The sequence below is a fragment of the Plecotus auritus genome, assembly GCF_963455305.1.
Source record: "Plecotus auritus genome assembly, chromosome: 4".
NCBI classification, from domain to species: Eukaryota; Metazoa; Chordata; class Mammalia; order Chiroptera; family Vespertilionidae; genus Plecotus; species Plecotus auritus.
This window is the reverse complement of record NC_137775.1, coordinates 47,710,638-47,782,726: the sequence shown is the minus strand read 5'-3', so window position 1 is coordinate 47,782,726 and position 72,089 is coordinate 47,710,638.

Genomic DNA, 72,089 nt, shown 5'->3' with positions numbered 1-72,089 from the left:
ACCCTGAGGTGGGAACTTGGAGGGTGATGAGCCCAACCAAATCAGGGTGGCCAGAGAGATTTTATAAGACAATGAAGTGTTTTTAAATATTCAGAATTGATTATGAACATTTAAAAATCAGGACATTCCAATTGGTAATGCTTTTAAAAGTAAGGCAAATCAGCTAACTGGACCTTGAACCTGCATTCTAACGGGGGCTGAGCCACAGCTACCTGAAAAGGAGTCCAAGGCCTATCACTCCTGGCCAGCCCTCCCCAGTCACCTGCCCTCCTGAAAGCTACTGGCCTGGCCCTGCGGCACTGTGTTTGCAACCATGAATTAATCAGATATATAACGCATTAACACAGATTAGTTTATTTGGCATCTCTCCCAGGTAACATCTTAACCCAGTTAAAATGCCTGTCTACAGAAGATTCCTAAAAAGTGAATCTAATGAAATCTGATAATGGGAAGGTCAATGGGGGGAAATATTCTAGCTTCAGAAGGCTTTTCAGCACCCTTCTAATTTCTCCATGACAGTTGGGTGCTTGCCATGTTTTCAACATAGGACCTACTTTGTACTATCGGGTTGATTTGTTCAAATTAGTTCCACTTGAGAACTAAAAATAGTGAACATAAAGTAACCTTAAATCCCGTTTGGAACACAGCAGAGACTACACATAATCAATGCAAAAATTATAGTTAGGCCTAAAAATGATGTCAAGTCCAGGGTCTAAAAGAAATCAGGATAATTTGCTTGTATCTTTCCTGTGTTTTCTTTTCCCTCTGATTGGTTTTTAAAGGAACCCATCTGTATTTATAAGAGAACTCAAAGATGTCTTCAGACAAGTTCTGTGTTGCTTTCAGCTAAGAAAAAAAAAATCTGGGCAGGCCAGTTGTTATCAGAATATCAGTTACTGGGTTCACATACAGACAGCCAATGTAAAATGTTCAGAACAAGTGGAACTTTGAAAATTATTTTGGAAAAAGACTACTATGTTTTGCTTTCTAAAATAAGAGTTTGGTTGGGTAGATTGACTTACTCAATTGCTAGAGATAGAGATCTGGGTGGGAAAATATAGACATAGGTATTATACTGTATAGAAATTGCAGGTCCTACATAAATAATGGAAGAGCTCTGAGGTCAGCATCTACTGAACTTCTGTCTCCCTACAAGTGTCCAGCCCCAGGAGCATGATTAGAAACTTACTGCCTGACTACATGCAGGAAGCCATGCCTCTCAGGCTATTATACTACAGCTTGTCCTATTTTACCTGAGGACTTTTCCAATTAGAATGTTGTAATCAGAAGTTAATCAGGCAGATCATTTATAATACTGCCTATAATTTTACCAGGAAAACAATATATTTATTCTAGATATTAGATTCCTTTTTAATCTCTCTACCTTTTATAGCTTGAGTTTACAGCATTGAGGGGTTTTTATTAAAGACATAATTTAAAAACATAATTATAAAATGCTATAAAATACTTTTCACACAAAAAACTAGAAAGGCACTTTTGATTAAAAAAACACCTTTTTTTGCATCCTCAAGTTGGATAAAATCTTCATTGACACCAACACTAAATTTATCAGACAATACTTCTATAATTTTATCAAAAATAAGCACCAGCAACAATAACAATTATTCACTAGAAATGTTATTTTTTAAAAAGGATAACTAATTCAACTTCTAAACCACTCAAGACAGCTGAGGGACTAGATAATGAGCATTCATGATCATAACAGAGACCTTAGAACATTGAAAGATAATATACTCTTAGGCTTAGATATTTAGCCATTATCTCTTCTAGCATCTTCATTTCATAGATGAGAAAGCCAAAGGACAGAGCACAGAAGTGAACTGTCTAAAAAGTTACACCTCTTCTGAAGCAAAACCAGGGATAACTTCTGGTCTGGTTTTTCTCCCCACCATTCAAGGCATCACTTTCTAAATTAGCAAGTGAAGATTTAACCATGCTGAACATTCTGCATTAAATAACAGTGACCAGGAGAGTTAATAAGGCAAACATCCCCCTCCCAATAAGTTCCAGTCCTTTTAAGTCTTTCTTAAAATAGGAATTCATTGCCTGCACCCAATTGGACAGTGCCTTTCTTGTCCATCCACCATCCTCAATGGTTATTTAAAACTAGAGGCCCGGTGCAAAAAATTCGTGCACTGGCGGGGGGGGGGGGGGCGGGGGGAGTCCCTCAGTCCGGCCTGCTCCCTCTTGCAGTCCAGGAGCCCCGCGATCAATCACCCCGCAGAGGGAGGCCCCACCCACCCGCCGCAGCACCGGGTAGCCTGGGCCTCCCTCTTTGGGGCAATCGCAGAGCCCCCCAATTGATCGCCCCACCGGCCAGTGGCCTGACCTCCCTCTGTGAGGTGATTGTGGGGTGATGGCAGGCCCCCGCCCCCCGCCCTGACCAATTGCATTGCACCCTCCTTGGCTGGCCTGGCACCAGTACGTATCATAGCGTGGTCGTCTGGGCAGTTGTTCCACTGTTTGGCTGTCCAGTCGATTTGCATATTATGCTTTTATTATTATAGATAATTATCTTCAGAATTTTGCTTAGTGGTATAACTATTGTATCCACACTATTCTTTCAGCTCGCCTCTTTTTTCTCTTTTCTTACTGAAATGGGATTAGATGGTGGTAACTTGCTAAAATTTGACTTTAAAGACCAGTGTCAGAGAGGGTCCTATGAGGCATTGTGTGTGCTGTAAATAAGTAGTACCCAGCAATTTCTGGTATGGTAAAGGCCTGTGGTAGAACAAGGGGTGCATCAGTCATTGTCCTAAACAAAATGCTCTTCCTTTCCTTGGAAAGAATCTTTGCATTCAATATGGCTTCTGGGTCAAGCTTTTGTGGCCATGCCCAGCAATCACCAGGGAGGCTGATGGGCACTGGAATATGTCCTGATTTTAGATCAACCTCCTAGAAAAGAAGGGAGTGTCAACAAACAGAAAATTGCTCATTGTGCATACTTTTAGATCATCTTTTTCCTTTCTCCCAAATGCATCACAAATGAAATGAAAATCAAAGTGTCATGAAAAAGATAACAACATTCTATCAGATTAAAAATAATTTTTAAAAATGATTACAAACAATTTACAGCTTAACTTTCCACATGGGTATACATGTAAAAATGTGTGAAAGACATATGCTAAAGTTGGACCCTAAACGGTGCTGCCTTTAATGTTTCTAATATTCTGCTCATAAACTCTTTGAAGACTGAGACCCCATGCAGGTACAGTCACTGCTATTTCAGACACAACCTGTAATAAAGTTAATCAGGCACACATCTGACAACATACATGTGGTAATTGTTATGACACTGCATAGTAATTGGACATTAAGACTAAATGGTTCACATAAATTATAGAAAAAGGAAAAAGTCACGTTATACCTTTCTCCATACCAAATGCCTATGTGCAGACCACCTGTATTCGAATCCTCTGGAGAACTTTTTTCAAAAAGTTGCAAATTCCTGACCTCCCCTCCCCCTTCCCCTTGGAGAGCCAGGTTCGGTACTTTTGATAGATGGGAAGCTTTGCAGCACACCAAGGACCTCAAGTTCAAATGCCTCACAAGCAAGGCAAGTAAATGCGTGTATAGGATAATGTCTTTTAATAGAAGTGTGTATTAAAAAAAATATTCCATTCAAAGGCATTTACAGTGAAAATATTTTTAATACTGTGAACCACCTCTGCCACCCCTTCCCCTACCTCACCCCTTGGAAAGCACATCTGTGAACTAAATTGAGGCTGGCAGTTTGAAATCCCTGTGGGCTATACCATATTGCCCATGTTTTAAGGGTCTACTTTTGTTGGTACATGAAGCAGTAATGGCAAACAAGAGTGCTTTCTGCTGCATATGGCCATGTCCTTCACAAATTATAGCTGATCCTAAGTCATTGTTAACTATACACATCCACTCATTTCTTCATTCAGTACATTTTTATTGGGCACCTAATATGTTTCAAGCATTTGCCTCACCCGTGGAAACACTAAGCTGAATAAGGCAAGTAGCTCATAGTTTGGAGGGAAATGTTTCAAAATGATTCGAAAATTCAGAATAGCATGAAAATATTCCTTTAAATCCAAGTGTAAAAACTGATCTCTTACTGTCCAAATGCTGACGAAATGGATCTCTGGGAGAATTTATTTTGAAGTATTCCTCCCCCCATCCCAATATCAACACAAAGGACAGGCTGACATCTGAAGCTGCTCAACGCTCTGAAGCAGACGTTACCTCATGCTACATGGCTTTCCTGTTCACAGAGGCTCCGAGAGAAACGGGGCTTCCAGGACATTCCGTCCTGCCAGCAATTTGGTGATGTATTTGAAATGGCCCATTTCTAGGGGTCTCTAATGAGTGACATTTAGAAGGTGTCCTTCTCTTCCTTGAACCCAAAGATACTGAGGTGTCTTTTATCTTAACGTTTCCCGGGCCTGTGCTTAGTGTTTATATGGCCCAAATCTTGAGCAAGTCACTCAATTCCATTTCTGCGCTCATGATTTCGCTACTGAAATGCAAACTCCCCTGGGTAATTCCAGGCAGTTTCTTTACCCAGAGATCATCTCTGGCCACAGAGCAGCTCAGCTGCAACCCGCGTTGTGTGCGCTGCATAATACTGTAACATTTTCAGAGTCAGGGAAGATTTATTCAGTGATCAACTGCTTCAGCATCCTGAATCACTCCAGAGACAGTCTGTTAAAGAGGGGACCTTGAGGGAGCTGAAAACGTAAGCAAGAAGTAAAATAATCCTCTTTCCTTTTTTAACCCCTTAAGCCCCAACAAGGAAATATAGTTTCTTATATGCATAAGGGAAAATGTCTAGAAATAAATCCTTCAAAATATTAAGAGTGCTTATCTGTAGAAGGTGAAATCAAAGGTGGTTCTTAGTTTTGCTACTCTATATTTTCAACAATAAACTTTAATTCTGTAGTAAGTAAAGTATTTTAAGATGCATATTTATATGTTGTTCTTAAAAATGATCTTGCAAAGGGGGAAAAAATACATCATTAGCTATCTCAGGAAATAGGTCAGAATTTGGAAGACTAGCACATTATTTACCAAAAAATAAAATAAAATGGTTAAATATAACTAGAAAGTAAAGGCTTACAGAGTTTTTAAATACTTGAAATCAATACAGACCAAGAATTGCTAATAAGTTTCATCTAACACTACCCACTAGAACAAAGCTATACAACTTATCCCAATTTACTTAAAAATCCAGAACTAAATGTGTCCTAGAAGCGTGGGGGAAACAACTAGTGTGTCATGTACACAACTTTCAAGAGCCTTCAAAGGGAACATCTAATCTTCCCTGTGGATGCTACAGTAGAAAAGGGCATAAGCAGCCGTGTAGCTAGTTGAATGAAAATTAAAAGGGCAGATGATAGAATTCTCTACCTGCTCTAGTCTGCCCTCTGTTTCATGGTGGAAGGACAGAGCAAGCCACAACTTGAATGGTCACAGAGCTCAAGATCAACATGAGATTTATCTCTTAGAAGTGCAGACACATCTTCCCTCCAATGTCTTACCGTCAGGCTATGTCCACATGCACATCTAATCTGATAGAATTCAGTTTACTAAAGAAAACAAATTATTCAGTAATCCAAATGGAACATTTGCTTACTTGTTGGAAGGACTTTCAACTTTTTTGTCATTTGACCTCATGTGTACACAACCAAGACCAAAATGCCTGAGGAAATGTAGCTTAGAATGAACACCAGGGAAAATAGCTACTAAGAGACCAGGTGGGCAGACAGCAAGCAGAACACATTCTGAACAAAGACCACCTATTTGACTAAAGTGAAGGGGGTAGATTGCAGATGGTGATAAACTCTATAAATTAGTAGATATCAGCAAACAACCACTAGGCAATAACATCCATGTCAGGAAACAACCATTCACAAGTTGTGGATGTTTTAAACTTTTAATATGAAGGGTGATCATCTGTTATTTTAAGAAAAAAAACTCACTATAAGAAAATACTAATTGAGCCTGGGTCTTTATTGTGAACTACAATAGGAATTAAATCTGAACCTATTTATGAAAATTCAGATTGTTTTCACTAGAGTAATAAAAGCAGAAATAACTAGCTAGCTTTGGTTATATAGAATAAAAGGCACTCTGCTGTATTATTAACTTGCTAACTGGTTTTTACCAGGTGGACATTTGCCAGTGTTTGATCTTTAATTATAATGTATACAATATGCATCACCCGGAAAGTTAAAAACATTGAAGTCAAAGCTAATTTTTTTCTGTTGTAATTGTGAGAAATAAAAACAATAGAAAGTGTTGAAAACTTAAAAAAAAAAAAAAAAGACAAGGTGAGACAGAGAGAGATCCCCATTTTCATAGGATTGTTTTACTTTGACGGAACACATACTTTTCTCAGTACAATTTGCTCCTTAACCACCCCATGTGCCTCCCGTCCTCTGATGAACACACGTGCAGTATCTCCTGATCTCGACAGCTGCACCAAGGACGACACTCAGAATCAGTGTGCCTCTGAAACAGGATGAAATGAAGATTTTAAAGCTAGATACTGACATTTATGTGGTTTAGGTTTTCTAATCCCTTTAAAGGTATGTTTCACCAATGTTACCAGATTTGACATTATTTTTTGTTTTTCTAATCATGTCCCAAAATAAATTTGAGCACCAATTCAAGATTAACTTTTTGAATAAAGAAAGGAAAGAGAAAACAGAAAGAGGGAAGAACCGCTTAACAAAAATGCACACAGAGACCAGGCTCCCGACCATTCCAACTTCTATAGAGTAGTAAGATTGAATTATCTGCAAGCATAATCCACATCCTTCTCCTGAACCATAGAAGACTGTCATTGATGAACATGCCCCCCCCTCTCTCTCTCTCTCTCTCTCTCTCTTTCTTTCTCTCTCTCTCTCTCTCTCTCTCTCTCTCTCTCTCTCACACACACACACACACACACACACACACACGCAAAAACAATTGAGAGATGTCACCATGAGCAATCCCAAAGGTTATGCATTTCTTCATTTATAAATGCTATGTTTCATTTTAAGGATAATTAAATATGTATTTGCATCAATATGAAAATATGCTCTTGTGTGATGTGTACAAGCCAGAGAACCTCTGCCGAGGTTTGCTGCCAAACATACTCTAGATTCTACCAAATCAGGTCAAATCTATCCCTGAAAGACACTCTTGATTTTCTAGACCTTCCTTATAAATTTCCTACTGAATTAGGATGTTAATAAGGTATTTTTCTTATTTGTTTCTTAATTCTTGCCCAAAACAAGCAATTTTGAACACACCTCATTTCTTAAGTTTACTAAGTTATGACTCTAACTTGCCTATAAGCATGTGAATAAATAAAACATCAACCTGTCAGGTTTAGAAGATATGTATAGATTACAATAATTCCTTTTCTTTCCATTAGTCCATTCAGCAACCACCTCATCCAGCAGCAACACACAGCCAAGCAAAACTACACCAAGCATTGTCCTTAGCCCAGACGCACTGCAGCATTTCACTGTTAGGGTGGCAGCACTGGGTGACCTGTGGCATAGCCCTCAGTGAAGTGAAAACCATTTCACTAGCTGTCTTTTCAACTGTGACAGGCCTTAGTCAAAAAACCAGAGAGTGTGACCTGCCAATCACAGGAGTGAGAGGCCCGAGGGCCATATGTCACACGATTCTGCAGCCCCTTCTGACTTTCCGAGTAAGTAATTCCCAGTCAGCAAACTCCTCTCACCCATGAGCTGCAGAAACAAGAGTTTTTCCATCTACACTTGTAACTTGTTTGGTCATGGACTTGGTGACTTAAATTTGAAAATTATTTCCCTGGTGGTACCAGTCATTGGTTGAGATATGTGATTACTGGTTTGCCTGATCCACAATTCCTCAAAAAAGATTGTTGATCCAAATCTGAGAGAGTGGCAGAGTCCATGCCTGGCACTGCTGGGCTTCTGCCCATCACCACACCCCAGAGAATGTGGCCTCAGAGCAGGGACCACATTTCTCCCTGAATGGAAATTAGTGTGTTCAGTTGCTAGGCCTCTACTCAGAACATCTATTACAGCCTCTCCTCATCACTATTCTAGCTGCAGCTCCAAGTCTCAAATGAGAATTTAAGGTAAAAATACTGAAATGTAAAAAGCATCATACACATTATTATTGCTTCAACCACTAATGATAATAATACCAGACTCTCCAATTTCACAAACTGACCTGCAGGAGGAAGGTGCTTGGGTTTAACTTGGGACTCGATAGCCAAAGGGATTTCAAGACAGCCACTCCTCACACTTACCATTCTACTCCTCATATTCACCCCTCAATCTGACTCTAAAACAGCTTATCAGAATCACCTGGAAGGATTGTCAAAACACGGACTGCTGGCCCCCACCTAAGAAGTTTCTGATGCAGCAGAGCCAGGATCAAGCCTGGCAGCTGCATTCCAGGTTCCTATGTGGTGTTGGTGTTGCTGGTCTGCAGAGCACCCTCTAAGAATCGTGGTTATAAAGAAATAGCACTTCATTTAGAATGTTACAAGAGGTGTGGGAGCAGTAAAAATAAGTTATATGGAGAAAATGTAGGTGGTAGAGAAAAGAAAGGGATCCCAAATGTTTGTACTAAAGAATTACCAGGAAAAAAAAAATTACCAGCCTGGCCCTGGCTGCTGTTGCTCTGTGGTTAGAGTGTCGGCCCATGCACCAAAGGACTGTGTGTTCAATTCCCAGTCAAAGGCATGTACCTGGGTTGCAGGTTCAATCCTTGGCCACAGTAGGGCACGTGCAGGAGGCAACCAATCAATGTGTCTCTTTCACATCGATGTTTCTCTCCTCTTCTCTCTTCTCTCTCTCTTCTCTCTCTCTCTCTCTCTCTCTCTCTCTCTCTCTCTCTCTCTCTCCTTCGTCCCTCTCCCACTCCCTCCTTCCCTTCCATTCTCTCTAAAAATCAATGGGGAAAAAATATCCCCAGGTGAGGATTTAAAAAAAAAAAAAAGAATTACCAGCCTGTCATGTATACAATCATCTAGTTTTAATCTCATTTAAAGGTAAGTTAACTGAGGCTTTAAGTAGATCATTTGTCCAGTGTCACTGGGTGGTCCAGCAATAACAGAAGTAGATCTAAAATTCAGTTCTCCTCTATTCCAGCTGTATGCTTTCCAGTGCAAAACACTGCCAGCAGTTACTATTTTCACTATTTCTATCTCTTTAAGAAAAAGTGGTGCTCCGATACCCCATTCCTAGTCACTCAAATTGAAATGGGAGGACAGAAGAGGAAACCTCGTAAGATAAAATGCAATCCAGCAATGCACACATAGGTTTGCAAGGAATGGCAAATTTACTAACCAGGTTTGGTGACTTTGTAGTTGCCCCAGCTGTTGATTTTTAAACCCTCTCTTCAGTGTTCTGACTTCACTAGCCAGGAGGTTCTGCAGTAGCCCAAATGCCTGTTTGATTTTGAACAGCATCTGCTTTCAGCATGCATTCCAGTTTTACTTGTGCCTGGCAGAGACTCAGTCTGCACTGACCCTGGAAGCCTGGGCCAGTTCCCTGGACAGAACAGAAAAGCTCCACTCTCTTTTTAGGAACATCTCCACACTAGGGCCGTCTGGTAAACTGACCAGCTGCCACCCACTGCTGTTTTATCCTCTCAGAATCATGGCCTAAGAACATAGACTCCTTCCTCTCTCATTTGTTGTGAAGATTCTGAAGAGGAGGGAGGAGAGGAAATCGTGTAACTGAGAGCTTGTGAACGGATAGCCAACATGCTCAGCCCTCATTTTGGAGGAAATAAATGTACATGAAATTGTTTTGAATTTGAAAAAAAAATTAGAGGACATGAAGTTATTCCTAATCTTATTAATTTAGCTGGGCTCTTACTGTCCAGTGCCTTAGACATAATAGGCCCTTGATAAGTGTATTTTGAATTGGTTGAATTTTAATGACATAATCAGTTTAGATATTACTCTTCGTACGAGCTAACATAACCCAGGGCCTTCACTTCCTCATTTGAAAGGAAAGAGTAAGAACCCGCAGACATTTTATGGAGATGTGGTGAATTTATCCAGTAGTCTGACTGAATTCCTTTCTGGTAGCATACATAGATCTGATTCAGGTATTGTGAAATATTGTCTATATTAGTAGTGAGAAAGTTCTAGAAACACCTAAAAATAAGTATTTCTATGCATCTCCAATTTAGTCACTGCTACTAGTACAATAATAAAAAAATAATAATGCTGTCAGACTATTGTTTGGTTAGCAGAGATTTTCTATAAGTTGTTTATCTTTGTTTCACTGGGCATTCCCCAGCATTAGAAGTACTGAACTCTAACCTTTCTTTTAATTCACCTATTGATCTTTGGAAGGATAAGCAAGTAAGTATAGAAGAAGCAGTCATGTACTGATAAATGTTGAACAGCCAGCTCTCTGGAGAGGAGGTACCCAGACTTGTAATGTTTGCCGATTTCTATGGTGTAAATACTCCATTGTGGTCAATTTAAACCTGCCAGCAATCTAATGACTCACATGCAGAATTTCTGACAAAAACTGGCTCTCATGAGCTGCTACAGGCTGGCACCAGCACACAACTGGGTGGGGAAGAAATCACATGTGGCAAAATTATTCCATACTGACCGACAGGATTTTTCTCACCCTTTGAGAAAAAAGAAAAAATGTTGGAATGGTAGGGGGGAAACAACTGTTGTAGGAATCAGCTAACATGAATTATAGTTATTTGCCAACAGACAATTAGGTAAATAAATCAGTAATCTGCAGGGCCAACTACAATGACACAAATTCAGAGAACTGGAGGCATAAGACTTAGCAATCAGTTCTCAAAGACCAAAGAGAAGTCTCGGTTGTCTGCCATAATATTGTAATATTAGCATGCACCGGTCTAAAGGCAGGGGTTTCAGACTTCCAATATCATGACTGCACAAATTTTGCTAGCACACTACTTTAAATCACCAACATTATGATTCAGTGGCCTAGGCTACCAAGACCTGAAGGACAGCGTGGTATAAAAAAAGCACTGACCTAGGATTGGAAAACCCCAACTATAGATAGTCCTCATTCCTCTATTGCACGGGTGGGGAACCATTTTTCTGCCAAGGTCTATTTGAATATTTATAACATCATTCGTGGTTTATACAAAATTATCAACCTAAAAATTAGCCTGCTATATTTGGTCAAACATTTAATTAACTCACCCCTAATGCCTTGGCAGGGCCAGACCAAACGATTTTGCAGGCCTTATATGGCCCGCGGGCCAAACATTCCCCACCCCTGCTGTACTGAATGATTTAGGAAAATTCATGTAACTTTTCAAAGTTTCAGTTTGCCTCATCTATAAAGTAAATAATCACCTAAAATCCCTGTAGCTCTAAAATGCAAGGCTGTTAAGTGGAATTTTTTAATCACTTCAGTTGTTTTGACTTTAAAACTATGCTCACTGCAAAGTACTAATGAAAATAAAAACCTGCTTGGAGTACAATAGGAGTTTCATTGGGGCTTCAGCACTGGAGCCGAGCACACCACTCGGGCAGACATGTTGGTGAGAAACAAAGTTGGAGGGGTGCAGGAAGAACACCCATTCAGCCCCTTGCTTTTTAATAATTTCAGTAATGGAGGGCTGGAATTTGCCTTGAACTTCTCCACATCCACCCTACTGCAGTTCCTGTTAATGGCCTGAACTGCAAACTACACAAATGCCACCCCTCTCTAGAGTCCACATAACATGTCAGGATGGCTGGCCTTGCTATTTAAGGTCCACATGGGTTCCTTATCTATGCAGACAAGTGTCCTCCTTAGTATGAAGTACTAATTTTACAAGATGAGCTAGACCAACCCTTTTATTGCTTCCACTAAAATTTTAAATTATTCAAGATTCAGCTATGTGCCTATTGCAAATAACATAGTTCTGTGTTCCGTGAAGTCTTACAGACACTTGTGACTAATGAATTCTGTCTATGAATGTGTGTGTGTGTGTGTGTGGAGAGAGAGAGAGAGAGAGAGAGAGAGAGAGAGAGAGAGAGAGAAAGAAAATAGAAATAGGATTAGAATAAGGTAGGTAGAGCTGGGTCTATGAGTCCATGAGCCTGTATATACATAGCTACAGTTCACAGAAAAGTGACCAACACACAATTTTAAAAGAGGATCTGGGTCAGAATTCTTGCTATGAACATTCAAAACAACAGCTTTAATCAAGAGATCCTCGGGTATCACTAATTTGTGAATTAAAACTATAATTATTGAAAATTGATATTTTACTATCTTGGCCTCCCTGATTCAACATCAGACAACCAAATCTCAAATGTATACTTCTAAAACAATGAAAATAAACACCACATCGAGCATAATCATCAAGATCATGCTCCAACAGGCTCTATAAGACCACAAAATGAGACAGGATACAAGAACACACGAGTGAGGGGAGTTATGGAGGGGCAAGGTGTGGCCTCCAAATAAAAGTAAAGATTGTAAACTCTCAGGGCTATTTGCAATATTTTACTTTCCTGAAGCAAAAACAAACAAATAAATACTGGCTTTGAGTGTTTGTGATTATTAATTTTTTAAGAAAAAAGAACTTTAGTTAAACCAGGCTTTTAGCAGGTTGGCTGAGCGCATGAAGCCTCGCTCAGCCTCAGATGTTGGTCTGAGCTGCCACATGGCACGAACTGGCCCTGGGGGTCTGGGGAGCCCAGCACAGGACACAACACTTCCAGTTTTGGTGCTGGTTCCAAAACTCCCCATCCCTTTCCAGTTCATTACAAACGCCTATTGTTTGCCATATTTATCTGCCATCACTGCTGTTTGTTAGCAAATGGAAAGAGAACTGCCAGGACTACATTCAGCCTGCCCTCCGAACAGTGCAAAGGCGCTACAGGAATTGCACAACAGATGGTCTTTGAATGATATACAGAACCTCTGCCCTTGGGCCCGCTTTGGAGGAGCTGTTTTGGATTGTTGCTCATAAGAGTGGGAGGTTGTTGTGTGATATGTGATTATTCCATAATAATTTTAATTATTTTGCCTGTTTTCAAACAATAGTCTCAGCGTTTTTTAATTTTTACACTCACTGAGTTGTGACACGAGCATTCTTTTCTCTCTGTTAGCAGGGATTAAAATCAAGCCCTGTATCCCTTCCCGTTTTTCAAATAATCCACGTTTAAATAAATTACCTCAGTCTGGAAAACCAAGTTATGTGGTGTCCTCCTGGCACGCACACGAGCAAGGAAAAAGAAATTCCTTATTGTGGTGTCTGGTTTGAAATTGTCTCGGTAACAAGTTTCAAGAAAAGCCTGCTCTTGGCCTCTCTGGAGCGAGGCTCCGGCTAAGGGAGCCTCATTTACATGCATGTGGGGATCCCATCAGATCTGCTCAAAGGTGCAGTCCGAGGCAGTCAGCCTGTATCCGACGTGCATGTAAATGAAGCTCCAAATGGGATGTGTGGGCTTCCGGAGATGCAGAAAATATGCCATCTCTGTCTCATCCAAATCCAATAGAAACTTCCCAATGTTTTTCTAAAGCAGCAGGAGCCAAGGAGAAGCAGATGCTAAACTTTCAAGTCATCCGAATGCATTTTTCTTTACCAGATAGATCTGTTGGCTGAGCACCGGCAGGCAAGGTTTGGGGTTAGAACCCAGGCTTTCGGTGTCTCCAGCCAGTGGGCCCCTGGATGCCAGCCTGCACATCCCAGCGGCTACAGCGGTGGCGTCCAGCTTTCACCTAAAGGAGGATACCCCTTGGGGACATACCAAGGGCACCAGGGGCTGTATAAAAAGATGAAATCTACAGTGACTCTCCACCACAGGAGAAGCCAGGAGTGAATTAATATTCATAGGATGGCCTTCTACCACACATAGAATGTGTGGCTCTACCTGGAGTTTGTTGCTCATGAAATTCTCCCCAACTAAATTATGTGTCCCCAAATAGACTGTGGTTCCAGTCCTCTAGCCAAGAGCCAAATAAAACTTTGGATAATGTCCCAGCTGGCTAGTCTGGCACCTAGGTAATAAGAAAGACATTCTGCTTCTCCTTGGTCTACAGCTAAGTGATATAGTTACCTAAAAAAGCAGGAATCGCTGGTGAGTGGGGTTACTAGAAAAGAGGAAAAACAGAACTCTGACCCTGCTCTTTGATGGAGAAATCCCCCATGGGGTCTTAAGTGCTTCCCAACAACTGTGGTTTTAATCCAATAACAGCAGCTCCTCTAACAGAGAGAAACCAAACTCACACAGCAGTTAATACTCAAATGAAATTCAGATAACCCCCACTGTGTTGACAAAAAGGATTGGGAAAACGTCCTCTGCTCCTTCCCAAGAAAGACGTGCCTTTGGTGAGATTCAGCCGCCTACCTTCCCAGGGCACAGCCGAGTAGCAAGGCTGGTGCACACATATTTCTGGTAACACAGAGCACAGGTTCCCAGAGAAAACATATAAATTAATGTTTGGCACCTCAAGGAGCAAGGTGTGGAGGATCATCTAAGGAGGACTTGCCTGGCTTGCTGGGGTGTGGCTGTTTTTATAAGAACACTGAAATTTTTCATTAAGGTGTATGATTGAAACAATGGCTCTGATGCTATCACAAAGGATATAGATCTGTGTTCTCAACCTATTTAAAATGGTGAAACCCCACTTGAAGCACATTTATATATTATAATTAGTTAAGTTCCTGTACAGGTCAAGCCCTAATCAAGGTACTTGATGTACATTATCTCTAACCCTTACAACAATCAGGAAGTTATTGATTATCCTCATTATATTATTCAAATGAGGAAAAAGAGACTCATGTTGATTAAATGACTTAACAAAGATAACTCATAATAAATATCCAAGTCAGGATTTGAATCCCTGTTTGTTTAATTCCAAGGGTCATGTTCTTTTCACTAATGTACAGGGAACCAGTTACATTCACATGCCACATGAAATTGACCCAAATAAATGCAAATCTCAGCATATTTTGGATATCTGAAAGAAGGGAGTACCTATATTCTCAGTACCTAACATATTGTGAATTCTCAAATACTTATTCACTGGAGTCTTCCTTTGTAGATATATAATTGACAAGTGTTAATCTTAATCATGTAGGCATTCCCTGCTATTTTCTCTTAGTCATTTCACATGTTTACCCTGGCCAGACTTAAATTCTGGAAAGTTCCCCTGTTTAGGCCAAAAGGATTTGGCCAACCCAAGTTCACATGGACCAATTCTAGGTGAGCGCTACTATAAGAACCTATTCCTGAAATGAATTCTGGTATCTCCTAAACACCCACAACAATTCAATTCTTCCAACAAAGAAATATGGAAAAAATAAATAAATAAAATAAAAATAATATCTCTCAAAAGCTTTAAACTCACATAGAGAGTTTAAAATAATTTGGCTAACAAAAGAATATTTATTGACTATAGAAGAGGATCAGAGACAAATGATTCTACATTCAAATCCCCAACTGTATTTTATGTTTTGTAAATAAATTTCCCTGTGCCTTTGTATCTAATTCACATAATTTAGAAAATAATGCTGTTCTAATACAAACACCCATTAGAAATTTAATTGTTTCAAGACAACCACTGGAAGATTTCATTTAAGATCAAAAAAATAAATACTAGTAAGTAGCCGAAATCAACAGCAAGATGACTGTCGATGAAATACATATATTTTTAAAAGAACAGCTACATTCAAATGTTAGCCATTTTGCCACCGTTCCTGAGAGCTCCTTTTTTAACATTAGCAGTCAAGAGTGACATCCTGCCAGGACCCCAAGACCTCTATGGATGGCAAACTTAACAGTTAAAAGGTTGCACAAAATGCTTTTATTCTGATCCACATGTGAATTAGGCTCAAGCTTAAAGGAAAAATAAATGGGAATTAGAGGGCAACTCACAGAGGCATTACAGTTGGGGAGCAAATACCACCATTAAGTCCCAAATGCAATTTACGAATACAGCATTTGAATTTTCTAATTGTTTCTACAAAAAAAAAAAAATGAGGCAAATGGAATTACACTGGAACCAGCCATTTAATCATGTACATTTCTGTTGAACAACGTCTCTGTGCACCCAGTCCTGAGCCCCTGTGCACATCTATAACCTTGCCAAACTTTGGGTCCATAAGAAGAATCTTCTTTCCTTTTTGTTTTCCCCTCTCTGGGTAGGAATAGAAGAGGCTGGAGTTTTCAAGTTTCATGGTCAAATTGGATCAATTTGATGCAGCTGCTAGGGACATATGAAGCAGAAAGAGGGCCCTGGAGATTATCTGTGCCAGTAGTTTTCAAATCAACTAGAACCACTTTGAAACTACTCACCACATTGTCCACTCTTCTAACCTCCAGTGGCCTAATGTGCACTCCGTATGAAGTAAGAGAAAAGGAAGTCTTCATTGGATAAGCTGCGGGACAAATGATGTTAAGCTTCTGTGAACCAGACATAAATTATTATTTCCTATCAGGAGCCCATGAATACATACTTTAGGATGACAATTTTTAAATTTTACTGTAAATACCCAATAGACTTCCCAAAGGCTTTTACCCAAGACCAAATACCCACGCCCAATGTGTTTTCAAAGTTCAACAATATGCTGCTCCTAAAAGTGAAAAAACTCAGCTCTATATGGTGACAGATTCATTCATTCATTCGTTCCAGGATTTATTAAATTTCAGGTATGGCAAGCAGTGGGAATTCAGTGTCTGTCTAGTGAAGAGACAAACCTGCTTACCATTCTAAATGAGTATGCCTTGTAACTAAAATTCCCCTTTGGACTATCTGTGTGCTTCATCGCGGAGGCTGCTCAGACCTCTATTACCCTCACCCCTTTTCCCTCATCCAGAATCTTCCCTCGTCCACCCTACCATCTGTGGCAGAATAGGAGGGTACAATCCTCTCCTGTCTGTTTTACGATGTTGCAGATCCTACTGAAATTTTACAGATTTTAATGAAGTGGCATTTGTAGTCTTTTCTTACACACCCATAGGACTTGGACCTATCAGATTGAGACCAGTGTGAGTTTGGACAGTAGATAAATCCAAGCCTCCTAAAAGGCTCTTTGACATCCTTAGAAAGGCCCTGAGCCAGCCACCCCACTGGTTGGGCAGACGTCATCTGACCTGCCTGAATATTAGGAGAGGACAGTGCTTGACTTTCCCCCCAGAGGGTTTCTTAGCCTCAATGCCACCATATTTCTCTGGGGTCTCTCCCACAGATCACAAATATGTTTGACACATGTGATTCCTTCAGCTCAGAGAGGACAGGACCAGTGGAAATGTGCAGGAAGTGCAGCTGGAGCCAGAAAAAAAGCAGTGAGTCTGTGAAACATCACTGAGAAGATTTGGAAGATGAGTGGCACTCTATTAGTCAGACTGTCACTGTGCATGTTATAGGATGGAATGGCAAGAAAGGGGAGGAACAGCCAATTCAAAGGTTTAGAGGAATTTAAAAAGTACACTATGTGTACAGGGAAATACATCTTTGCTTGCTGAAACACAGTATTTGGTGTTGGGAGGGAAGAATCAAGAGATGAGATCCATGTAAGACATGAGATAATAAATGTGTTGTCTTAAGCTACTAAATTTGGGTAATTTTTTATGCAGCAATATAGAAAAATACAGATATAGCTGGCATGAGACAGACAAGTAGTATATTCAGAAGGAACAATGAACACAAGTAGTTTGAATTGATGGGGTGAAAATATGACTCTGAAGTTACTGGCTGGGAATGGTAGATTAGCAGTTCTAAAGATGCTGAGCTTGCCGTAACTATAGAGCATTCAGGTGGCTATGTCTACAGGACAGTAGGACACAGGGCCAAGGGAAAGTCAAAGGTCAAGTTTGAGTTAACAAATCAAACTCCTGTGTCCAAATCTGAGGGGCCAGACACAAAGTGGGAACCAAGGTCTGGAGCCAAGGTAGGCAGAGTCACTGTGGGAGCTTATGAACATGGAGGATGGAAGTGGGAAAGTGCAGAAGGGCCTGAGGAAGTCATGTCTGCCAGTCTCACAGGAACTCCACCTGTTTATGTAACTGCTCCAGTGGTTTTGTTCTGTGTGATCATTGTTTTTAAAAGCAAATGAAATCAAGCAGGGCCCTGCTTAGGATGCGATCACAAGGGAAAACGTAAGGAGAAAGGATGGAATAAGGCTACGGATGAAGCTGTGGGACCCAAGTTCAGATGACAGGATGGAGAAGGTTTGCCTTGAGACTGTGGAGAGGCCTAAGAGGTAGGAGGAGACTCCAGAGAGGCAGTGTGTGTGTGTGTGTGTGTGTGTGTGTGTGTGTGTGTGTGTGTGTGTGTGTGTGTGTCTGTAAAACCCAGGAAAGGGGAAGTTTCCATTAGACATGCTCACCAGTCTTGAATGCCGACACACAGGAGGGCTGAGAACGCCCATGAGATGAGGCAATTAGAAGATGAGTGAAATCTAATGCTAGCAAAAGTTTTAAGTGAGTCGCAGTTTACAGCCAATATTTACATTCTTCATCTGTAAAATGAGAGTGAAATGCCTGCTTTGCTTTCCCCACAGGGTTAAAAATCCTTGCCTTCCTTCCCACTCTGCTTCATAGAGGCTTAAATATATAGGGACCCATCCTTTCTGCCTCCTGGACCCTCGGGAGACTGGATCTCTACCTTAGTTAGGATTCCAAACTAGCCCTGAACTGCTTTGTCAGGTTCCCCGTTACTTCAAGCTAATTCCCCTCTGGACGGAGGAGCATGGAGACATAAATGCCTGCTGACCATCTCCAATTGCCAAGAAGCACAAGAAACTAGAATGCAGAAGAAGGCAGCCGCTTCCCTTTAAAGACACAGTGTCCCTTTGTTTACTTGGCACTAGCTTTATTGGAAAACAGCTGAGAATCAATAAACAAACAAAAGAGACCTCTGAGCAGCCAACATCTCCATACCACAGAGACCACCCTCATTAGTGAACTTTACTGAAAAAGATTTTGTGGGGTCCTTACTCAGGGCTAGTCTTCCTCTTCAGAAATTCTAGCAGGCTTGGTGATATGGTTTCTAAATGAACAGCCCAATAAGAGCAGCAAATTAAAAGAAGAGAACTAGCTCTGGCCAGATGGCTCAGTGGCTGAGTTGGTTGGAGCACTGTCCTATAAGGTGCAGGTTTAATTCCCAGTCAGGGTACATACTTAGGTTACAGGTTCAATCCTGGTCAAGTCAATCCCTGGTCAGGTCGATCATGGTTCTCCCTCTCACATCGATGTTTCCCCGCTCCCTCTTTTTCTCCCTTCTTCTCTCTAAGCATATCTTTGGGTGAGAATTAAAAAAAAAAAAAGAAGAGAACTAAAAGAGGCACATCAATAACAGTAACGAGTGACAGCTGATGGTTTAACAGCAAGAATGGAAACAGGGGGGAAATAACTATAGAAAGCAAACAAAAGAAATAAAAATCACAGCAGCTTAGGATCATTTAGTGCGGAATAAAAACATTCTACATACTACAAGAGACCCCTGAGGGCACTAGGGCTCAGCGTGATGGCCTAAGCCATCATAAAAAGAAATTATATTCTATTTGGTCTAGTCTAAAAAGCCAGACATTCAGAATATACAATAGCAACAAGAGGAAACTGTGACTTGATTCTTTTATTTTTTAAGAAGCATTTCAAAGAGCAGCTCTGTGCCAGGTGCAAAGATGTGAAGGAATGACAACAAGATGGTGTCAGCTTCGACTAACCCTCACTTACCCAGGAGGCTCAGTTATTCATTCTCTGCAAGGTGTCCTTTGGAGAACCCTGAGAGGGAACATTTATTGAAATATCAAGGTTCTTGGAAACCCTGAATAACTCACACGTCTTCAATTAGCAAAACCAGGTCTGTTTAATCTAGAGTGGGTTGACTACTTTTGTTGAGGGGAAAAAAAAGAAGAAAATTTAATTAAATTCTCCTGGTACAATCACTGCCTACCTACCCTTTGGTTGTACATAAAAACCACGTGTAGGAGCTGTGATGATTTTTAACAATAGCCAGATGAGGGTGCTTTTGTGCACTCAGAGTGTATATTTGTCATTAATGTAAGGCCCAAAAGTGTTGAAGTTAAAAGCAAGAGGTAGCTTGGATCAAAAAAAAAAAAAAAAATACCTGTCTCTTTCTGACAAATACCATCTTTTTGGAATCCCACAAAGTGAATTCTAAACCAGTGTTTACAAACTGTAGGTAGACCAGCTGTGTCAGAATCCCAGATTTCTGGGCCAAATCACAGATCTAAAGGGATACAATCTCTAGGATGATACCCATATTTTTAAAAACTTCTCCAGTGATACTCACAGGCAATAAGAACCACTTATAGCTCTAAAATTCCACCATTTTCCATGTATCTTATGTCATACTAGAGGCCCAGTGCACAAATTCGTGCACCTTGAAAGGAACTATGGGCTGCAAGGCTGCTGTGGGCACAGGGGCAGGTCTCGGCCCATCCTCCGCAACCCCTCCTCGCCCCGCCCGCTGTGGACCTCTGGTCCCGTCTGCCGGGAGCCCCGCTCCCACCTCCGCTGCTCTCATGTGCTGATCCCATTCACACCCACTAATGGCACACGGGGAGCAATTGGGGCTAGCACCAGCAGCAGGTGCAAGTGGGGCTAGCACCAGCAGTGAGTGTGAGTGGTGGCTCCGGTGCCAGCAGTGGGTGCAAGCAGTGGCTCCAGCACTGGCAGCAGGTGCAAGAGGCAGCTGCCAGCCCCAATCACTGCTCAGGAGCAGGGGGAGGTGGAGAAGCCCTGAGGGGCGATTGGGGCTGGTAGCCACAGCTCGCACCCGCTGATGGCGCTGAGCAATCAGGGCCGGCGCCAGGTGCCGGAAGCGGGTGCAAATGGCAGTTCTGAAGACGGCAGTGGGTGCAAGCAGGGCCGGTGCCAACAGCATGTGCAAGTGCCAGGCAGGACCACAGCACGCGGGAGCAAAGAATTTTCAGTAACCACCAGAGGCTTGCCCCAATGACAGCGACTGGTGCCCCACCTTGGTCTGGTGCCCCTGCTCACCTACTCCACCATCCCACTACAGCTGATGCCTGCCATGTTCCATGTGCACCCCCTGGTGGTCAGTGCACATCATAGCAACCGGTTGTTTGGTTGTTCAGTTGTTTCGCCATTCAGTCTATTTGCATATTAGGGTTATATATATATAGATAACTTACAAATAATTTTCCCATAAATACTATAGTCCAAATCCAATGAAAAGAAAACCCCAAATTTTTTATATTAAGATTTAATCTTGCCCTAGCTAGGTAGCTCAGTTGGTTAGTGTGTCATCCCAACACATCTAGGTTGCAGGTTCAATCTCTGGTCAGGGCACATACATACAAGAAGCAACCAATGAATGCATGAATAAATGGAACAACAAATCAATGTTTCTCTTTCTATATCTAAAATAAATAAATAAAATTTTAAAAAATTAATCTTGTAACTGAAGAGAAAAATCATTAACAAGAGAAATATAATGCATGGGTGGTTTTTTTTCATAATTTTGAGGCCTACAGATTAGAAAATTGAAGAACTAAGCTAAAAAGTTTCAAACACAATTCTTTTTTGGCTATGTCATCTTTCTGTCATCATGCACAAACCCTCAAGGTATTAGTAATAAAGTCACAGGGAACCTGAAACTGTTGTTGTAAAAACAGTATATCAAATAAAGCTTGTTAGTCTTTAGAAATAATGCCAAGTCTCTCTCCCCACCCCCTTGTGCTGTTTAAGTTTCCTTGCTTTTGCAAACCCAGATATAATGTGAGGATGAAAAAAGAAAGATGTTGAAGCCAGAAATAGTATCATTAAATAGGGCTTAGGGTCCCTGTGGAATGTAATGGGTTAGAGAGAGTGACATTATATGTAATTAAGATGTCTAGGGTTTATTTCAGCCTCAGGGGACAGATGCAAAATATACAGCTATTAATAACAATGGTTAAATAACAATAATCTAAGTTCTTCTTGGATCTCAGAGTTGTTGTTGTTTTGTTTTGTTTTGTTTTTTATGCTATATAACTGTTGTCTGGATAACAGCAAAAACAAGTTAAGTGAAGGAAAGGTTACTTGACTTAGGACCAAATGCTACTTCAGAGCTGGAATCAGGTGATCTTACACATGGCTTCACCTCTCTCAAGAAGAAAAGTCCCCCCTACTCTCCCTTCTTATCAGGAACAAATGGAAGGACTTACAGACTTAGGAAGCAATGGTGACTGAGGAGTACATCCTGGTTTTTAACAGGCGGGAGAATCTAGTCTGTCCTTGCTCTGTATAAGATCTCCCTGGGCATTTGAAGAACAAATTGGTGAACCAGCATATACCCTCTATACACAGATCACGATGTTAAGAACTGCGGGAGATGGATATTTTAACACTATAAGAGCAAGGCTTCTGTCCTCAAGGAAATTAAAATATAGCTGGGGAAAAAATCCACAAACATCAATTAGGGAATTGTATGCCATAATTCATGATTAAGTAATAAATTAATGTCATAGCTGTTCAGAGAAGGAAAATTAAAATGAGAATAATTGGGAAAGACTTCATGGAATTCATGCACTTGGGCTTTGAAGATGTTACCAGAACTAGTCTCAAGTGGATATGCAAGGGGAAGAATCGGCACCATGCATGGAATTGCATGTTTGCAAAACGACCTTTATGGCTTTCTTTTCCCCGCTTTTGACTTTTTATTAATAAAAAAGGAACATCTTTTCTATGACCTGGAAAAATGTATAAAATAAGGTTGACAATTTAATAAATTTGGCATTCTTGTTTTCTAGATAATCTTCAGTTCTTCCTAGAAGAGGAGAGGAGTAAATGTGAAATAGTAAGAGAAAAGTGGAGAGGCTGCAGTACTTAAGACAAGCTGGTAGCAGAGTGGTAACTACTAATAATGATGGATGAAGCAGAACACTGAAGGTTCAGCAATCTGGACTCATTTAATGCCTGGAAAATGCAACCGAACTCTTTCTATCCACTCATCCCTAATAACTGCAGAATGCATCATAGCTCCCAGGAGTGTATTTTCTCTACTTATTCCAATATATTTTTTAAAGGAAGAAAAATTAATGAAGGGAAAATAAAGAAATAAAGGTCATTTTCTTCATTCATTCATTTACTCTAAATTTTTTTTATTACATACCTACTACTGCTTTAGGTGCTAGAGACACAGCGGTGAACAAAAGAGATAAATTCCTGACAATTTTGGAGTGTTTGTGTCAATAGAAAAAAATTCTCACCCTGGCCAGTTTTCTCAGTGGTTAGACCGTTGACTCATTGACCAAAGGCTCTTGGGTTTCATTCCTAGTCAAGAGCACCTACTTGGGTTACAGGTTCCATCCCCAGCCCCAGTTGGGGCTTATTTGGGAGGCAACCAATGGTGTCTGTTTTGCTCACTCTCTCTCTCCCCCACCCACCTCCCTCCCTTCTACTCTGTCTGAAAATCAATGGGAAAAATATCCTCGGGTGAGGATTTTTCTTTTTTATTTTCTCCGTCTTATGATTTTTAGAAAGAATGAGATATACAAACCTTTGGATATACCTTAGCTCTAATAGTGAAAGTCAACCTAGTTTTTTGTTTGTTTGTTTTTTAGTATATCCCACAGGGAAAATTCACCTTTCTGACACTGAGTCTAGACATGTAGCCTTTCTCTGCTGGTTCCTCTCCTTGTCTTTCCAGTTAGCCATCAATCTCTCTGCTTTACGTAGCTGGCCTTCCTCGGCTCTTTCTCCATCTCTCTTACCTGGGCAAGACATTCTCTTTCTTCCATTCCCCCATTGTCTATTTTCCCCAAACTCCAAAAGGTCACACACCCACACAAATATGAAACCCTAAAGTAGTTCTGTGATGCCTTCCTCCAGGGAGGAAGGGTGTGAGGAGCTAAGAACTGAGGTTCTTGCTTGCGTCTTCAAGCAGGCTCTGCCCTGGGCAGGAGCCACGGAAGACAGTGCTGACTCATGGCCAGGGGGCCCTTCAGGGAATGAAAAATGAGTTCTGGTTCTCACGCTGCCTTTTAAAGGGAAACCTAAAACCTTTTTCTTTTCTTGAATGAATTATTCTAGTTTTGCTCTGAGACAGCAGTTCCTGTTTTATTTTCAGTTGTCTTTTCCATAGCTCCATTTAGAAATAAAAATGGGAAACGTTATCTGGCCCCTAGGAAGAAATATGTACATACATTCAAAAAGCAGTTTCATGCAACCTTAATAACCTGACTTCTATTTCCCTTTCTGTACATGATGGATGAAATTACTTTGATTATGCTGGCTTCCCAATTACTCATTCATGCCAAGAATGCTAGCCCTTGAAACCTAGTCACCTTGTTTATTTCTTCCCCACCTCGCCCTTCACAATCAGAAAATCAAAGAGCACTGGAGCCGGGAGGAGCTCCAGTGATCCCCACAGGAAGGATTACACTTAAAAGTCACACATATTGATTGACCTGAGTTGTCTAAAATTAAACCTAAGTAACTATTTCCATACCAACTTTTAAGCTGTAGAAACTGATTTGGAATTACAGAGTTTCAAGGCATATGAAAGGCTTGGTAAATATACAACCTGGTTGCCAAAGGGTTTCTACTTAATATATCAGGAAAAGATTTATTCTCATGTGTTCACTTTATTCCTTAATACAAACCAGTGGTATTCAAATTGCGCTCCTTGGAGTCTGAGGGTCTACCACGGACAGAACTGAAGGGGCATCGGGTTTGGAGGCTCCACACTTTCCACCCCTGCTTTGACCAGAGACCCTCCTCGTTTTCTCTCTTAGGGTTGGATTCTCATGTACAAGTTCATATAAAAACTACTACACAAAAAGGAAAAAATAAAAAATTTTGAAAAAGAAATGAACTTACACAACAAATAAAATGGTACACAAACAAAATACAAAAGGTCAACCATAACCATCATTTTCTCATAGACTGGGGCTAACAACTGGTCCTGTAGTCAGCATTGGGCCGACCTTCTGGTGCATCACTCTCCTTGACTGGCTCCTTAGCACCAAGCACCAGGGTTCACCACTGACTGCCCCAGGAGCCAACTCCAAAGCCACAGGCACGCTGGCTACTTAGATAATCTGTTTCTAGTATACAGTTACTACTTATTCATTCAACAAACACTTAATGAAGGGCTCAAATATTAAGACATGATACCTGGAAGCAACACACTTTTAGTCTAGTGGGAAGATAGACATGCAAAAAAAAAGTATATTTATAATGATGCCGTTGTAATAACCTGGTTATTATTTAACAGGAGGAAAGGTAAGACTAGATATATACATGCCATTTATACACAGCTTTGCCAAAAAAGCTGCATTTAACATTCTCCAAGTCTGTTCCTTGCTGATTGATGGGAGAAAGGACTGGACAAAGGCAACTTAGCAATTTAGGCACATACCCAGTAAAGGTCTGGAGTGACGTGGGAAGGTGCCTACCTGTCTGCCAGTCATATCTGGGAACAAAGTAGTGGCTAGAATGGGCGTGGCCACTGCAAGTGCAGGACACCTGAATATTTAAACTTCCAAAGGGAGGGAAGTTCTCTCTCTCTCTTCTCCCCCTTGGGACTCTTGTGGTGGGGGTGCGCTCCCCTGTGCCCATGTGGCACATGGTCATGTTGGACTCCACACATGGACCTAATGAACTTTAATTTGCTTGGATGCTGATCCACACCCAGCTGCAACATGGAACGGAAGCTCTGGACACTGGCTTGTTTGGGCTCTGCTGGAACCCCAGCTGCACCTTTTACAGGACTGGCCCAAGGAGCAGCTACTTTGGAACCCAAGAAATGTTAACTCCATGCAAATAAAGCCTTCTTCCAATCCCATCCTCCTGCGGGGGCTTATTTCAGCGGCACCCCAAAAGCCTCCACCTCACTCCCCCACACAACAGGGGAGTTTAATTCTCCAGTAAGAACAGTATATACAAACAAGATGACCATTACTGCAATGGGAGATGTATAAGGTAGAGTGAAGAGCCATGCCCTAGAAGAGTCAGGGAAGGCCTCCCAAAAAAGCTTCAGCAGCACTCCAGGTCAAAGCACAAAATGTGAGGAGTGGGAGGGGGCAAGCAGGTGCCACCATGAAAGGTCACGCCACATGAAGGGCTGCAGAGTCTATCTGTAGGAAATGGGTATTGGACAATGGATAGTTTCCTCATTTGCCCAGAAAATTTTTTCCCCTTTAGCCCATTTATGCATTCAATAAATATTGTTTGAGTACCCACTCTGGGCCAATCACTGCTCCAGCCATAAAGACACTTCATGAAGTCATCTAAATTCCCTGAGGCTGCAGATCTGCTGCCACTGCCCACCCACCACCCCCCGCCCCAGCCCAGCTTTTTGGGGTGAGCCACCCCTTGGAAGGCTCTAACTTCTGGTCATTCCCTAAGCAAATACTCTTACCCATGATTGCATCTGGCTTGTGGCATAGGGATTTTCCACCAAGAATCAGCAATGGAATTTGTTTTTTTACTGCAGAAATAAATAACACAAGTAAGGAAAAGAGTTAAAAAGGAGGCTCTTGAAAATATTTAAAATAGCTGCTCAGCATTGAAAATCAGCTTAAGGGATGGCAAATGCAAATGTGAGCTCAGGCAGGCCCAGCTCAGTTCTGCAAATCCTTTGGTAATGAAAATAGATCCGCACTTTAATTTTTCAAACCATAAACCTCCCCAAAGCAAGTAAGAAAAGAGAAGAAACAGAAGGGAAATGTTCTACAAGAAAGTGGATTTTGCATTTGATGTTTTGATGGAACTCAGGCAGGACAGGACTCCCCAAAAGCGTGAAGTAGTCAGGGTCTGGCTGGTACCCCTGGGTCCTGTTCGCCACTGTCAGTCAGATTGGGAGCATCCATTTCCAAGGTCCTTAGCTGCCCAGCATCATCTCACCTCCCTCCCATCTCCAGCCATCACATCGAACCCTGCTATCTCAATGGACATAGTATCGTCACATACACAGATATTAATGATTGATAATAGCTTTAAAATGCCATTTCTTCTACAGGGTATTTGCATTTTAACAGAGTACAAAACCTCATGCCGATGGGAAACTCCTCCGGATGTGAACCTATGAAAACAGTTTGCAGTTGTTTTTTGGTTATTTCTTCACAGTTACCAGGCAGGCAGTAGCTGCTTGATTGCTTAAGGAGGGAGAAATTGAGATTTGCACACCAGTGAGTCAGACCTAGAGTATATTTGTGGTGGAAAGATAAAATGAGGGGCAGCTCACATGGCTTCTCCAGGGCTCAGAGCCTGCAGACTCCCCCAGCTCCCCTCAGGTGGCTTCCCAGTGAGTTTGAGGTGCTGCACCTCCCTATGGACCCATTTCCCTACATTCCAAAGGAAGGTTTTCCAACTCACTCCTGTGGCACAGCATCTCAGCAACTGCTCTGCCATCCACTGAGCCCCAACATCTTGAACTCAGCCTTGGGGCAGAAAGATGAGGTGGGGGAGGGAGGAGAATTTCTCAGGTGCTCTATCTCAGCCCCAGAACAAGGGTGATAGCTGCTACTTTTATCTGCTAGGCCTGTATTCTTTAGGTTCTCTTTACATCTTATTAGCTAACCCCTCATTGCCCTAATCCCCTACTAAAATTAATAATTCCTTATATTAAGTAAATAAAATAAAGTGCTTTTTCTTTTGCCTAACTTTGATAAGTTACCAAATTCTGCTCCCCTCCCCCGTCCCCATCCCTATTCCATCAGCGAAGAGGTAATGCTTCTGTCAAATGATTCAGACAAAGCCAGAACATCTGCTTTTAAGGCCCTTATACAATTTTCTGACATATGAAGTTACTGCCTCATTTCTGAGTGTGTTACCTTCCTCATGGCTTATATACTGAAATGGGTTCAAATATCCTAAATTTCTGGGGCAGTTGGGGGAACATACTTACTGGCTTTTCCTATGTTGCAGAAAATCTAGGGAAAAAGTCCAGGGGGTAGGGAAACAAAATTAGACAAGCCTAAATTTATCTACCTAAAACATACTGTAGAACTCAGGAAATGAAGAAGACAGCAAGTGGCCTGGGTGTTGGAGAAAGTCATGATGAAGAGAAAGAGATTTCAAAAATTAGGGATTTAGAAATTTTCAAGGAGACCTTAATAAATAATACTACAAAGTATAAATTAAATCTCTCTTTAATTCTTCAAGCGATGCAAGCAAAGACTGAAATTAATTTTTCTTATGGTTGGTGACTGTTTCTTAAAATACAAGGCAAGCCACTGGGTTCTTGTCATGTCCAACAGTCTAGCCAAGGTTGTTCTAACACTGCAAAACACTTCTTCCACATAACCCTACAAAAAAGCCCTGAAATTCCACTTCTGAATCTAGGAGGTTAAATTTCTTAATGGGAATCATATTTAACTCTCATAACCTGAGCCCTGTACCTATAATCCCTCCAAAGGAAGAGCCTGCTTTCCAACCCAAGTATCTATCCAGGATTGACGTTCATCATTCTATGTCAGCCTGTGAGCCTCTCTCTAGTTTTGATGGGGTTCTTTCAACATGACAAATGCTTTCTCAACTAATGGGTAAAGGTTATCACTGTATAAAAAAGATCACCTTATACACGAACACTAGTGAATCATCCCCACAGGCCAGACCTTCCCATTGATCCAGATTTATTTCAAACTAGTTCAATGAGCATGTAGTGACCCATTATAAATCCAACTGTACCAAAAACAACGAGAAAGTAAATATATTTTACTTTGTTTTTAAAGGCAGTGAACCACACACTGGTGCCTTTTGCTTTTTGTCTTTCCATATTTACTTCCTGTCCTGGTACCCAAGCAGGTGTTCTACCCATGACCTACGAAAGGGTAGCAGGGCCTGCCCCTCCCCTTCTTACTTCCACCAGCCCTCAGTATCTACACAGTCTCAGCTTCAACCAACATTAGAACTCTTTCAATCTGGTGTCCCCAATACTGGGTTCTCTAGTCCATATCACATCTTTCTAGATCATCCACAATGTGTTGTTTTATTTTAACCAACTCTGCTGCATCATATTTGGACTAGGCTGAAAAGTAGATTATCTCTCCCACCACTCTTCCTGCCAAGGAGTAGCAATTTATTTTGTTTCTTACAATCCCATTAATCCATGGACTTCCCCACCCCTAGCATGGAGCCAGGCCATTGTTGTCAATTCCCTGCTATGTTTATCATTTTTAAACCAAAAGCTCTCATTTTATACCATTATGGAAAGGAGTTTTAGGGATAAAATAGGCAGGTTTAGGGAGTTTTAAAAATAAAGAAGGTCCATGGGGAAGGACTGCATAGGTGAGGGCTTAGAGCTGCCAAAAGGCATACATTCACAGAGGGGGGGAAAAAGAGGTGCCACATGATAAGGGGAGAGGAAAACATCCATTCACAGAAGATAGGGAAAAGCCACAGGGTATGGAGAGAAAAAGGAAACAAACTTTCACAGAGGATAGAGAGATGCTGACAAATGGAAGAAAGAGGAAAACAGATTTTCACAGGAGACAGAGAATTCTACCACTGAAGGGGGAGAAAATGAGGGGGGGGGCACCACGTGGGGTTTGAGCTTTAAGCTGATAGAGTGACCAATTGGAAGGCAGTATGAAGAGACAAAGAACTGCAGCCTTTATAAACCTTAGAAAAAGGAGCTTGATGGATTACCCTCTTGGAACCCGCTCCCTACATGGGAGCCTGTACTTGCTTCCAATAAATTTCCGCCCTTTTCATCTACTACCTTTGTCCGTGGCTTCATTCTTTGAATCCATCTGGACAAGAACCTGGGAAAGAAATCACCCTTGCACCCTGCTCAGGAAAAACAATCCGAGTCATTATTATGACTCCTCCATTTCCCTAAAGCCCCTTCACCGAAATAAATATACAGTTTATCCTGAATTTGTTGCTATCAAACTGCTTCTGCCTTTCTCCAAATCAGAGGAAACCTTGGTAACAGGTAAGTATGGAATGCAGGAAAAACTTTGAGAACGAGTCCATTCATGTTATGCCCCTAACTCAGCGAACCCTGTGGCAACCCCTGCTGACCCACTAATGCAACATCCATACCCAATTCCTTGCTCCTTTTGTCCCTCAGTCCTTTCCACTACAGGACACGGAATGCTTACAGAACAAGTAAGCACCTTCCCAGGTTCCTCTACAAGTGAGGCTAGCCATAGGGCACAGGTCTGTTCAAAGAGATGTAGCAGCAACCGACTGAGGGGAGGATCGCCCTGGGAAAGCTTTTGGTTTCCTGATAAGAGAGGCAAACACAGCTGTCCTTGCCTCATCCCTACCTCCTTCCAATCTTTCTGCTTTGAAGGTGAGTGTTATACCTGATTCTGGAGTGGCCATTTAGTGACTAAAAGGCAACAAGTATACGGCAAAGCTCACCCGGACACTGTCAAGCTGCTGAGCCAACTCCAGCAGCTGCCTGCCTCCCTGACCCTTTGTTATATGAGCCACTAAAAACTGGGTTTTCTCTCACATGCAGGCAAAAGCATTCCTACTTGACATACCAGGGCCACCAAATGTCTTCCCAGAGCTACCTTTAGAAGTGTCTTTATCCCTTTCCCACTTTGAAAAAAAAAAGGCCTTTATTTAATAGTCTTTCTTTTTCTGAAGAGTAAATTATATTTTTTCCATTTCAGCATGATGCCAGAAAGGAATAAATTTCTAGATTTTGTGCACTTATGAATTTAATAATATCACTACCTAACATTATGTTATATAATTACTATAATTATATTTATTCTTAATAAATACATTAAAATTATTGCCAAGATATTAATTTTACTCTGTCATATATATATTTTACTCGTTAAAATTAATATCATATTGTATGTTACTTACATTTTGTTGCTAGTATTTTATCATATTATATTATAAAATATATTTGTTTTTGTTTTTTAAATATATTTTTATTTATTTTAGGGAGGAAGGAGAGAGAGAGAGAAACATCGTGATGAGAGAGAATCACTGACTAGCTGCCTCTTGTACCACCACCTCCCCCTCCCCCGGGACTGAGCCTGCAACCCTGGCATGTGCAGGTAATCAAACCATGACCCCCTGGTTCATAGGTCTATGCTCAAGCACTGAGCCACATCGACCAGACTATTTGTTACTTTTCTTCCTCATTAGAATGAAGATAGCACCTAGAACAGTGCCTGGCAACAAGTAGTCATGCCATACACATTTGTTGAATAAATAAATGAATCGTACCCTCCCCCAAACTGCTATTTAAAATTAGCCTGTTTTAAGGGGGGGCAGGAACCAATAAGTGTGTTACTAAAGGGTCAATTTAAATAAGGGGTTCATCTTGACATCCTACAGAGGAAGCCTTTTAAATGCTGGTAATTGGTTTTAAAAATAAATTACATTATTTTGTTATTTAAATTCCCCATAGGCAATTAGACTTCTGTTTTTAAAATGGGTGTCTGGGAAAATAAGTCACTTCAGTAGACTCCTGTCTGACCATGGTCCTTCTTAAATACCATGTCTGGGGCAGGGAGTCAAATACAAGGCGTTCCCCTTCAGCCTGAGGGATCAGAAGTTAGATGCCGACCCACACTTTTGCCAGTCAGTTTCCAACCCCCATTCAGAGCTCCTTTAATGACCAGCATAATCTCAGAATGTCTACCCTCTGCTTTCCTCTATGCTGCATAAGTTGAATAGACAAAATCCTCTTGGTTGAAAAACAACAAAAAAGCATCTGTAATATTTTGTTGCAAGGAAGGAAGAAAAGGAGGTAGGGAGGGAGAGGAAGGAGAGAATAAAAGATTTGAAGCACAGGAGACAGAATATAGTTGTTGGTTCTGTATACTGAGTGTCCTGTCTTGAGAGTATTTAACGTTTGTTTTATTCTTTGTACTATTGGATACCTTTTAAACTTCTCTAAATAGAAGGAGGAGAGGCAGGAGGAGACAAGGAACCAAGGTGGAAAGGGGAAACTCCTAAATGCAAAAATAAAATCAATCTGAGCTCAAATGTCTCCTCTGTACACTAAATCCAAAAATAAAATTTTGACAAAAACAACCAAAAAACTATAAAATTATATACTCAGCCAAGTTGTCATTCAAGTGTTAAGTGAATAAAAAAAATCCTCAAGCATATTGGGACCCAACACACACACCATACTCTTCCCCTTCTTGAAAAAGTAACTGAATACTTACTCTAGTCAAATGAGTAATAAATCAAAATAAAGAGGTGGGAGTTGGGATTTAAAGATTAGCAGTGAATATTGTAAACAGTCAAAGGCAAAAATAATAGTTGTATATGGAAAGAAAATCAACCATATCTACCTAGAAATTTTCTTTAAAGAGAAGATGTGAAGAGTAAAAGGATAATAATTTAACAACAGTAATCGGTTGTCAGTAAGAAGAATCAAGAGAGTGGGAGGTGGGGAGGAATAGCAGAGGATGGAGAATACAGTAAAATAATGCTACAGAACCCATCTTACTTGGTAGGAGCACAGCAAAGGGGAACTTTAAATTATTTCATCCTGAATGAAATGTAAACTGAGGAAAGTTTTTTAAACCCAAATAAGTAGGCAATATGAAATTTCAAGCAGGATATACTAGTAAGCCATACAAGTCACTGAAGAAAACAAAATATGACTTGCACAGCAAAATCCTAAAAACAAAGTTAGAGTAATAACTTAAAAGTTGAAAGCACAAAGCAAGATGATTCAAACATTTTAGTGTTCAGGGAAATTAAAAATATGATAATGAGGAATCATTTTTAATGATCCCATTGGTTAAATTTTAATTGTTACTATCCAATATGGACAAGTGTAAGAGGAAATGGGCACTCAACAGTTGGTATAGCCTCAATGGAGGCTAAATTGTCAGTGTGTATACAATTTTGAAATGAGCATATATACCATAGATATGCTGTATAGTGACAATAATATATATGCCAAACACATAGTGACAATGATATATGTGCATATTTTTATGGCATCATTGTTTATGAGAACAAAAAAATAAAATGCCCATCAGTAACATGATTGTAAATAAATTGTGCTATAACCATTTAATCAATTATTATGGAACTAGAGGCCCGGTGCACGAAATTCGTGCACGGGGGAGAGGAGGGACCCTCAGCCCAGCCTGCACCCTCTCCAATCTGGGACCCCTCGAGGGATGTCCGACTGCCCGTTTAGGCCCGATCCCCCTAAACAGGCAGTCGGACATGCCTCTCACAATCCAGGACTGCTGGCTCCCAACTGCTCGCCTGCCTGCCTTCCTAATTGCCCCTAACTGCTTCTGCCTGCCAGCCTGATCACCCCCTAACCACTCCCCTGCCAGCCTGATTGATGCCTAACTGCTCCCCTGCCAGCCTGTTTGCCCCTAACCGCTCTCCCCTGCAGGACTGCTCACCCCCAACTGCCCTCCCTTGCAGGCCTGGTCCCTCCCAACTGCCCTCACCTGCTGGCCTGATCGCCCACAACTGCCCTCCCTTGCAGGACTGGTCCCTCCCAACTGCCCTCACCTGCTGGCCTGATCACCCACAACTGCTCTCCCCTGCAGTCCTGGTCCCCCCACAACTGCTCTCCCCTGCTGGCCTGGGTACCTCCCAACTGCCTTTCCCTGCAGGCCTGGTTGCCCCCAACTTCCCTCCTCTGCCAGCTTGATCACCCCTAACTGCCCTCCCCTGCAGGCTTGATCGCCCCCAACTGCCCTCCCTTGCAGGCCTGGTCCCTCCCAACTGCCCTCCCCTGCTGGCCATCTTGTGGTGGCCATCTTGTGTTCACATGGGGGCAGGATCTTTGACCACATGGGGGCAGCCATCTTGTGTGTTGGAGTGATGGTCAATCTGCATATTACTCTTTTATTAGATAGGCTAGAGGCCTGGTGCATGGGTGGGGGCCAGCTGGTTTGCCCTGAAGGGTGTCCCGGATCAGGGTGGGGTTCCCTTGGGGCGTGGGGCAGCCTGGGCGAGGGGCCTGTGGTGGTTTGCAGGCCGGCCACGCCCCCTGGTGACCCAAGCGGAGGCCCTGTTATCTGGGGTTTATTTATCTTCTACAATTGAAACTTTGTAGCCTGGAGTGGAGCCAAGCCTTCTGCTTGCTCCGTGGCGGCAGCCATTTTTGGGGGGATTTATGTATCTTCTATAATTGAAACTTTGTAGCCTTAAGCGAGGCCTGGGCCGGCCAGGGTGTGCAGAAAGCTTGGCTTCCTCCATCGCCGTGGGCAACCCTAGCCTCCTGCTCTTTCCAGCTCCTTGGCTGCCCCCATTTTCTGTTTGGTTTTATGTATCTTCTATCATTGAAACTTTGTAGCCTTGAGTGGAGGCCTAGGCCAGCAAGGGCAGGCGGAAAGCTTGGCTTCCTCCATTGCCAGGGAAACCCAAGCCTCCCTCCTGCTCTCTGTGGCCATAGCCATCTTGGTTGGGTTTATTTGCATATTCGCTCCTGATTGGCTTTGTGGGCATGGCTTGTGGGTGTGGCTTGTGGGTGTAGCTGAGTGATGGTTAATTTGCGTATTACTCTTTTATTATATAGGATAATTAAAAGAATGAAATGGACCTCTATATGACATAGAAAAATCTCTAAGACATTATCAATAAGTTGGAGGGACAATGTATAGAACAGTGTGTATAATCTGTACCCATTTTGTTTGAGACTTAGCTCTATTTAGTATATGTAAGTATGTAAAAAAATGTTTGAAAGAATACAGAGAATATAAATATATAGAAGAATACATAAACTTTTAATAGATACTTCTGGGAGGCGTAGTTTTTCCCTTCCTGTTGTATACACTGTGCAGTTTGCATTTTTATACGGCAACTGTATCTCAAGTAATTGTTTTTATTGTTTTGTGTTCTTGCCAGGCTTTACTCAAATGTCAACTCTGTAATCTTCCACTGATTTCCTTTGCCTTTTTTTTCAATGATTTGAATGCATACTATACTTATCTCCACATTCACATGTGTACTATGATTTAGTAAATAATTGTACACATATGCCTTCTCTTATATAGATGGTGAGCTCCCTGTCTTTCTCATCTCTGAATTCCCCACACCCAGCACAAAGGCACATAATGGACTCTCCTTCTTTCATCAAATGAATTAATCAACCAATCAAGCAAACAATAGGAGACACTATTAAGCTCTCCAAATTCTGAGGCTAGGTTATCTATGCCATATCCAATACCAAGATAAACTCAGTACTTCTTCTTGAAAAAGCAGTATAGTGGTTAAGAGCAAAGGCTTAAATTTCAGATTCAAATTTAAACTTCACCATTTACCCCCAGTGACCCTGGGCAGGTCACTAATCTAATGGTAATTCAGACTCCTCTTCCATGAGATGGGGATAATAACAGTTCATACTTCACATAACTGTTGTAAACATAAATGAGCTAGTTACATGTGTTAGCTATTACTATTACTGTTATTAACAACAACAACAAATTCCAAATAACAGCAGGGAAGAGAATAAGACATTTTAGTGAAATCTTCAAAACAATGTCATTAAAGGACTCTATCCCATGGGGTACAGGAGGAGGAACACTGGTCACACATTAGCAATTCCAAATACTGAGCAAAGGGGACAGCCACTCCTAAATGCTGGAGATGTCCCCACCTGCCCATCCCCACCTTTTCTCTTGCCCCCACTCTCCCCACCTCCACCTCCTGAGCGGCTTGAGGCCCAGCTATATATTCAACCCCTCCCAAACCTGGAGTAGACCCTATTCCAAATCACAGGGAAATTCAATAAGCCCTTGGTCATTTCTCTGTGATAATAAACAAAAACCTCATTTAAAGTGGGTTCGGGAGGCTAAAAGAGAGGACGCTCACCTATATGTCACTCAATTCACACTACTTACCCTAACAGGATCTTAGGTGCCTTGCATCCCCAATAGGTTGTGATATGACTTAACTTCGCTCAGGTGGAGGAAGATTCCTCCTAGCCCAGTAACAGCTCAGCCAATGGGAGACCGCATAGCTCAGCGGCCTCAGCCAATGAAAAGTCATTTCAACTCTGAGTTTCCTCCAATGGAGTAGCGTTTAAAACTGCCCTTCCTAATTCCTTAAAGTGTTTCTCTCCTTTTTGTCCTATGGATTTGCACCTCGTTTGTCGTTTCACAATTGCAATTCTTTGTTGTTTCCAAATAAATTCATTTTGCTGGAGAAGTATCTTGCTGTCTATTTGTTTAAGGTCAACATCTGCAATCTTGAAAATTTTAAATCTTGGGGGAAAAGTATAGCTCTTCTCTATTATAAAAGATCCTTTTTCCAGAGAAGGCACAAATGTGTAACAGGAACATTCAGTCACTTCCTTTTGCACCAACTGAAATTTTCTTGAAAGCCTATCTTAGAGAATGGTGGGGCGGGGGGAGGGGGGAGATTTTCAAAGAAGTGAAAGATATGGGGTCATTTTTCAGAAGTGACTAAAACAGGGACAGAGAATTATCATGGCAGCATCATGGTATGTACACTTGATCCCATGCCCACTCCCTGAATAGCTTCCATATTCCATCTGTGCCATATTGCTCCTCTGGCCCCCTGCTACGTAAAGACATTAATGAAATCTAAATGTGTTTCTACGGTAAAGCAAACAAAACCTTACTTTCCAACTGGAAATCTCAAAAAGGTTCAACAGCTAAATTACAATTCCTTGGACTTCTTAAGAAGCGGAGGCAGGGCAGCATCTCCAAAGGCCAGTGCAGAGCAGGCCAAGCAATGGGAGGATGGAGCAGGCTGAGCACTGCTCTGGGCAATGGGAGAAGGGATCCTGGGGGGACATGGAAGCCTGCCTGCCCTGAGGGATCTCATGTTGACTCATCAGTAGATTCTCCCTTGAGTCGGAAAAACCTTTACAGTATTTGGGCAGGGGACAGGGGCCACTCCTTTAAACTGTGGGAAGGCCCATTTCTGCACTCATGTCTCAGGCCAGAGAGGCAGCTGGGGTGGAATTCAGTTTCCTGGTGCCCTTGCCCGTCTCCAGGCTGAGAAATTGTTTTTGGAAGCCTGTTTCCTTGTTTCTCAGAGATGCTCCCCACACAGCTGAACTAATGGGGGTCTCCACCCAACCTGCCAGCAGCCACATTTCTAAGGGGAAATAGCTTATCCTTTCCTTTAATCAGTCTCTGGTAAGATTTTGATCACAGGACTGGGGCAATATCGAAGGCCATAGTGCAGGTGCCACCACTTCCTCTTCTGGGAGACTTGAAGGAACCAACCAGCCTCAAGGATTGCTGATGGGGCTTTAGGTCTAGGTCATGACTCTGGTGACATAATATGAATCTGAATCCATATACTAAGGATCTTATTTCATACAATTTAGGCAGACTCTGTTGATAAAAGAAATATGACTGAGCAACAGAAGAGGAAGGAGGTGCACAGACCCAGGAGCCTTCAGTGATGCGGCTCAGCCCCACAGGAAGCTGGTAAACCATGTGAGTGTGCGTGACCATGCAAACTTTGAATTAGCTGCCAGACAGAGTAAATGCCCTAAAAACAAGATACATTTTAAAATGCTTTTATTCCGAATATTTATTCATAGGTCAAGCCTCATTTTTCATTCCATTAATGTATTCGTATTGCACCTGTTTTCCTCTCCCTTAGGCGCTTTACATATCCAAATGAACAAATACCCATTCACTTCAGGTTCCCTCCCTGTCTCTTAACTCTCCTTTTCCCTCCCTCGGATGCTCTGAATCCTGCTCTTTTGGTCCTTTTCAATCCCCGATCCAGGGTCTGGCGCTCCCCATCATCACCCTTGCCCACATGTCTCCTTTTGTTTTGTGTGTCCCAAAAGATGCCAAGCTAAGAAGTCCTCTGTCTTTTATTTAAAATCTAAGCAAAGAAAAAGCATTGTCAATTCAGTCCCTCCGCCTCTGGTTCTTAGAGAAAAGGTAGTAAAAAGAGTTTGTTAATCTCAAATGCGGTTTTTCTCTCAAGATGCTTTAAACAACCCTTTGTCATTGAATCAGCCTTAACCAGCTTGGCTAGTTTTAAAAAAAAAAAAAAGCTCCCCTGTATTTAGCATAACAATGGAATCACCAGGTAAACAGGGGATCAGAGGAATTTGAGGACAATCTTTCCTTTTTGAAAGCTGCCCTTAGAAACCTGCCTTGATTCAGCTCCACGGAAAGTGCTTCTTTACTCCCCTGGAAAAGCAACCCACGGTATATCTCTAGATTATTGATAGTAATTATTTTGGTAAATTTTTGATTGATGTATAAATACATAAATGTACACAAATTGTAAGTGTACACCAAAAGAGCTTTTACAAAGCGGACATCCTGTGTTCACTTTGTTAACCAGCACCTGGATCAAGATATTGTATATGACATTACTAGTATCCCAGAAGCCCCATGTACCATATACTTCCTGTCAGTCATTAACTCAGTCAATTACCATTCTTATTTTCTTTGCCTGGTTTAAATTGAATCATCCCCTACACACTCTTTTCTGTCTGGCTTCTTTTGCTCAGAGAGTATGTCCAAGACGTAAATCTACGTTGTTGTGGAAATCATTGGATGAAAAGGGGCCACATGCTAACCTGACAAGCTCAGGAAAGGCCTGCATGGTGGCCTTGCAAACTCAGAGACCTAAAGTACCCACAAAGGATGGTCTTAAATTAAAACGTTTTCATTAAAAAGCAGTCTGTGGTGGGTAGCCATGTCCTAGGGTAATATCTTCCCTGACAAAGATGAACTTTGATCTTGACTGAGCCTATTGTCTTTTTGCATCTATGATAACATACCTTTGAAATGTCAGGGTAATTTGTAACTTTCCTTTTTCCGGACACCCCAGGGCACAACCAATGTGCCAGGACACCAGGGTGGAGACCACAAATTCCCTCATTCTTGTTGCTATGGTGTTAATTATTGATTATTGATTGTTAACTATACTGTACCTACTTATGTAAAAGAAGCATGTGTCTATCATTCTATTTTTTATCCAATCCCAGAGGTTTCCCCACTTTGCTTTCTCCAACTCCCTAATCTATCACCATTGGATTTCATGTAATCCATTTATGTCTCCTCCTTTGATGGTAATTTATAAAAATAGGTGAAAAACCACCATTCTCCATTATCTCAATACATTGAGATTCTGCTTTCTGGCAATTGTCGACAGTTTGGCTCAAATAAACTCACAAAAATTCTTCACAGGTTTAAATGTTTTTTACATTAACAATTAATTCATTCTTTTTGACTGCTGTATAATATCTACACTAATAAAAGAGAAACATGCAAATTGACCATCCCCTCTGCTACGCCCACCAGCCAATCAGGACCGAGTATGCAAATTAACCCAACAAAGATGGAAGTTAATTTGCATACGCAGTCATGGAGCAAAGACTGAAGACAGCATAGAAGGAAGCCAAGCACTGCAGAAAGGAGCGAGGCAGCGGAGACAGGAGGGAGCGAGGCAGCGGAGAGGGGAGCAAAGCCCGCCTCAGTGGTCTTCACTCTGGCTGCAGGAAGCCTTATTCTTGCAGGAACAGTCTCGAGGAAGCCCTATTCTTGCAGGAATCTTCCTGCAACAGGCCTCTAGTTCTATTATATGAATATACCACAATTTATTCACTCTACTGTTGATAGATATCTGGGTTGTTTCTAGTTTCAGCAATTATAAATTATGCTGCTATGAACATTCTTATACATGTCTTTTGGCATACATATTTATTAACTTCTTTTAGGTTTATACCTAGGAGTGGATGGAATTACTGCATCATAGAGTGTGTATACCTTTATCTTTAGAACATATAATCAAACAGTTTACAAACTGATTTTACCAATTTACACTTCCATTTTCCATACATATCTTTTATTGCTTATTTTCCAACCTTTTTTCCCCCATCCTTTTTTCCCCCTCTGCCTCAACCTGAGTATTTTCTACTGACCTAGTTTATAGTTCAACAATCCTATTTTACTGAACTCTAATCTGCTATTAAACCTATCTATTGAATTATTAAATTCATTACTATAATTTCAGTTATGCAGGTTCTTCATTTTTGTATGTTCTTGTTGTCTGGTGAAATTACCCATTGTTTCCTTTATTTTGTTGAGCACATTACTCATAGTTATTTTAAACTATCCCTGTGTCTGAGAACCCCAATATCTGGATCACCTGTGGGTCTGTTTCTTTTATCATTTTTCCTTGTTCACAGGTGGGAGGGAGAAGTTGTTTAATTTTTGTTTCATTTTTATTCTTTTTCCTTCTTTGTTTTTCATTTGGTTCTGTTTCCCTCTATGCCTGGTAATCTTTTATTTGAATGTGTGAAAAATCCTGTCTGTGTAGGATTCTAATTATTTGTTTTTTTCTGGAAGACAGATGGAGAACTGAGAGACTGTCCTGATCCAGGTAAGGAGAGTCTATTTCTGGTTTTCCCTTGTTCTGATGCTTAGCCCGTTAGGAGTCTCAATTGAAAGCCTCCACTATTTACCAGAGCCCCTCGTCCTGAACTCAATTTCAGTCTCCAAAGCACTGTAATACCACTCGCTTTGCTTTTTAGCTTCTTGCAGCTTTCTGCTTAGTTTATCAGCATCTCATCCAAAGCATGTCCTTTTTAGGGTGCGACAAATGACTCGAGAAATTGCAGGCAGAATAGTGGGCTCAATAGTGTATAGCACCCTTTCCTCTAGGATCTTGCTCCTCAAGTCCTGGCTGCCTTGGGAGCCTTGAACTCTAATATTTGACTCCCAGCACAATGGGTACACCTACTAAAGGTTTCTGTCCAGACTCTATGCCCTGTACTACAATTCGCAAATGCCCACCAGGAAAAGCTCATAGTGAATGTAGGGCTCACTTCAATGCATTTTTCTCCCTTTTGGAATTTTGATCTGTCAAGTCCTGGCTGCCTTGATTTCCATCATTGCTTCAAACTGGTTTTTAGTTGCTCTTAGCAGGAAGGTTAGTCTGATACTAACTACTTAATCTTAATCTAAAGCAGGAGTGGTAATTACTTTTTAATAAGCTACAAGCAATAAAAACTTAAGAACTAATTGGATTCATTAAATTATTTGGTTAATTAGACTAGTAACCACCTTGAATTTCTATAACACCATTCTTCCAAGGATTGCAAAGCACTTCTACACATTAACAAAGGACCACTACTAGTTCCCTCCAGCTCTCATTTGTAAATCTAAAGTTGGAATAATAGAATAAAATAACAAATTCCCAGGTACACAGGTAGCCAGAGAAATGGATGTAGAATGTACTAAATGCTGGTTCGGACACTTCACCAAGTAAAGTATATAGATTGGTATCAAGGCTACTCAAATTACGTTTTTAACAACATAATTACAGTGACATCATTTTCTATAAGATTTATAGAATAACAAATTTTGCAGTTTAATTCAGAATTGGTTTTCTTGTGTAAGTGCAATCATAAACAATATTACAAACCATATTTTGCTTATCCTTTCAGGTTTAGTGTAGCAGTAGCCTTCGAAGTGATATTTTGTTCTATGAAATTGGAGTTATTTCTATGCCTTCTCTCCAGAATTGGCACTAAACTTGGATTTCTTACAAATTCTTTCCAGAGAAGCATATTCAGCTTATAAAAGAAATCTAAAAGATTTAAAAAGAAAAACTGAGTTGGAGAGAGGGGGAGTTACTACATAACTGAGTAAGAACCTGTAGAACTGAACTCTAAATTATGGCAAATAGTTACAAATGAAACACAAAGCATCCAATAGACACCCAATAAATATTTGATGATATTGATTTCTTACATCCTACAATGAGTTTTTAGTGGGGCTTCGGTAGTAATTGGGTACCTCATCTTAATACCTAGACACAAAGGAATTTGGGATAATCCATCATGACGCTTCTCCAAGATTCCAAGTAACAAGCACACAAGCTGGGTGAGAACAGGCTGACCTCACAAGGCCCCTTGCAGCCCTACGAATTGAGGATCAGTAATAAATGAAGGCTGGTATTTTCATAGCCAATTTCTCTCCAGAATTAAAAGTATCTCTTAGAGACTAGCTGGACTTCTTACCTTTTTTTGGAAAGATTAGGAAGAAACAAATATGGCTATGTCCATTTTACAAATCAGCAAGCACACAGAAGTCAAATATTTCAACAAAGGTCACATAACATGCCCACCTCAGGTAAATAAAGTGCCAGGGTGTCCCCACTATCAATCTCATGAGTTATGGATTGACCTTCTGCTTACTGTTACACCCTACAATTTACTTCATAGACCAAATCCTAACTGCTAGACAATATAGTGGTACCATTCTTATGTTTGCAGACTGACTATATCCAGTATAATTCTTCTAATGCACAACTCACCGTTGTGCCCCATTTAGGAATAAGCAATAAAGCAAAGTTATATAAGTGAGAAATAGGGGGAGAATTGGACACTCATTTCCTTTTTGCATTTACACAAAAAAGACTTCCCCCTTTTGAATGTTTCTTGCAGGTTATTATCACCTGTAAGATGAAAGCAAAGGAGAGGAAAGGTAAATAGGGCATTTAGAACAACAATAAAATTAGGAAAAAAGAGAGTAGCTTAGACCCTACACAACTGCATACTTCATGAAGCTTAAAAAATCCAAAGGAGAAGTTCTAGAAATTATATGAATATCATTTGAGTTTATGCAATGAATAAATAAAATACGTCTCATTTCTTCACTACCATGTTATAATTGTCCACTCTCCACAGTGAGGGAATCCATGGAGGATGTTGTAAACCAATTCCCACTTTTTAGAAAAAGACAGGTACGTCTCTAACTTCAGTAACACTATTCCTGCCTTGGTTAACAGTATGCAGTGGGCTGTACTTCCTGCACAACCCTGAGTCCATCTCACCAGCCTTGGGGTAAAAGGAAATTGTCAGTGTAGCAACCAAACTGCCAAAGGGAGCAGCTCAAATGTTTCCCAAGGCCCAGTCAACACTGGCAAGCGTCCAGTGGTCAGAGAGTTACGTGTGCCCACTAGGACTAAGGGTGAAGAACGGATAAGGGGAACACATTCGCTATTGGCATGTTGCTTGCTTTATTTTGTTTTGCTGATATGAGCAGACTGACACCTCTTTCTATACAGCCCTTTCCTATGTAAAGGTCGGCAGAAACCACAGCAGCAACCACCCTCCAAGGGAGACAGGGTGCAGCAGGGAAAGCGACTGGGAGGCCAGCTTACCCAGGCTACTGCCTTCGGCTGCTGGCCCCCCTCTGCAATGTGCCTGACCCCCTGCCATAGCACCCTGCCGAGTTAGACTTCTAAGTACCTCTCACTTTTTTGTGTTCAGCTTGTTTTCCCTTCCAAAAAAGACTTCGCTCTAGATTAAACCGCTCACCTCCCTCTGCCATTTCTTAGGTTGCATTCAGAATCAGAAAATCCAAGAAATATATTCACAGATGTTCCCTTGTTTATTTGTTGACTCTGTGTAATTTGTTTGCCCTAATTTGTTTTTGTCTACCTTGAGACATCCCTTTTTAATTTCCCTTTCTCTGTTTACCCCTCTTTGTGGAGCAGCGGTCTGTTAAGCTGTGAGAGGCACACGCCAAATTAAAAAAAAAAAAAAAAAGCACTGCAGATTGTTTTAAGCATGGGCTGCCCCTTTGGGCCTGAAGGCCTTGCTTGAAGCCTGCACCTGCTCCTCCTCCTGAGACACAGGGCTCCTGATCTTTATCCCTTGCCTTTAAGCTGCCTGATTCCTATTATCCAAAGTCAAACAGCGTTCTCTACATTCACGCCTCCAGCACTTGGCATGAAATTAATAAGCCTGGCTGATATATTTCCCTGGAAGCCTGCCACTCTTTAACAGTGGTGTTAGATTAAAAATTTTGGCATGGTTAATGAACAGGGAAAAGCTGAAGCCAAAGTTTCTTGCAGCAATGCAAAGATTTGGGGGTTATGAAAAGAATACCAACTTTCCTCATATTTTCTAAATGCCATCCTAATTACAGGGTTAGATAACAAACACAACTAGACAGTCAGCACTAGAAGAAAGAGGATATTCTCAGGCTCTACTCACATTTAGATTTTATCATCTGTCCTTTCAATCACATGGCCTTCTGTTAGACTGGGTTATCTAAAATTGTAATAATAGCTATCTGTGCCCTAAACAGGCCTCCCTCGTCGCAGGTCACTATTTTTCTCATTAAAGGAGCACTGTGAATGGATGTCAGCCACAAATGACCCTACTGATGTGAAAGGCAATCCAGTGAGAGGAGGTTATTTTGGAGTTTATTAAAGACCAGTGTTTCATTGTTGGAATTCCAGTACTCATTTTTTAAAATATATTTCAGAGAGGAAAGCAGAGGGAGAGAGAGATAGAAACATCAATGATGAGAGAGAATCATTGACCCGCTGCCTCCCGCACACCCCCTACTGGGGATTGAGCCCGCAACCCAGGCATGTGCCCTGACCAAGAATCAAACTGTGACCTTCAACCACTGAGCCACACCAGCCAGGCCCAGTGCTCATTATTTATGTCTACAGCCACACTTTCTAAATCGTACAACACCTCCTCCCTACCACAGGAGAGATACTTGTTACTTAGACCCACCCTTTGCTCCTCACCTTCTTCTCAAAATAGCACCCAGCTATTTCAAATTAGCCTCACCCAAAAGATGCAAAATCCACTGGCTGCTTATGATCTGTCCCTTTGAATTAGGGTTTCACAAAAGGTTTGTCAAGGGTTTGGCAAATCCCAGGCAAAGGTCTGTATCCCACATGGAGCCACCCCAGTACAAAAAGAAACCACAAACACGGAGACATGAGTGTGCAGGGCCCCCGGGTCCCCATCTCTACTTCTCAGATCATAATGCCCACACGACCAGAAGCCTGGGAATATGAAAGGACCAAAATGGGGTGGGAGGCAGAAAAGAAAGAGAAAAAGGAAAGTTATTTCTGCTCAGTGGAAGCACAAGTATGATTTCTACCTTGTTCTATCCACTAAAGAAGGGCTAGGAGTTACAGTGACCGGCATAGATGCATGCCACCCCCCTTCAGAACTCTTGGCTATGAGTCCCACGGCCAGAAAGGTGGGACCTCAGGGACTACAGAGCTCCCAATTCTTTACTCTAATTTGAAATGCCTATGCAAAGGACTCCGAAAGGGATACTCAGATGACCAAACACAAGATTTGTGTTTTATGTGCTCTAAACTGTCAGGTAAAATCAGACTAAACCTACCTATGATCCATGGATAATATAAATCCAAGAGACTGTTAATTTTAGGTTTAGCTCTAGTTTCCCTGATCAATGGAATAGTCATAAGAAAAAGCATCATGTCAAAATCACCAGCATCACCCAGTAGTTCATTTACAATTGAAAAAAATCACCTGGAGGTAGATGCCTAGGAATCATGTCACCTCCTCTTGTATTGGCCAATGTGACAGCCATTCTGGTACAGATACCCTGTCTAATCAATGAGTTGAAAGAGAAACTTTAATGGTAAATACTCCCTCCTGAGCTGAAAAGAGGAAGCATGACTAACACTCTTCTCTTAGGTTACTGGGAGGCAAAAGGCTTTTACAGCACATGAGAGTTTCATCAGGAGACAAGAGTTGACCCTTGGTAGAGTCAAATCAATTTCATAGCAACCCATTATTGCAGGATACTTCAAAGCTTTTTTTTTTTTTTTCAATATAAAGGAAGCATAAAGAGATCAAAGCTCCTGGACCACACATAATGCAGTTGAAAGTTGTCCCAACATGTTCTCTGCCTGCAAGACAAATAAGTTAAATATATTTGCAAATGTCAACTTCGTCCCTTTTAATGCTCTTAAATCAAGTCAGTGAGTCTGTTTTGGAAACAGAAGCAGAATGACTCACATATACTTGCTTGGCTCATTACTCGAGCTCAGACAACAAAGCAACTCAATTTGAAGCACTCTGGGTTGCCCTTCCATGGTCCACATCCTTAGGACATTGTTACACTCTAACCATTTATATTTATAGCCTTGTCCCTTTGCTCGAGGACAATACGCTGCTATTGCACACTTGCATCATTATTATGAAACCTGAAAAAAGTAAACCCATTTTTAAAAAGGTGTTTAGCTCTTCTGACCCTAAGAGTAAATGCGGGTTTGTTCCTATGGCGGCATTGAGAGTTTTGTCTTTCAAACTGAACTGGCCCCAAATATTGTACTAAATTCTACTCAAAGTAGAATGCACCTTTGCAACAGGTGATCTGTCCCATTTCAAAGACTGGGTCCACTGTCCCAACATAACCATTTTCTCTTTGACCCTCTTAACTCTCATTGCCCCCTGCTAATACCTCCCTCAGGGAATTCCACAATCCTAATATATAAAAATCCTGGGTCGTAACAACCAGTAGTGACCAGAGGCTGACCAACCAGAAGTCAGTGCTGGCCCTGTCCCCAAGCAAGCAGTAAGGGGCACTCAGGCAGGCAGGCAGAGGGGTTAGAGGTGATCAGGTCGGCAGACCAGTGGTTAGGGATGATCAGGTAGGCAGGCAAGCAGTTAGGGGAGATCAGGTAGGTAGGTGAGCATGTAGGGGTGATCAGGTAGGCAGACGGCCCCTCTCAGGGCTGGCCCCACCCCCCAGCAAAGAAAAAGAGAGGCCCAGGCCAGCCAAGCTATTGCACCCCAGCCTGTTGCCTGCAGAAGGAGGCCACCGGTGGCAGGGGCGGGGGGGCAGTGCTGCACAGATGGCAAGCAGTGGCAGCAGCAAGGGTGGGGCCAGTTGCCTGCAGCCTGGGGAAGGAAATCCCCAATAGGCCCTGATCTCAGGCCAGACCTAGGGACCCTACCCAAGGGGTCCCAGATTGTGAGAGGGTGCAGGCTGAGCTGAGGGACCCCCCTCCGAGTGCATGAATTTTTGTGCACCGGGCCTCCAGTCTCTTATAATAGAATTGGGGTTTAATCTGTCTCAGTTCCTCCACTAGAGGGTAAGTCCTTCAAGGGCAGATCTCATGTCCTTGCTCTCAGGCACAGGTTTACATTTTCTGAGGAGAAGACAGTATTCTCCTGCCAGCTTACATGACGAAACCTAAAGTTAATTTGCATGGGATAAATGGATGAATAAATGTTTACAGTCATCTCTATCGATAAAGACAAAAACCTCCTTTTATGACTCTTAATATTCTGAGTAGCACAGACCCCTGGAGAAAAATGCCTAGACTGAACAGGAACACGAGGAGATGATCAAGTGGACAGTAGATCTTAATGATTTTTAAAGGGACACAAAGATATTATTTATGAGTTTTAAAATGCTTAGGGACTCAAAGCGTTATCCCTGTATTTTTCCCATCTCCTCCCCAGTGCAGTTGGCCCAACTTGGAAATATTCTGCAGCATCTTCCCAGGTGTCGCAGGCATCCCATTTCTGGCAATTTTAAGTTTCTACTAAATAACCACCATATACCAGACAAGAGAATCAGAACAACCTAGAGTTTGGTGGGAGTTCATACAATGTCCCTACCTGGGTCCCAGGCTGAGGGACAAACCAATTGTGCATTGTATTAGTTTCCTATTGCTGCTGTAAAAAAGTTGCCACAAACGTCAGTGGCTTACAACAATACAAATTTATCATCTTAAGGTTCTGGAATTCAGAAGTTTAAAACAGGTCTCACTGGGCTAAAACCAAGGTGTCAACAGGGGCACATTTCTTCTGGAGACTCAAGGGTGAACCAATTTCCTTTTATTTCCAGCTCCTGGAGGCCACCTGCATTCCTTGGCTCAAGGCCCCATTTCTGCATCTTCAAAGCTCACATTAGGGGACTCTCACCCTGCCTTCTCTCCAGTTCTCTTTTTTCTGCCTCCCTCTTCCATTTATTAGGGCTCTTATGATTATGTTAACCCACCTGATTAATCCAATGTAATTTTCATCTCAAGGTCAGGTAATTTGCAACCTTAATTCCACCTGTAATTTTAATTCCCTTTGTCATGTAACATACTCAAAGGTTCCAGGGACTGGGACATGGGCAGCTTTGTGGGCCATTATTCTGACTACCATAGGCATGAAGAGCAGGAGAAGCAAAGTCCCAAAGTCCTGGGAGGAACTGTCTCAGGATGGAGCAGAGAAAGCCCTCAGGCTTGAGAGCATTGCCTACAGAGAGCCTTGGCCAAAGGGCCAGTGCTGCTGTCCTTCGCAGGGTGCCACCACAGCCACCTGCCTTTAAGGTGGCTTCACCTCTCCTTTCAGGAAAGAATGTGAAGTGATGAACTAATCCATGCCAAGGGACTTCCCATGTCTTCCCATGACAGAGGCACTCGCTGAAGATGACTCATCAATGGTAAAACTTCAGACATCATTTGGGAAGTTATATGGATGATTTCTCATAATGCATCATGTACTCACTCCTCTCACAATCTTTTTAATTAGGCTGCCCTTATATCAAAGCAACAACAGTCAGATCACATGTGAGTGAGGATAAGAATTAGACAGAACACAAACTTTCTTTTACTGTCCTTAAACACTCAAGGATCTTTTTCTCAAGTAGAAAGTTAAATAGGAAAATAGTAACTTTTCCATTACAGTTTGCTGCTGCCACCCCCTGAGGGGTGCCAGTATGGGTCGGTTAATGTCCTGTGACAAGCCAGGGTGAGATTTTTTTATGGGGTAGTGTTTATCCTCACCATATGTTTTCTAGTATTGACTGAGAGTGTTAATTGGTGTTTCAGGAATCAGGAGGGGAAGATCAAGGGCATCTAGGGAGAACACATCATCTAATGTACCCCTACCCTCAATTAGTAGGTTAACACATGTCTAAATGCTCATAATTTGTGCTGATCTACTGCTTAGCCAGCAAATAGGTCCCACTTAAAATGTACTGTATGTCAGCCTTACAGTTTTCATGACTTCTAGTTTACTTAGAAAAAACATAGAGCGGTTTTCTTATATGTCTTATAGTATGGTGGCTGCAAAATAAAAGTGAGTGTGACTACACTGAGGTTCACGAGTAGTTGAAAGATTAGGTGGCACCTGGATGCCCTGCCTCCATCCCCTCCTCCCAGGAAGATCCTCCACCCTACCATCCTGCCTGAGCTCCCATTTTCTCGTTCCTCCTTGCACACTCCTACCTGCCTTCTTGGGCACAGATGGTAAGCCCTGCCCAAGACTACAAGGCCTTTCCCCTTTTCCTTACAAACCCCACACCAGTCCCACTTTTGCAGAAAGCTTCCAAAATACCTTTTGTTATTCAACCTCACTACAAATGAAAACATTCAACCTCAAAACTACACAGAAAGATGGGATTTCAAGATGAAGAAGAGTCTATAATTGATGCCTCTCAATATAATAAGGCTGCTGACAGTATAAATAAATAGGTGCCACAGTTCAGAGCATTTGGAACAATTTGGCTGGAGGGCAATTTGGACGAAATTATCAAAAGTCCTTCAAATGTTCATGTGCTTTGACTCAGTAATTCCTCTTTAGGAATTTATAATAAGGAAATAAAGAGAAATGTAGTCAAAGACTTACAAACAATGTTTTTTTATTGCTAAGCTAATTTAAAACTGGGGAAAAAAAATGAATCTTGGAAACAATGTGCTATGGTCAATGTTTGTGTCTCCACGAAATTTTATGTTGAAATCCTAACCCCCAAAGGTGATAGTATTAACAGGTGGGGCCTTTGGGAGGTAATTAGGTCATGAAGGTAGAGCCCTCATGAAAAGGATTAGAGCTCTTTTAAAAGAAGCTCCAGAGGGCTCCCTAGCCTCCTTCCACCAGGTGAGGATACAATGAGAAGTCTGCAACTAGAAGAGGGTCCTCCCCCCACCATGCCAGCACCCTAATCTCAGATTTCCAGCCTCCGGGACTGTGAGCAATAAATTTCTGCTGTTTATAAGCTACCCATTCTGTGGTATTTTGTTATAGCAGCCCAAGCAGACTGACACAATGCATTCCAACAATAGAATGGTAGTTAAATAAATGACACAGTCCCTAAAATCCACATTTTTGAAAAATACTAAATGTGACAGAAAAATGGTAAACACACAATATTAAATAAAACAGCAGGATACACTCCTACCCCCAAATTTGTTTCAGATATTAAATTATTATCCAGGATTTTGTTCTAATATTTCTTATTATTTCCACTCTTCCTGATGTGATATTGATTACCTCAAGGAACAGATGACACAACATAAAATAGAAAAGACACTGGAGCCACTTCTTGGCTTCAAATGCCTCAGTCCTGACATAGACAAATTGGACAGTTGCTTGTGAGGAAGAGCAAAGCCTCCCCAACATTTCCTACCCCAAGATAAGATGAAGATCCCCTTGCCTAGCTACAGGAAGAGTTGAAGGAGATGTAGAAAAGTAAAGAGCGTGTGTGTATGTGTGTGTGTGTGTGTGTGTGTGTGTGTGTGTGCGCGCGCGCATGCGCACGCTGGGGGTGTTGGGGGAGGGTGTGAAATATGATGATAGGTTGGAAAATTTTGAGAGCCAAGAGAACCTCAGCTCCTGAACAGAGCCCCAGGAAGACAGCAGAGTTCCCCAAGCCCTGGGAAGACATGGCCAGGTCCTCTAGGCTGACAAGCCCATCAACACATGCCCCAGTTCCCGGAAAAGTGTGGGAGCAGCAGAATGAATTTGTGTGTTCAGGAGTGGCATATAAGTGGCAGGCCCTTTGATGGCCTTGTGAAATCTCCCATAGCCCAGGGTAGCATCAAACAGTAAAACAGTCCCTAGGTGATCATGAAAGGAGGGAAGTGGCTGAGAGCCAGAAGCCCCAACACTCAGAGGACCAGTATTACAGCCCTTTGTTTTTTTACCAAACGGTAGAAAGAGTTTCCTCCCATTTTATAGGCCATTGTCAGAGACCCCACCAGAGAGTCACATTTTAAACTTCTGACCTATGTCCCTCCAGTCAGTTATCAAGTCCCATATCTGACCAAGCCTGTCTATCGGACTGCCCTCCTCAGATGAAGCCCTTCTCTGACACCCTTACTAGACTCCTGAGCACAGACAGGCAAGGGATCTCCCCCCCATCAAGGCCCTTTCCTTGTTGTTTCAAGGAAACATGATGTCAGCAGAGTCATCCTCCTGAAACACATCTCCTGCCAGCTTTGCTGGGAAACCACTAGCAGACCCTCAGCCCAGAGCCCAGGCTTCACCTGGCCCCAAGGCCACAAAAGAACCATACCTGTCCAATGAATCCATTTACACCCCTCCCTCAACCCACCCCCATTCTCTCAACAGAATCCCCATTTCAGACTTTCTATCTTCTTAACTGGAGCATCTTTATAACTCAAACTAACCACTCTTCAAATCCCAAGTCAAGTCCCATTTTCTCTAGCAATATTTACCTATTCCTATAGCGCTTATTATCTGAACCATTCCCTCAAACTACTAACTACCTATGGCCTCCTATTACTTCATAACTTAAGTATGGTGTCTCTATGGCTCAAACACCCAACCCGCCCAGCTCCTGGGCGGCAGGGCCAGGTCTTCTCCACAAGTTGCCCAATGATGAGAGAGTGTGCAGTAAGTGCTTTTTAATGCATTTGTTGAACATCAATCCTTTTCTAGTCCTTCCTTACCAGCTTCATGCAGAGCTGACGGGAAAATGGGCAGCGAGGACCTGGGAAAGGATTCCCAACAGAGGGAGGAATGCTCACTACAGGGCATAAAGCTTAGGCCTCCTTAATGAAGGAGTTCATTTAAACCCCGTGCTTGAGACCACGCTGGTGAAACTTAATGCCTAGACAAGGGTGGTACCACTAAGGCCACTTTAGATAAGGGGCAGAAAGAAAAGGCGAGGTTTGTAGAAAAGAACATGAGACTAGTTTAAATAGTGTATGTTGACCACATCAGAAAAACAAATGAGGGACATAAACAGGAAATTTACACACACACTTCAATAAACTATAAACCTAAGAGGGAAAAATCTACCTCATTAGTAAACAATCAAAAGTCTCACTCCTTCCTGACTCCTTTCCTATGGCCTAACGGTATTATGAGAATTTCAACAAACAAATTCAACTCAAGTTGACTTTGTGTCTACTGGGTAGCAATGGAAAGCAAGGGGTTATCTACAAGTTCAACCAAGGGGCAACATAATCACTGCACCAGCTGTTACAATGGGAGGTGAACTGTGGAAGGGAGAGACAGAATAACTTATTTTAATTGCCTACACCAAACAAAGAGAGCCAGCATTCAGACAGTGGCAATCGAGGTGACATTTGCTTCAAATTCAAGTCAGTCTCTTCTTCCTTCTAAGCTATTTTCCCTTTTTCTAATTTAAACTCTCTATAACTAGCAAAATTACAAGTACTGCAGAAGTGATGTTTTTATGAAAGGCTAAAAATTTTTCATAAAAACTGTATCTGTCTTTTATTGTTCACCAAAGTGTTAAATTCTAAAATTCGGAGGTTGTGTATAAAGGTGCTCAAATTTAAGAGTGAAAATGAGCCATTCATTCTTGCTGCCTGAGTTATGTGAACCAGAGAGCAGTAGACTAAAAACACCCAGAATGAAAAGTCAGTTCTCTTCAAAGAATTACTTTCTCTTTAATAAATCATAAAGCATGGTTGTAAGTAACTTCGCACATAGCTGGTGCTATGTGGCTGATATGTAATAACTAGTAGTCCTGCGCATGAATCCGAATGCCAGTAGCTCTCCGCCCACTGCCCCGCCCTCCTGTAGTTCCCCATACCAGCCTCCCCCGCCTCATAGCTTGCTGCCCTGCACCCTCCTGTAGCTCCCTGCCGCCCGCTTGTAGCTCGCTGCCCCACCCTCCTGCTGATCCGTGATCCGGTCGTTATGTGGTCAGTCATTATGCTTCATGGTGTAAGGACCATTTGCATATCACATCTTTATTGTATAGAATAATGAACACTGGTCATCTCATCAACAACAAGTTGTTATTGGATATACAAATGAGGAAAAAGACACCCAGGGCAGGAGTCTGATCGCAGAGCTTCAACTACAAAGATTTTCTTTTATAAATGCATTCTGTTTTACTTGGTTTTTCTCTTTCTCTCTGTCTCTCTCCATTAAATAAAACAAATGCTAGGTGTTATGTTATGAGAAGTGCTAGACCTCCGCATAAGGAAATAAGGGGCAGAGGTTCAGCTCCCGGGAGCTCCTCTCACCTTCAACGCTTCCTCGGCTTCTGGAGAACATGACTGGAATCAAAGGCCAGACTGACGTCTGTGGAGATGGGCCCCCAGCTCCAGGTGACTTCCAAAGGAGCAATGTCACCCTCCGAAGGTGGGATTTGGCTCTGAAAGAGCAGTGTGTTCTGTTAGAGACGTGCATATTCATGCCTTGGCTGCAAGTGAGACCAGGTCTGTTGTTTCTGCCTGGAAAATGTATTAGGTTACATAGAATAATGCAGCACATTGAATCAAGCCAGTTGGGAAAAAATCTGGAGAGGGGCTGGGCCTCAGTTTCTGTGACTGAAGAGAAACTGGAGCGCTCTGCAATTCTCTTCACCACCGGCCAACTCAGGGAAAACTGAAACCAGTTCATCCAATGCTCAGCATCAGGAAGGTTTAACCTTGGTATTAATGCCGTAGAACAGGATCCTGGTGCTCCAGGACCCTGAACTGACCTGGAGCTTGGCATGGTTTACTACTTTTCAGGAGCTTAAGCTACAGAATACCTCTCAAAACTGCTTTTTTAAAAAAAAAATATTTTTTTATTGATTTCAGAGAGGAAGGGAGAGGAAGAGAGAGATAGTAACATCAGTGATGAGAGAGAATCATTGATCAGCTGCCTCCTGCACACCCCACACTGGGGATTGAGCCCCCCTCCTGGTTCATAGGTCGATGCTCAACCACTGAGCCACACCAGCCAGACCTCAAAGTTGCTTTTTATTTTATTGTTTAAAGTATTACAAATAGTAGTACATATGTCTCCTTTCCCCTCTCCCCCCCCTCCGCCCCCCGCCATTGACCTTCCCTCTGCCTCCCCTACCCCCTGGCACATGTCCTAATCAAAATTTCTTTTTGATACTCATGTTTCTAAAAGCATTTAATTCAACTCCATTATTATTCTATTCCATTTCAACAGTTGTTGTTTGAGCCCTTACCAAGTGTCAGGCACTGTGCTAGGCCTGGCAGAGACAAAGTTCAACAGGCATGAGTTCTGCCTTAATGGACCTCGGTATGAAGAAATAACAGTTTTTGTATTGGGGCCACCTTCCAGTCTAGACCTTTGTTTATAATTCTTTGTCAGAAGGGGACAGGGGGCAGGGGGAGGCAAAATCTAAATCTCCCACAATTCATCTCCTTGGGTGACCAATAAAAACATTTTATAATTGAGAGCACTGAATGCATATTTCTTTCTAGAACCTTTCACTTCTAGCAATGGTAACATTCAAGGCATTTCCAAGTGACAAGGGAGATATTCTTATTTTGGAGAGGATAAGATTACCCAGGAATACATTATTAAAAAATATGTTAAGGAACCTAATGATGAAGGCCCCGTTGGCTCCAGGTGCCTGTGTGCCAGACTGTGGTTACCAGCAGCCGTTCGCAGGCTGGTGGCTGGAGCTTCCAGAAGCCGCTGTAAGATCTCAGTGGCAGGAACCTCTGCCAGAGCAAGTCCGAGTATTGTGCCTTTTTGAGTTTTCAAGAATCACACTATCAAAACTTCCCTTCCTTGGATCCTCACTCACAGAAATAAAATCATGAGGAAAAAAACTCTTTCAGCCAAGAAGACAGAGAAAAAGACCACATGCCAAGGTCATAATTGTTCAACAAATAGGAACCCTGCACATCCCAGAACATCTGTATCTCTGTGTCTAGCACTGGCTCTATCAACTGTAGTGCCTGTGTATATGCACTATCTCCACCAGACTGTGAGCTCCCTCAAGGTAAAAGCTGTGCCAAATTCACCTTTGTAAATGCCCCAGAGTAGAGCTGGTGGGTGAGGGGGTTTTGCCCAGCCTCAGTACTCTGCCAGGAACCTTGAAGGGCCCATAGGAAGAAATGTCACAGCGCTTGGCCCAGGAAGGACCTCAAAAAGGGGTGTGATCCCACAGTCCCTACACAATAGGGGAGTATAACATAGAAGGGATGAGCTGTCCCCAAGACAATCCCATCACCAAGACCAGCTATATAACTTGCAGAGTCTAGTGCAAAATAAAAACGTAGGGTCCCTTTTCAAAAATTAATAATTTCAAGACAGTGACAGCAGAAACCAAGTGTGGGGCCCTTCTGAGTGTGAGGCCTTGTGTACTACACAGGTCACGTCCCCATGAAGCCAGACTTGCTTGTCATCTGCTCTTATTTCAGCCACCAATGCCACTGGTTGCACCACTGCTCAGGCCTGACCAATTCTGACTCTCTTTGTCTAAAGAGAGAAAATGAGTTTAATATCCATGACACTCTAGTGACCTAAGCAGACTTGTAGTAAAAAAAAAAGGGGGGGGGGTCTGCATTCAGGTTTTTGGAGGATAAAACTTAGGTGGGAACAAAAATAACCAGTACTGTTTGCTACTAGGTACCAAGCAATATGCAAAGCATTAGTTCATTTAACCCTCAGAACAGCTTTATAAGGTAGTCATTATTCATATCTCCGATGTACAAGAAAGGAATCGAAGGCTTTACAAAGGTAAGTAATTTTGTAAAGGTTACACAGGAAGTTGTGTCAAAACTCACATGAAGGTCCTTCTGGGAACAAAGTCCATGGTCAGTATACTTAGGACCCTTTAGTAGCCACTCTCTAAGAAGGGCTCTAGTCAGCCATTCAGGGGTAGGTGAGAATGCACCTGTAGGGCTGTTCCACAGCCCACAACACACTTTCCCCTTGCCACCTGATAAAATGCCAATCACAATTAAAACCCAGTAAGGACATCACCTCCTCCAGGGAGCCTTCTACTCTGCCCTCTTGATTAATCCCTTCCTCCTCCTCTCCCTCTACACTTCATATTTACCCTATTGTGGCATTAATCTCTGAACTGAAATGTGTTTGCATGTTTTTCCTGCTCAACAGTGAATCCTTTAGGGTAAAAAAAAATGCATCTTATGTCTGACTGATCATAGGTGCTCAATAAACATAAATTGAATTGAATTCAGTAGCATAGAAAGAATGGAATGGTATGCCCTAGTTTTATCTTCTTGTCTACAGATTCCATAAAGCTTTGAGGTAGGGAATTTTGATGTGAAAAAAACTTGTGATTCAGTGGCTGAGACCCTCTCACCTGTTGAAAGTGGAAATTTAATTTGTTTTTTGTCTTTGGAAGTGGATGCCTCTCCCTCTCTGCATGTTCTTTCCTTTCTGAGCTGCGAAACACTCTAGGAAGGAATAAGACTCAATGACCTTTTCAAAATTTTTTAGTCCTTTAAGCATAAATATTCATTTTAATCCTTATTTCAGGGTGTTTTGCCTAATGACCACTTTGAAAGGGAAATCCCTTCACAGAGTAGCCCAGTGAGACCTGGGTCAACATGGCTCCCTGCTCTGCGGTTCCTGAGTTCTCTTCTGTTGATAATTGACTGGGAATCTGTGCTGTCCTAAGCCCTCTTTGGCCAGGCCCGGTTTGCTCTCAGTAGCACATTGGTACATTTTCATGTAAGCTTTAATTAAATCTCGTCTCTCCAGGTGTCAGGGACCTGTCTTGGCAGCTAAAAGGTAACATATAAAAGTTCATTTCCTAAGGTCCTGGAGCACGAAACCCTGACAATGCGCACAGGATGCACATGTGAACTCAATTCCAAAGGAAATGTGTTTGAGAAGGACTGTTCTGAGTAAACAGAATGTTTGAAGTAGAGTGTCTTTGGCCAATGAGAAAATTTTTATAAAAATCAAGCCATTTCATTAAATCTTTCTGTCCTGACGTAAATATTTTATGCTGTCCCAATCTCTGGAAATATGTGAGGCTAATATGGAAATTATTCATATAGGAGGAGATATTTAACATGCCAGATGGGATTAAGGAATCCCGGATTAGAAGCACTCTAAAAGACCTGTGGTCACTTCATCCAGCTCTCTACTGCTGCATTGGGTTCCTATTGCAACTGTAACAAACTACTGTAAACTGGATGGTTTAAAGCAACAGATATTTATTATTTTACAGACCTGTAGGTCAGAAGTCTGGGACAGGGCTCATGGGTTAATATCAAGATGTGTGCAAGGCTTCATTCCCTTCTGTAGGCTCAGGGAGAGAATCTGTGTCTTGCCTTTCTTAGCTATTGACGCTTTCCTCCATCCTCCAAGCCAGCAATGTTGTATCTCTCTGACCATTTTTCTGTAGTCACATCTCTCTGACCATGACCTGGAAAGGTTCTCCACTCTTAGGAATCCATGGGATTAGATTGGACCCCCTGGGTAATCTAGGGTAATCTCCCAATCTCAGGGTCCTACATCCTGGGCTCATGAGAGTTCAGGGCCTTTTTGATCTGTTCCAGGTAAATCCATGACTGATAGGAGCTAGCAATCTGTGCCAAGCAGTCTGTCCTCTCTTTCATTTTTCCTCTCCTGTTACCCACACCTGTGACCTCCAACACCTCTTCCTATAAGAGACTATACTGATCCCAGTGCACCCATGGGGACATGAGCTTCCCTCATCTTAGCTGGACTCTCTAATGACCTTCCAGTAGAAAGGTATCCCCTACCTTACCCCCCATCCCCTTACCCACCCCAGTCCCTCATGTTCTCCCCTCAAGACCAATTGCAGACCTTATGGCAACCACAGGTACACACATCCCCATTCAAGGTGGTAGATCGCTTTAAGCAACAACTAAGCTCGGCTGGTGTGGCACAGTGGCTGAGCATCAACCCATGCACCAAGAGATCACTGGTTTGATTCCCAGTCAGGGCACATGCCTGGGTTGTGGGCTCCATCCCCAGCAGGGGCCGTGCAAGAGGCAGCCGACTGATGTTTCTCTCTCATCGATGTGCCCATCTCTCCCTCTCCTTTCCTCTCTCTCTAAAAATCAATAAAATATATATATTTTTTAAAAGAAACAACTAAGTTCAAATGCAGTTCTGAGGCTGGAACAGATGGAATACTATTTTTTTTTCTGGACACCTCATTTTTTATACATAAGCATTTCAAGGTCATTCCACTTTCCAAAAATAAGAAAGAATATTTAGAAATTCAACATAGTTATTTTCATTGGCCCTTTATAGCAGTAAAATGTACAAATCTAACCCATAACATTTTATTAATAGATGTATATACCAAGATAGGGCTATAACACTATATATCATTATTATATCCAAATGTATTTTGCTTGTTTTATTGACAGCAGTCAATAGAAACACACGAGGCCCTCTGTTGTCCTGTTGAAATAAGAATCCATTAAAAAGAATATTAGATACATTAATTAATAAAGTAATGAAAGTGTAGCTGCCAACATTATAAACAAAATTGTGTCAGAAGAGAATTCTCACTGATCTATAATTAAGAAATGTTTATGCATAACCCATGAACACAGACAACGGAGTGGTGACGGCCAGAGGGAAGGTGGGGCAGGGGCTGGTTTGGGGTGGGCAAAGGGAGCAAAATGGGGACATCTGTAATCGTATCACAATAAAAGTAAACCAAAAAAACTTGTTTTCTCTCCTTAACAAAGCAGATTTGGCTTAGAATCTTTACTTTCAGCTCATTGTTCCCAACGAAAGTGTTAAAAAGTTTATTATGCAACATTCCTATTTCTCTGTTAACAATTGTATATTTAAATTATTCACTTCTTAACACTAAAAATTATGAAGTTTTTCATGTCTTTTCTGAGTTGCATGGGATGCTCCTGGAGGGTTTTGTCTCTTTTTAAGCTAAGTATTGCTCTCTGCTTCCTCTCAGGAGACAGGAAGGTATAAGACTGTCTCCATCAACTGGATTGCTTCTGAGTTTTTCCATTTTGGGGAACTCCCAAGTCCCACTAAGAAGCCTGCCTTGGGTGAGTTAGATGTACCTGCGGGCGTCGACTTCCTCAGAGACCTCTCAGGCAGAAGCTCAGGGTCTTGGGTCAGAACCAGCCCCAGGCCAGGCACAGGGCTGGAAGGAGGGGCAGGGGGGCACCCAAAGCCTGGGACCTAGATGAGCTATGAGAAGAATTAGAATAAGCTTCCCTTTACAACTGATTGGAACCTACATGCTCCTGCATGTACCTCTGCAATGTTCAAAAAACAAATCAGTCCATAGTTTGGTAGTGATAAGGACAAAATACTTGGTGCTTCAAGAATGCTTGCCAGTTCATTACTCTTTCTCTCTAGGTGTAATGGAACTAAATGAGAAATGGAAAAGTAGAGAGAGGAGAGCACAGAAAGAAAGGACATACGTGGAGTGGGTGTTTTATGTCCTTATCTCTCACTAATTGTCCTCCTAATTGTCCTAGGTTGTCATTATTTTTTTAATAGATATTGATTTCAGAGAGGAAGGGAGAGGGAGAAGAGATAGAAACATCAGTGATGGGAGAGAATCATTGATCGGCTGCCTTCTGCACACCCACACTGGGGATCGAGCCTGCAACCCAGGCATGTGCCCTGACCAGGAATCGAACAGTGATCTCCTGGTTCATAGGTCGATGCTCAACCACTGAGCCACACCAGCTGGGCCTGGGTTGTCATTATTACTCCAATAGGAGGGAAGGCAGCTGCAGCTGTGCATGTATGCAACTTGCATATGGCCCAGGACTTACAAGCATCAGAGCTGGTGTGTCTTTTTCTACTGTCCCTCAGTGATTTCAACTCCCAAGTCCACTCCTTGCAATAGGTTGCATAGGACGGTCACTTAATGCATGCTAGTGCCCTTGCCCACACACCTCATTTTTTGTGAGAGTTCTTTTCCTAACATGCTAAACAATACCCTTGATACAAGGAAGTAGGTGTCACCTCTTCTACCACCATGGACCCTGGGGCATCAACACAGTCCACCAGCATGAAAATACTTGAAGCACCTGAGAGTCTGAATCACTATCTCAACACTTCCACAACCCAAGAAATGTTCTGGGCTCCCTCCTCCCATTCATTGCCAGTGGAGTCAGCAAGCCCCAGCCCCCCAGGGGTTTCTCCAGGCTGAGATCAGCCTCTAGGGCACTAGCTGAGGGGTTTTAAGACTCCCCCTCAGTGGTTCAGAGCAGTGTGAATTTTATAGGCTCTAACTTGAGTTGGTTTCCCACTGTCCAAGGGCAGCTGACAGCTGTCAGGGAGGCAGGCCTCCCTCTTGCCGCCAGCCAGTCCTGAGGCTCATTCACTGAGACAGGGACAGAGCCCAGACTGACAGACTGTTTTGGCTGTTTCCGTGAAGCCCCAACAAACTGGGCTTGGCTGCCAATGGCCTCTAAAGTCAGCAGAGCATACAGACTTTTCAAATATCATTGGATCAAGTTACCATGAACTGGACATAGGGCTGATAAGAGACTCTGGCCCCTCCTGCAGATTGTATTTTTCACACCACTCACACCTCCTGTGTGCAAAGACCAGGGATGCAGAGCCTCTGGGATGCTTGCTGCCTAAACCTGCCCTGATAAACGACAAAGTGAAGAGGAGCTTTGTCGTTCATTTGTTAATTCACTCATTCACTTACTCATTTAGTCAGTGGATAGATATTGAATATCTACTCTGTGAAAAGTACTGTTAGACAATGAGGTATCCTGCCCTCAAAACGGTTACACTTTCCTAGGGGAGATAAGTCACAGATAGAGCTTTCTCTAAAATGAGGTAAACTGTAATCTGTGCAATGCGAAGAGCATAGATAGCATGTCATGTGACTCAGGGCATGGAAAGACACTATCTATTGACATTTAGAATATAGGGAAAGTTGTGCGCAGTTCATGTTTCCCCCAAAACAGATGTTGGGATAAGTTTATTTGGGAGGGAGAAGGTCTTGGTGAGCATAAGGAGTGGAAGTCAAGGCAGCAAAAAAGAGGAAAACCAACAGTGTATCCTGTAATGATCAGTTAACCCTTTAAACATCTGGGGTTTACCCCCATGAGGAGCCTCTGGAAAAGGCTGAATATCCCTCAGAATGTTCAGGAGTAAGGAAGGCAGAGTGTTTGTCCCACAATTCCTATCTCTCAGGATTAAGGGTCGCTCCTGGTATATTAACTTCCAATGCCCAGCCATCCAAACCCCCGCCTGAAGCCAGAGAATACTCTCCAGAATAATGCAAACAAGGTAAATAACTCACTTCATCTTCTATATTTTAGAAGTTGTCTTCCCTGAGTGTATCTCCTTTTTACGGGTGCCTTGCCTGTACCCCTCGGGTACTTTGAGACTAGAATCTCTCTCTGCAGCTCAAGCACCCACAGAGACATTCCTTTCTCTGCAGAAAAGAACTCCCACACCAAGCGTGTCTGGTCCTGGGAGGCCACGGGACTCAGACACACCGACACCTAAAGTCCAAGAGCTTTCTGCCCCCACCACTGTTGCTCTAGCCTGTGTCCAAGGGCACAGATACCTAGTGGAGCTCTTCAGTGGGTGAGCTGGAGAAGGCCTTGGACTTCCGGTGTTAGGAATTTCGGTTTTAGGTCCATAGCAGAATTAGGAAAGTTCCTCTCCTCATTAGGGTCAGAGAACCACACATTCTCTGACAACTCAAGGAAAACCAAGTTTGTTTTTACTATTGCTAAATGACTTTAACAGAAAAAGGAGGATCTATGTTCCTTAGTTCATAAAACCATCCCCAAAAAAGGAATGCAGAGATGAACCTCTCAAACTTATTTTTTATTCAACATGGGACTTTCTCTTTAAAGTCATTTTAACTATGTAAAAGAACAACCCATTTGAAGTGTGAATTTTAACTTCCCTCACATTCAAACCATCACCACCACCACCTTACGTATCTGGTAAATCTCAATGGTCTTTGGATTTTTGTAGAGTGGAACACATTCAACTGAAAATGTTGTTTATCAAGAAACTTTTGAAGATGAGGGATATGTTTATTACCTTGATTATAATGCTGGCACCACAGGTGTATGCATATGTTCAAACTCATCAAAGTGTATACATAAAATATGTACAGTTTTGCATAACAATTATACCTCAATAGAGCTGTAATAAAATAAAATGCTCTTATCATTCAGTTTAGCTCAACAACCCTTTATTGAGGGTCTACTAGGAGGAGGGGTTCCCTGGGCTAAGGGTCAGAGAGGCAGAGGTGAGTATGGCACAGGTCCTGTGGGCTTCAACAAGTTGGCACCATTATTTTGTGCTCACTGAATGTCATAGTGGGCATTATGTCCTGACTATAGAAAATCTGGAATGTTTTAATGCAGTGCTTAAAGGATTACAGTGGTAGTAATTTTACGAACTGATAAAAACAAATATTCCCCTCAATAAATCTTTTTAGATTATTTGCAAAGGATCTAAAGCCTAAAGAATAGGTTCATACTCCTGTTCTCTAAAACTGGAAACCAATGGGTCAGATGAACAATAATATTTACATTTTTATTGTCTCTCTCAACACACGTTCGTAATCTTAAATCTTTGCAAGAATTTCTACTGCATTCTGAAATTCTCTCCACAAGCCCAAGTTCTGTTGTTTTCAAACTCCCCAGTCTTTTCTAATCACCTCAGATTTTAACCAAATCAGATTGAAGTTCTTGACTTTCCAAAAAGAAACCATTGGAAACAAAGTAGGAAAACCCAGCGGGAATATTTTCCTAAAATCCTTATCAACACTGTGAGACCCAGGCTGGCTTTCAGCCTCAGCACAACAGGTCCCCTGGCTGGGACCACTGACCCTCCATTTGCAAGCCCAGCTCAACTCCCAGTTCTAATTCTGTGCTGTGGCAGAAGAGCCTTAAGAAGGTCCCTTTGCTCCATTCTAAGGCATTATACAACTTACCTCATTTCTTTCTCCCAGCGCCTCCCAGAGCTGGGTGGTATTAGCCCTACTGGCAGGTAAGACAGCGAGGCTGTTACCAACAGCCCACAGCGAGGTGGTGGTGATGCCAGGATCAAACCCAGGTCAGTCTTGCTCCAAAGCCCACACCCTTCCACTGCACCACCTGACCAGTGTTGGGCCCTTACCGCGCTCTCGTGTTAGGCATCTAGTATCTCTGAACCCGGTGGCTGGTGGCTGGTGCCCTGCCCCCACTCACTAGCTGCTCACTGGGAATGCAGAACACTTCCACCCCATAACTCCACCTGCTGGGATCTGCTTCTCTGCAGGACCTCCAGCTACATAGTCTTGGATCCCCTTAATGACAGCAAGGCAGGGCTATACCGGCTAGTTCCCTGCTCCTGAGACTCTCTGTGCTGGCCAGACCAATCCTCCCTCGGCCCCTGAAGGCTGACCAGAGCCATTCTGGGCCTCTTCCCAGTCTCCTCAGTCTGCCCATCTGTCTGTGAGCACCTGATCCATGGCAGTGTGGATCTTAAGAAAGGACAGGAAGCATCCGGACACAGAGATGTCAGGTAAGGCACTCTGTGCTTGGCACCATGGCTGAGAGGCTTGGCAAAAGCTGGCTTCCAAAAGAAATTAAGTAGGCTTTTGCCCAGAACTTTATAGATTTCTAGGAACAGACCCAAGAAAAGTATTCAACTTTCTCCAAACTTTGCTTAGAATTTCATTTATCACAGACAACCAGGGCCAGACTAGCAGTAGCAAGAGCTGAAGAACAAAAGCAATTTTCTTGAGGAGCAGTAGGAAACCTTTCCAAAGTGAGACCAGCACCAGGCTGCTGCCCCCTGATGCTCAGGCTCGTCTGGGCTGGGGTGAGGAGGCGCCCAGCATCTCAGGGGGTGGAGAAGCTGCAGACTCTCAATGAAGACCACACGCTGCAGGGGCCTACCCCGATTTAGAAGAGCACTTCTCTTCAATGCTGGATCATTCCTCCCCAGAAAGCACGCTGGCCTCTGATTAAACCACAGCCACAGTAATCAAGTGGTCTGCCGAACTGAGGCAATCTCTAAATACCTCAGAGCATCCAAGCAAAATATTTTCTCTTTAATGCCCAGGTAAGAGAGGCTAACATCAGGAATCGCACATTTTTAGCGTGTCAAAGAAAACAAAGCCTTGCTGCCCCACCCCATGAGTTCAGGAGCTCCAGTCACATGAGGAGCTATTTGAACAACACCCTTTGTTATGCACAGAGTATGTAGTGGCCCTGGATTCCAAACACATTGTCCACAGAAACTGAAAAGAAAAAAAAACACACACACAGCTAGAACTAACCTAGATTGAACTCCTACCTGATTGAGTTGGTCTCTGGTGATATAGGAGAGGGTACAGCCCATTCTCTGTAAAGGCCCTGGCAGTAAATATTTTAAGCTTCGAAGGCTGTTGTAACTCATCTCTGCCTTTGTAGCATGGAAGAGCCATAGGGATACACAAATAGAATGGCTTTGTCCAAATAAATCTTAATTGATAGAAACATTACCATCTGAATTTCATGTAATTTTCATGTGTCACAAAATATTATTCTTTTGATTCTTGTCAACCTTTTAGTTTGCCAACCCTTAATGCAGGGTGAATGTTTGGTTCATCTAGATCTGCTAAATCTTGCCCAAGAAAAAGGTTGATTTGTGCGCCAAAGAGATATGCACCACTTCCCAGTAGGACCTTTCGAAGCCATCATCCGATTGTACCCTGTTATCCTTTGCCTCACTCCCAGCAATGCCCCTGTGGTCAGTCTGGATCCCAACATTAAGGATATGGAGCAGGACCACAGTCAATGAACATGAAACATGATTGAGAAATAAGGCTGCTTTGATACAAGCCACCAGGATTTGGCAATCACTTTGGTGCTGCCCATACTTTAGCTTATGCTGACTGATACATCCCTGAACAGAATATTTTGTATTTGTATTTGCTTGGCTCCTATACACATTTAAGTTTTAAAGTCTTATTTTAAGTCATTTAAGTTTTAGTTTCTTCATCTATAAATTTGCATTACTGTGTACCCCTACAAAGTTATAAGGATTAAAATGAAATAAGATACATGAGAGGAGAAACCAAGATGGCGGCATAGGTAAACACCTAAACTGCTGCCTCGCACAATTTCAAAACTACAACTAAAAGACAAAAACGGACATCATCCAGAACCACAGGAAACCTGGCTGAGTGGAAATTCTACAACTAGAAGGAAAGAAAAAAGTACACGAAGACTCAGAGGAGCTGCAAAAGGCTGAGGTACAGAGATGCATGCGGAGAGGACTGGCGGCTGAGTGCGTGCCTGGCTTTCTCAAGCAGGAGGGTGACGGAAGCTCCCAACTGCGCTGAACTCCAGTTCGGGGCAAGACCCTGGGGACCCAGACTCATACGGGGGGAATCTGGACTGTCAGGAAAACAGAAAAGCACACTGAGACTCAGGGGAGCTGCGGAAGGCAGAGGTCCGGAGGCGCACGCACGGAGAGGACTGACTGCTGAGTGCACAGCTAGCTTTCTCAAGTGGGAGGGAGCCAAAAGCTCCCAACTGCGCTGAACTCCAGTTCCAGGCAAGACTCTGGGAACCCAAACTCATTCTGGGAGAAACTGGATTGTCTGGCAGCGGGCGAAACTCGAGGGCGGCTTTCTCTCAGAAGAGCTTGCAGCAATTACCGAGGGACACTGAGATCTAGAGGCCTCATAGGGCAGGGCTGACGGGAAGCCAAGGCTGTCTGCTCTGCCCTGAGACTCCACCCCATCCAAGTAGAGCACAGAGGCTTTTGCAATTTTGCAAGTCTTGTCTCATAAGGGTATCTCTAGCACAGAAGTTCTCCCAGTGTAGACACAGCTGATCCTCACAGCCAATTGGTCAATTCCTCCCAGTGATACCAACAACAATCAAGACTTAACTACAACAAGGCTGTGCACACAGTCCACAAAGGGGTGCACCAAGAGTGTCCACCTCAGGTAACTGGGGAGGCTGAGCCACTAGGCCCTATAGGACACATAGCACACAAAGCTACTCTACGAACTCAGGGAAGCAGCCAAAAATGCAGAGACAAAGAAACAGGTCACAAACGAAAGAAATGGAGGAAAGCAAATGACTGGATATAGAGTTCAAAACCACGGTTATGAGGTTTTTCAAGAATTTCCTAGAAAAGGCCAATAAATTTAGTGAGACCCTCGAGGATATGAAAAAAGACCAACTAGAAATTAAACATACACTGACTGAAATAAAAAATATTATACAGAGATCTAACAGCAGACTAGAGGACCGCAAGAATCAAGTCAAAGATTTGAAATACAAAGAAGCAAAAAACACTCAACCAGAAAAGCAAAAAAGAATCCAAAAACTTGAAGATAGTGTAAGGAGCCTCTGGGACAACCTCAAGAGTACCAACATCTGAATTATAGGGGTGCCAGAAGAAGAGAGAGAGCAAGATACTGAAAACCTATTTGAAGAAATATTGACAGAAAACTTCCCCCACCTGGTGAAAGAAATAGACTTACAAGTCCAGGAAGCACACAGAACCCCAAACAAAAGGAATCTAAAGAAGACCACACCAAAACACATCATAATTAAAATGCCAAGAGCAAAAGACAAAGAGAGAATATTAAAAGCAGCAAGAGAAAAACAGTTAGTTACCTACCAGGGAGCACCCATACGATTGTCAGCTGATTTCTCAACAGAAACTATGCAGGCCAGACGGGAGTGGCAAGAAATATTCAAAGTAATAATCAGCAAGAACCTACAACCAAGATTACTCTACCCAGCAAAGTTATCAATCAGAATGCACGGTCAGATAAAGAGCTTCACAGATAAGAAAAAGCTAAAGGAGTTCATCACTACCAAACCAGTATTATATGAAATGCTGAATGGTATTCTTTAAGAAGAGGAAGAAGAGGAGACAAAATGGCAGCGGAATAGATGGACATGTCCTGAGCCTTGTCCCGGAGCAAATAGAGTGAGCAGCTGAAACGAGTGGAATTCAGCCCGAATTGGCGAAGGAGACGCAGCTGGTGAGACAGTTTGAAGCTGGGAAGGGCAGAGGTCCCCTGGATAAAGGTGAAATCAAGGATCTAGGCAAAAGAGTCTGCCGGACCTCTGTGCCCAGAGTGTCAGGGAGAAACTACAGGGCACCAAGCCGCGTCCCTAAGGACAGGCAAAGCATCTGACTGTGAAAAAAAAAAGGGACCACGGGACTGCAGGAGGTAGGGGATTTTGGAGCTTGGAGTCTGGATTTTGGATCTGAGCTCAGAGGCAGCTCTGAAGGGCTGGCCGGACCGCGCAGTGCCAGCAAGAGAAGAGCTTGCAGGGACGCAGTCCCTCCTCGTGCTGGGGCCTGTGCCTTTCTCCACTGAACCTAGTTTGTAGAACCCTTCGGATATAGACACTTACCCATGGCTGAGGTTCGGGAGAAGGTGTGGACTTGTGGAATCTGGGGAGAGTAGGCAGAGGTCCAGGAGAGGTGGTAGCGAGTCTGGTGCTGAGTCATATCTAAGCCCCGGTCCCCACTTTCTCCTGAGAGATAGCCCCTCCCTCCGGTCTCCAGGCAACAAATATAGCCACACCCAGATACCACCCTGAATAATACAAAGGAATCTGAATACTCCCTGAGGTCATAGGAACTGGCCTAAAGAGAAATCTTTATTTTTTTTTTAACTGATATTTTTTTAATGTAAGTTAGAGCAAATTGACATATTTACATAGCATTTTTTATATTTGAAAAAATTTTTAATTGAATGTTTTATTTTGAGATAATTACAGATTCACATGCAGTGGTAAGAAATTATAGAGAGAGATCCTGTATACCCTTTACCCAGTTTCAAGAGAAATCTTTAGACCCAGCAACTGGAAACTGAAAAACAGTACAGGACAGACAACTGGAATCTTAAGCCAGCCAAGGGAACGACACTCCACTTTTTCACTTTTATTTTTATTTTTTTTATTATCCCTTTTTTCTTTCTTTTTATTTTTTTTCTTTTCTTCTTTGCTTTACTGTTTTTTGTTTGTTTCTTTTTTTTCTATTTCTTTTTGCATTATTTTTCCATCACTATTTTTTATTTGCTATTTTTAATCTTTGAAATCAATTTTTTTGTAAATTTATTATTTTTTCTTCTCATTCTCTTTCTTCTCATCCACTTATTCCCTTTCTACTTCCTCAATACTAAATTGAAGTCCTCCCCTTATTCATCCAATTCTTAATCTTATTTTCACTATATAAGCTCAGCCTCTACAGATTCTGCCCCAATCCTCTTTGCTGAGTGTGTGGTGTTTGTATTTTTTTTTTTTTTTTTACCTATTGGTTCTGTGGTGTCTTACATATATATATTTTCTCCTTTTTATTCCTTTGACTTTTATCCCTTATCTTTTTCTCTCTCTTCAATAGCATTTGTGCTCTCTTTTCTCTGCCCTAACTCTCTTTGCTCAGGTGGTCACTTATATTGGGGTTATTGTGTCGTGTGTACATTTGTGCTTAGTTCCCTCTGTGTTGTGTCTTGTTGAGGTGAATTTTATCCTGTCTGGCCAAGGGGCTTGAGAGCAAGCCACATAACCAGACACCTGGAGAGGAAACTCCATCCACAAATGGGTCAATAACACCCCAGACCCAACTATAGAGGCAGGAAGAATGCGGCAGTGAGGGAAAGAGCATGAGTGAGTGAGGGAGTAAAAGAGGAGCGTGTGGTCAGGTGGTGTGTGTGTGTGTGTGTGTGTGTGTGAGAGAGAGAGAGAGAGAGAGAGAGAGAGAGAGAAAGAGTGAGTGAGGCGCAGTTAGATCCCACAGGACCTTCAGGGGCAGGCTAATCAGGCTTGCCTAACTAGGCAGCTTCTTCTACCATTGCAAACAGTACCGGGAGGCCAGCTTGTCCTTAGAGGCCTAGCCTTTTTGAAGGGGAGAGCTGCTGTAACTGCGTTCCCAGCCTCAACTCCACCCAGAGTGCCCTCAGATAACACCTGGGACTCTACAGCCAGCCCTGCCAGGGACATGCTACCTAGGCTGTGATCCCACGGTCAATGAGGCTCCAGCTACCCTGGGTGCAGGCTCCTGTGAGTTCGGAAGCAGGTTCCCCTATGACCGACCCAACACTTTAGCCCAGGGCACTGCAACCCCGTGAACAGCAGACATGTGAGCAGCCCACTCCTGTCCAAGGAGCAGCAGCCCCCCGCGAGCAACCTGCCACAGGCCTGCAGCTTCACGTGGCCTGCCCCTGTCCAAGGAGCAGCAGCTATGTGAGCAGCTAGTTCCCCCATCTGAGGAGCAGCAACCACGCAAGCAGCTCGTCCCATCGGAGGAGCAGCAGCTGCTTGAGCAGCCCACCCACTACTGAGGAGCGGCAGCCCCACACAGTGGGCCCCCCTCTGAGGAGCAGCAGCTGCATGCAGCCCACACCCTGCACCTGTCCGAAGAGCAGCATCTGTGCCGTACAAGCAGCCAGCCGCCTTCCAAGGAGCAGCAGCTGTGTGAGTAGACCGTCCCTTTCTGAGGAGCAGCAGCTGTGCAAGCAGCCCGCCCCCTTCCGAGGAGCAGCAGCTGTGTGAGTAGACTGTCCCTTTCCAAGGAGCAGCAGCCACACGAACCGGCTGTCCCCATCCGAGGAGCAGCAGTTGTGTGAGCCGCCTGCCCCCATCCGAGGAGCAGCACCTGTGTGAGCAGCCCACCCCCTTCTGAGGAGCAGCAGCCACACGAGCAGCCTCCCCCCATCTGAGGAGCAGCAGCCACATAAGCAGACCACCCACGTCCAAGGAGCAGCAGCCCTGTGCAGTCCACACTGGACCAAGGAGCAGCACCCACACGCAGCCTGCACCTGTCCGACGAGAAGGAGCCGGGTGAGTAGCCCGTCCCTGTCCGAGGAGCATCAGCAGCACGAGCAGCTCACTCTCACGCAAAGAGCAGCAGCTGCATGAGCAGACCACCCCCCGTCCAAGAAGAAGCAGCTGCATGAGCAACCCGCACCCATACAAGGAGCAGCATCCCTGCAAGCAACCTGCCCCTGTCCAAGGAGCAGAGGCATCTCGAGTAGCCCTTCCCATCTGAGGAACAGCAGCAGCACACAGCCAGCCCCCATCTAAATAACAGCAGCCACGCGAGCAGTCTGCCCCTGTCTGAGGAGCAGCAGCCACGTGAGCAGCTGGCCCCCGTCCAAGGAGCAGCGGACATGAGCAACCCATCCCCATCTGAGGATCAGCGACCTCATAATCAGCCCACCCCCATCCAAAGAACAGCAGCTATATGAGCAGCCTCCCCCACCAGCCAGAGGAGGCACCACTGCTGCGAACAGCACCCCCCAGAGGAGCCGCTGCCAACTGAGAAGCAGCTGCTACCATAACCGCCCAAGGAGCAACCACAGCCAGAGAAGCCACTGCCACCCAAGGAGCAGCCCCTGCACAGTTTGACATCTAGATCAGTCGGTGAGACTAAAAATGGGTAGACGAAGGTACCCCCAAAGGAAAGAAAGGGAGGAAATGCCAGAAAAGCAGCTAAGTGAAACAGAGGCATGTAATATGTCAAAAAAGAATTCAGAATAAGTGTCATAGAGTTCATAAACCGGATGGAAGAAAAAATCAACACCTTATGTAAGAATCAAGAAAAAATGGATGAAAATATCAACAACTTATGTAAGAATCAAGAAGAAATGAAGAGTGATATTGCTGCAATAAAAAACACCATGGAAAGTTTCAACAGTAGACTAGGAGAAGCGGAGGACCGAATTAGTGAACTAGAAGACAGGGAAGCAAAACACAGCCAAACTGAATTGCAACTGGAGAAAAAATTTAAAGGCAGGAGGAGAGCCTAAGGGAGCTATGGGACAACATGAAATGAAGCAACATGCGAATAATAGGGGTGCCAGAACAACAGGAAGAGGAACAAGGGTTAGAAGAACTATTTGAAGAAATAATGTCAGAAAACTTCCCTGATGTGGCAAAGAAAAAAGTCATACAAGCACAGAGAGTCCCAAACAGGATGAAGCCGAAAAGACACACACCAAGACACATCATAATTATGATGGCAAATATTCAGGACAAAGAGAGAATCTTAAAGGCTGCAAGAGAGAGGTAGAAAGCTACATACAAAGGAGCTCCCATTAGATTATCAAATGATTTCTCAACAGAAACACATCAGGCCAGAAAAGAACAGAAGGAAATTTACAAAGTGATGCAAACCAAGGGACTGAATCCAAGAATACTCTATCCAGCAAGGTTATCATTCAAAATTGAAGGGGAAATAAGGAGCTTCACAGACAAAAAAATGCTAAGGGAGTTTATCACTACCAAGCCAGCAATGCAAGAAATGTTAAAGGGAATACTGTAAAAAGAAGAAATAAAAAGATAAGAAGGAACACAGACACAAAAAATAAAAATGGCTACAAATAAGTTCCTTTCAATAATAACTTTAAACATAAACAGACTAAATGCTCCAGTCAAAAGACATCAAGTGGCTGAATGGATAAAAAAGCATGACCCATATATATGCTATCTACAAGAGACCCATCTCAGAAAAAGGGACTCATACAGACTGAAAGTAAAGGGATGGTAAAACATCTTTCAGGCAAATGGAAATGAAAAAAAAGCTGGGGTAGCAGTACTTATTTCTGACAAAATAGACCTCAAAGTGAAGGCCATAACAAGAGATAAGAAAGGCCACTTCATAATAATAAAGGGATTGATACAACAAGAGGATATAACCCTGGTAAACCTATATGCACCCAATGCAGGAGCACCCAAATACATAAAAAAAACTCCTGGAAGATATCAAGGGAGAGATCGACAACAATACAATCACAGTAGGGGACTTTAATACACCACTGACATCACTGGATAAATCCTCTACACAAAAAATCAGCAAAGAAACAGAAATTCTAAATGACTCACTAGATCAGATGGACCTAATTGACATCTTCAGAGCATTTCACCCCAAAGCCACGGAATATACGTTCTTCTCAAGTGCACATGGGACATTTTCAAAAATAGACCACATATTGGGTCACAAACAAAGTCTCTCCAAATTCAAAAAGAATGAAATCATATCAAGCATTTTCTCAGACCACAATGGTATAATATTAGAAATAAACTACAATAAAAACATATCAAAAAATTCAAACACTTGGAAGCTAAATAGCATGCTATTAAACAATGATTGGGTTATCAATGAGATCAAAGAAGAAATTAAAAACATCCTGGAGACTAATGACAATAAAAACACAACAATGCAAACACTATGGGACACAATGAAAGCAGTCCTGAGAGGGAAGTTTATAGCTCTACAGGCCTACTTCAAAAAAAAAAAACAAGAAAAAGTGGTAATAAATCATCTAACTCAACAACTCAAAGAATTAGAAAGAGAGCAATAAGAAAAGCCCACAGTGAGCAGAAGAAAGGAAATAATAAAGATCAGAGCAGAAATGAATGACATAGAGACAAAAAAAAAATACAAAAGATCAACGAAACCAAGAGCTGGTTCTTTGAAAGGATAAACAAGATTGATGAACCTCTAGCCAGGCTCACCAAGAAGCAAAAAGAGAGGACCCAAATAAACAAAATCAGAAATGAAAGAGGA